Source organism: Camellia sinensis, chromosome 11 (assembly GCF_055761805.1).
Source record: "Camellia sinensis isolate YWXY chromosome 11, ASM5576180v1, whole genome shotgun sequence".
Lineage (NCBI taxonomy): Eukaryota > Viridiplantae > Streptophyta > Magnoliopsida > Ericales > Theaceae > Camellia > Camellia sinensis.
The window spans coordinates 173,518,558-173,590,646 of record NC_138971.1 but is presented as its reverse complement, the minus strand read 5'-3'; the positions used below and the strand labels follow the sequence as shown (position 1 = coordinate 173,590,646).

Here is a 72,089-nt window from a genome sequence, read left to right as displayed (position 1 = left end):
AACACAAACCCGAAATCCCAACTACTAACTTAACTACTTGGGTCTTTCTTCACCGCTATTCAAAACCCCTCAAAAACTTTCCTCAATTTTCACAACCCAAATCCTAAATTATCACAAAAAGCAATTTTTGACATTACCCAAATCACCAAAAACCCTAATACCCCAAGAATCAACCCCCCCCCCAAAAAAAAAATGGTCAATATGAGACCAAGACAGTCATAAATATCAATCAGATGTGTTCATATACAAACTAGAAACAGAGCATTAATAGAAGACGGTTACTTGTTGCCCTCTCACTTGTATATAAAAAGGGCAAGGAAAATTAAAACCCTAGAGAGAGAGAGAGAGAGAGAGTTCAATCCACAATTTGGTACTGACCTTGTCGTATTAATAGAGAAAGATTGAAGAGTCAAAATCTTGAAGAGGTAACGGAAATCCGCCATAGATCTCTTGAGAAAGTGATTGACTGAGAATCAAATATATTTGGGTTTGAAATTTATGTATGTAGGCCGTACATGAGTTTGACTCATACAAACATCAGCTAACTCGAGCATCAAGTCTAAACATGGGACCATGATTATTACCTGAATTAACGACCCTAAACATGAGTTTGGATGAGAATGAGTCTGATTTTTTTGAGTTTTAATTTTAAATTTATTTATTTTTAGGGTAAATTACAAATACACCTTTTTAAAGTTTATTTAAAATATAAATTGCTTCTTATGATTTGAAAAATTAAAAATATTCTTTTATTAGAATTTTTTATTTAACAAAATTAATTAAAAAATAAAATTCATAATTGTTCTTCTATATAATAATAAAATTACTTAAATTATTAATTGAAAAATATTTTTAATATCATTAAAAACTGTTACTTCTCTTAATGATTTATTAATAAAAATGACGATTCATTATGAAATTGAAACCTCAAGAGGTGAAATGTAATTTTTAAAATCATACGAGGTGATTCGTATTTTAATCAAATCTCAGAAAATGTATTTGTAATTTACCCTTATTTTTATGATATAATTTTATATTTTATTTTAATGCGGAGAGTTTTGATTTTCCTAACTCCATAATTTAACAATGGTCTCCCCAAATATTTTTTATTAAAATTGGATTGGATTAAATAAAACTAGGTCGGATAGTTTTGCCAAGAGAAAGAGTAGAACTTTTGGAATAAATTATGAAAAATTACAAATGAATGTAGAATATTAAAAATACTTATAAATATACGGGGTGTGTAATTTTTTATGTGTAAAGAAATTATAGTAAATATTACATCTCACCTTTTGATAAATAATTTTTCATTTCTCTACTGTCTTTTAATTTTTTCAATAATTGTTGAGAGCAATAGTCTCTGGTCAATAAATAAAATCAAATAGACAATTTTTATCTTTGATTAATTTAATTATGTAATTATGTAATTTTCATTACCATAATACCATCACACTACCATAAGTTTAAAATTTTCAATCTTGTTAACTATTATTTTCAATATTTATTTCAACTTTCCATAACTTTTATATATATATATATATATATATATCATTTTATCTCAATTAACACCATTATTTGATACATAATTTTATTTTTATTTTTTACTCAACCCTTACCACTTAATCCCTATAATACAATACCATCACCTTCATCCATCAAATTCTAAAACTAAACCAAACCCCATTAGCCACCACCTACTACTCGTATCAATGTCGACACCCTTTGCAACCCCTTTCTCTCTCTATCTCCTCCTTTCCAAGTGCCTTCCAACACTAATCCAATCCTTTCTCTCCCCAACATTCTTACATACACCACTCTTTTCTTTTGCAATCATCCCTTCTTCAACCTCATCTCTATTGTGCCCCACCTCCTCCTTCAAATGTGAAAACCTAGCCCTACACCTTCACTAACCCTTTCCTTTTTTATAGATGATGATGGGGGTTTATCATGATGGTTGGCGATTAACAATGGTGAGCGACTAAAGAGGGAGGTCACAGTATTTGAGATCAACGGTGGTAAGAGAAAGGTGTCTAGATACCCAATTATCCACACACACACACACAAAAAAAAAAAAAAAAAAAAAAAAGCGAAAGGTGTAATTTTTATCCTAGATGATAATTTGCTTGAAGGACAAAATGATAAAACAATAATAGCAATAATGTGAAGTGAGCGGATTTGTGGTATACAAATGCGTACTTCTCAACTTTTGTTCCCATAATATTTTCTCTATCCAATTCTATCCACACTTAATTTGGGAACTTGGTTACAAGTCAAATTTTGACTTTTAACTTATTTTTCACATTTTTTTTTACACGTTTTTCCCCAACACCCCTCCCCCCTCCCTCCAAAAAAAAAAAAAAAAAAACTTTTAACTAATTTTTCAAAGTAAGCCTTAATCTTAATATATATATATATATATACGCAGTCAAAAAAAATCTTACCTTATCTCTTAACTTTTTCGATTATGACTATAAGCAAATGTAAAGTATCTTGTTAGTTGTATTAATATATTCAAAAGAGATAGAGACCCCAATTTAACTATTGAGAATTTTAATATTCTCTCGTGTGAGTTTTTTGATAATTTGATCATGGATTTGATGCAAAATTATTAAATATTTCAATATTTAATTAATTTGTTTTTTTATTGGGAAGAAAGTTGACTTTATAGCTTTGTATGATCTCAAACAAGGGTAATTATTCAGTAATTTCATAATATGAACACGTAATATTTCATAATATTATGATAGGTGGAGACGGTGGATAGATGAGATATCATGTTGAGTGATTGAAAAACATAAAAAATATATTAAATGATAATTAATTAGAAAATACAAATACGTAATACTTCAAAAATATTAAATAATTTGCCCTCGAACAAGGTACGCCATGCTCATATCAAACGAGGCATTATATTCTATGGTAAAATTTTCACCTTTAAAATTTAATTGAATATTATTAAATGAGAGTCATCAAATATCAGCATTCTTTTTTATTTGACCCAAATGGTTCTAATCCAAGGCCGATAATAGTAATGCTAAGCAAACATTGAGTTTGGCTAAATTTGGATTGGATATGGACTGAGTTTAAGTGGGTATTTAAAATTTAGGTGTTGTTTGACATGTGTTATTTTAACACATCATTTTATTTTGATCACATCACTTTTTTATCGTATCATTTTAACCCCAACTTACATTTCAAATATTTTCGTAAAAAGTTAAAAAATATATTAATTTGGAACTTCCCAAACAGCCCTTTACTTATTTGGTAGTTTTTTGTTTTTTATTTTTTATATATACTTATTTTTATCTTTAGTACCTTTATTAACAAATTAAAAAATTTAAGTTTCTAGATTTAGTTCGATGAGACGAATTGAAAAAATAATTTTTTTAAAAAAATTCAAAAAAAATAGCCCAAAAATAGTAGTATTTTTTGGGGCTTATTTTAGCTTTTTTCAATTTTTTTAACATTTTAAATTCATGGGTAAATTACACTCACCTCCCCTGAGGTTTTTGACAAATACAGGGACCTCCCCTGTAGTTTCAATAATTACAGTAACCTCCCTTACTTTACCTGACATTGTACAAATTCCCCCAATCCGTCAATTATACACAAACGACGTTACTTTTGTATACAAAATGACCATATTACCCTTTTATTTAAGCGTAAAAAGACAAAAATACCCTTTGATTGTAGTATTCAACTTTTACTTTTATTTTTATTTTTATTTTTTGTTCTCTCTTATCTCATCAGATCGAAACACCAGAGAGAAAGAGAGAGAGAGAGGAAAGCAGTTAGTGTATGTAGGTGATTCTCTGAATAGAAATATCTGGGAGTCAATGGTTTGTACTTGAGAAATTCGGTTAAAGATAAGAGCAAAGTCTTTGAAGCCTCTGGTAGAGAACAATTCCGAACAGAGGGTTCATACTCATTTCTATTCACAGTAGGTTCTTGCTTTTCATTCTCCATTTTTGTATTTGATTTGGGTATTCTATGCTTTGCATTCTTGGGAGTACATGTTTTTTTTTTTTTTTTTTTTTGGTATGTGAAAATCAACATTGATGCTAGCTTTCATAAGCTAGAGAAGTAGTTACAAGAGCTAACTAAGCAGTACTGGCCCTTTTATCAAGTTAATATTTCTTGTCAAATGAATTTTCTCTACTGATTTTGGATCTGATGTGTGAACAGGACTATAATTTTTCAGTGGAATTCTTTCGGTCTACCTTTTTGGTTCAAGAATGGGAAATGCCAGACACAAATGGATCAATGAAAGAAACGCTTCGGCTTGATTTCATTGAGAGGTCATCTGATAGATATAAAAATGCAGACATCCTTGTCTTCAACACAGGACACTGGTGGACTCATGAGAAAACATCCCAAGGTTCAAATTTTTGCTTTAGATTAGTTAATGCAGATTTAGAATGTGCTCTGTAATGTTTGATTTTTGAAATCCAAACAGATAGCGATATATATATATATATATAAATATATGTTGGGTTTCAATTCTTTGCTAAAAATCCAAACAAATGTATATGTATATATATATAATATATGTATTTATATAAACATACATATGGTAGACAAATTGTTCCCATGTTTATATATTTGTATATATATATATATATATGTTAGAAGAAAAAAAAAATTATTCCCATGTTTGAATGTGTGTATATATACATATATCTGTTAAACAAATTTAGAAATTAATTTAATTGGATTTTATTTTCTTTGCTAGAAATCAAAATATATTTTCATGGGTTTCAATTCTTTGATGAAAATCTAAACAAGTGTATATTTATATATATAAAAATATATGTATATATATAAACATACTTTTGGTAAACAAATTGTTCCCATGTTTATATATTTGTATATATATACATATACAAATATGGGAAACAAATTGTTCCCATGTGGCTTCAAAAAATGTTTTCATGTGTATAAACAAAATTTCCTGTGGTTTTCTTTTGATAAAGGTCTTCTTTAGATAAATTACAAAAACGACAGTACAGATTCCATTCCTCTCTGGTTTTCTCAACAAGATACTTGAGGGCATTATGGACATTTCAATGTATATCTTTGATGACATTAGTAGTTTCTGTTAGTTTTGTGAACGGAAGTTAAAAAATGGGGGAATCTGTACAATGTTAGCTAAAGTACACAGGGGAGGTTACTGTAATTATTCAAACCACAGGGGAGGTCCCTATATTTGTCAGAAACCTCAGGGGAGGTAAATGTAATTTACCCTAAATTCATCTATACAAAACAAATAGAAGAAATAAATAAATATATATATATATATATATAATTTTGAGAAAAACCACTAAAAACAAAAAAATTAATAAAAAAGATGTGACTTTTTTAAGTGCTTCCAAACTTAAGAAATACAAAAATATCTCGAGTCTAGATTGGCTAGGCTACAAGTCTAAAAATTCTCTACAATCCCCTCCTTCAACAAATTCTATAATAAAAAATATATTATAAAAATAAAATAGATAAATTACAAATATATCTCCTGAAATTTATTTAAATTACGAATTATTCTTGTAATTTTAAAAATTATAATATACTCTTAAAGTTTCTGATTTCATAACAAATAAGTTCTCTTATCAATAAATCATCAAGTTAATCAATATTCAAATTTTATTTCAATTAATAACTCAGATAATTTTATTATTATATAGGAGAACAGTTAGAAATTTTATTTTTTTAATTAATTCTGTTAAATAAAAAATTCTAACAGGGAAATATTTTTAATTTTCCAAAGGGAGCAATTCATATTTTAAGCAAACCTCAGAAGGTGTATTTATAATTTATCCAAATAAAATTAAGTAAATTATATAGACATAATTATACTAATATATAATATTTATAATTTCATCTAAAATTAAATATCAATGAGGCATTTATTGATAATTCCCTTTTCATCTTCTTATGTTTCATTTAATTTAAATTATTTTTTTATATTTTAATAAATTCTATGAGTGACATAATTACCAAAATATCCCTAATAATGATAGGATGAAACACCAATTATGTTCACAATGGCAATGTAAATGTTTCATAATATGAATATTCATATTATCAATGTAAGCATTCACACTATCAAATTTATTTATCTATTTATTTTATAAAATTACATATTCAATTGATATTTTATTTGATAGATCTCGTTAATTAGGTTTGAAATATATAAATTTCATTAACAAAAATATGTACAAAAATTCTAAATTTCTAAATTTTAATATACAAAAAATACAAAATAGTCCAAAATACTACACACCATGTTGCTAAGGTTCAAAAAATATTTATAAGGGTAAAATTATTTATAAAATATCTTAAATATGATAAATAAGATTTGATAGATGAAATGTCCAAATAATAAGACTTATTAAAATACAATAATATGTTATGAAATAATTGAAATAAAAGTATTTGAAAGAAAATTTCCTAATAAATTTCTCATCCTGATTTTTTTAAAAAAAATAAATTAAAATAAACAAGCTGAATCAAGTAGTGCACACCTATAGATGATAGTGATGTGATACAATCAGGGGCGAGCTCATACGAAGTATTATGAGGTTAATCTCATGGTATACTTGCTGTCTTTTGTTTTTGCCAATTAAAAGTTCTTTTACCATCAATTGAGTCTTGAGTTCTAGATCCCACAATTTTATAATGGAGACTAATCTCTCAAATATAATAGGACCTCCATTACAAGTAGCAAATTTCAAACTTTTTCTCAAGAGTTGGTAAACAAAAAATTATCACGTGAGTCTAAAATATTACAAGATCATATACCCTTAATAATATTTTATTATTTATTTATTATAAACACATGTTTTGAAAAAATAAAATAATTACTCAATTGCATTTTAGGTGACTATTGTATTGCACCTCTTATTATTTCCTAGACAATTTTATGTAAATTATCAAAATTGGCCTTATATAATAATTAAAAAATCTAATTAAGGGGCAATTTTGGCACTTTTGCCAATTCTTTGAGTAATAATTTAAATGTCAAAGAAAAATAAGAAAGAACCCCAAAGCTATGAGAAATGACATTGAATCTACAAAGAAGGTAAAATATAACTGATTTTCATTTACATAAACATTCAAATTATTTACAAATCTTATAAGCACACTGAGCTCAAACCCTACATAGACAGTTTGAACCCTAAACAGATATCATGCATAGAATAATATTTATTATCGAGTTTTGCCCATTGGCAATGATTGATTTTTTATTTTTTTTAAAGCATAAATTTCTGCAAATTTCAGTAACAGTAAGCATTTACAAGAAACTCCAATAAAATAAAAATTTGCATTGTGAATACCCAAACAGATGATGAAAGTAAATAAATTTCTATAATTTTGAAGTTAAGCTAATTAAAGGTGCATTCTTTCAACCTGTTGTCAAAAATAACTGTTAAAATCCCCACAACAACACTACGGAGATACTTGTAGTCAAGAACTAACCACGCCATGATTAGTTAAAAACTTAGAAAATGCAACTCAAGAGATCTTTCGGAAGTAATTTAATGGCCTTTCCTACCTATGTGCCTGTGTCACCAACTAAACATATCATACAAGTGAATTGGGAGCTTCAAGCTATTTGTCAAAAAGTACAAGGAAAAATATATAAATCAGCTTGTGGCAACAACATGGGCCCTTAATCCAAATATTTGCAGGTTCATCTCAGAATAGAGTTCTCAAGGGTCTCACATTCCTTTTGTTTTCCTTGACAGAATTTGAGTCTTTTAACAAAAATCCATCCCCGCTACAGTTAGGTTGAGCTAAATCTAATTCAATATTATCTAAAACCGTCTCTCCGGATAGTGGCGGAGCCACGCCTGGTCCAGGGGGGTCATGTGCCCCCTAGTTTTGGGAAGAAAAAATTTTGTTGTTGCTTTTGTAAATATAAAGAAAAAATTTTAAATAAAAAAATTATAAAATATTACTTAGATTGAAATATCAATGACATTTTTAAAATTATGAGAATAATATGGTTTTTTTTTATTGAAAATAAAGATATTACGATAAGTCATATTATTATCTATGAAAATTTCAATACAATGATGATGTTCATCATTATTAACATGCAATTATAATTAAATTCAATGAAAATATGAAATTTATTGAATTGTTAGTTACATTTAACATGTGAGATTCATCTTCTATGTGTTTCTTTACTATTGGTTAGTGATATCATAAGTCAATAATGACGTAGTATGACTATTATATTAAATTTTTACTGAAATTTTGTATAAAAAAATACTTTATAATTATATAATTTATTTTAACACTTATATCCATGACTCTTTTTTTATATTGTCCATAATATACTAGTTACAAATAATATATATATATATATATATATATTTCTTGAAGCCAATCGTAAAAATTTATACGAAATATTTTTGTAAATTTTTTTAATGTTGTAATTAATAAGTGTCCCTTCTGATTTAATTTCTTGATTCTGCCACTGTCTCCAAATGTGCAACTTCTGAGCCATTCAAATTCTCCTGCAAGATCAAACTCACATAAGCTCCAACCTCTACAGCCTCTCTGCCCCACTTCACTCATTTGAGAGTTAGCAAGACATTACCCATCAATAGTGAGCTTTGTGAAGAGTCAAGTGTTGGGTAGTGTGGATCCTAATTAGTATCTAATCACTCAACTCAACTGCATAGTATTTTTGGTATTTCCTCAAGTGACTTGTAACCCTAATACTACCTAAATGTAGTATCTCTGTATCTTGTTTTGTAATTGTACAAGCACAAAATAATCTTCTCGTATAATCATGTTGATCAAGTTCGCACTCCTCCAAACGTCGTCGCTTTACTTTCTGAAAACACAAACGTGAACTAGCTGGCAGGTGTGTGCTGGATACCTCTCTGATGCCTAAGTTAGCAAATAAACAATAGACAAAAGCTCTGTGTTTTTGAGAGTATAAATTTGTGATACCTGTACATAGGTTCTGCTATGAGCTCTTATAGATTCCGTCTGGCACAATCCTAGTAGGACTCCAACTCTGTTTAGCAGAGTCCTCCTAGGAATCACAAAGATAATGCTTATCTTTTTACACCCTCCTCACTACTTAACCAAGTGAGATAGTCCAACTACGGTCTGGTAGTAGCACAACCAAGCTAGCACTGTCGTACTTTATCCCAGTTTTAACCGCGCTCACCCAGCTCGGTGATACCTGGGGCATCATCTAACTTGGTTCTTCTTCCACCTATATCTTGGTCCAGAGCACCCAGACCAGGCTACTAGCAGACATCTTCGTCCTAACTAACAAGATCAAGGACTGAGCTATGCAGGCCATTTCCTCGGCCCATAACTCGGACCATTTTCCAACCATCCTAGCTCGGTCCAAGTATGTACATAAATTACCCTTTCAATTGCCCCTTAATTCCATCTGCCACGTATGATTTGGGATTATTTTTCTCCAGCCGAGCTAAAACATTCAAGATGACCGAACTAAAATAAACAACACCACCGAGAAAAAATGCTCAACCCCACTAAGCTGGGTTATCTCGATCTTTAGTACTGTGCTTGTCATAGCCCGTCGCTTCACGTACTTGACATCATGTCCTGTATGTGACGCATGGCACACGTCTATTAATTCTTCAAACCGTGACAGCCGTCCCACACTTATCAAAAAACGTTTGAAAAGTCAGTCGTTTTCGCGCCTATTCAAAACCTATTACTCGAATCAAACCTTTACTATTCACTTTCTTCCCTTTTGCACTTCTGAGACCTACTCCTGGGCCTCCTATGTTTTAGTCCCTTCCTCTTCACTTGCTCTCTTGCTAGTTGGATTTTGCTCTCACGCTTAAACCCGTAAGTTGCTTAATATCTCTTTCTAATGTTTCCTCTGTACTCATTTCTATATTTTTAGCACTTATTCTCCATATATGTGTGTTTATACACATTAGAATGTTGAAAAAACGCCATGAACCCAAAACCTTACCCCCAAGCTTAAAGGCCCACCAACTAGCTTTGAAAAACATGATATTCGATCCAAAGTCGCTCTGTAACTGAACTAGGAACTTGTTTAGCGACCTCTAGGCTTGTTTCTGACCGAGCTATAAACCTTGAGTCGGTCAAGCTTCACGGCCGAACTGAAAACTGACCGTAGCCTAGATGTAGCCGAGCTAGGTTTATTTTATTCTGCCTGTTTACTTAGCCCGGTCCGGTTATTTGGGCATAACACTTTATTTTCACTTTGCAAACTCAACTATAAGTTGGCCAGGCACACCTATAACACTCTGTCCCCGGGCATTTTTTCTCAACCGAGCTATTAGAAGTCACACCTACGCCGAGCTAGGCTTCCAAAAACCATTCTTTAAGTTTCAATGGGTAAATACCGGCTCTTAATAAACTCGCCTAGAGCCATAGCAGAATTCCGTAATATCAATTGTAGAAGCCATGCAAACCAGGGCAAACCGAGATAGACACCACGCCTTGGGGAAAACTGGGCTTTGTTCCCTTTACAGTAATATCAATTGTAGAAGCCGGGCTTTGGTTCCCCGGACAGCCCCTTGTCTGTGATTTCCTTCGTCAGACAAGATTGTGCGCAACCCAGCTTTCCACAAATACTTACAGAATAATAAACGGCATCGCTGAGCTAAACCGAAGGCTCGGCCTCAACCTCGAATTGGCTGAGCTATTTCATTAATATTCGCTTGGCCAAAATGACGACGGTTAGGTGTACTAACTTCAAGTAAGAAGAGGCCGAGAAAAAATTATAAAGAACACACCGGATAAAGACTTGAATGACGACGGCTTCCTTTGGGTTTCTGGTAATTTTGAAGACCAGAAAGCCTAAATACCGGGCTATAATATAAACAGGAATAAAGGAACCGCTGGTAAGAACACTTCGATTTATCTATTTTTTGTTGTTTCATTTAACCACTGTGCTAACCTGTTCCTTGCCTTGTTTGCAGATTTAAACCAACTCAAATCGTACTACACTTATGCCAATTAAGACGCCCTTCGCGCTGCACTCCGATACCGCCAACGCAATTGGGCTGAGCTTTTAAATTTAGAACCAACCTACCGATACAGTGGAAGGAAGAAAACCAAAGTCATCGACTTCCTTCTAGAGCCTTCCCCTGAGCCAGATCCCACTCTTACATAAATCAATCTGATCCCTTTAACTGAAGAACAAGAAATGGCAAAAGAGAGGGCCGTACGAGCACTCATCACCGAGCAAACCTCTAGTGAAGTGCAAACCAGACTAGAGTTGTCTGGCCAACACCGTGAAATCGTGGTCGCCCTTCCAACTGCCATGGCCTCCACATCTCGGCCGAGCAAACATGCACGTACTGCAACGACCGAACCGCAATGTCTGGTCGATGAGGACATCGTGCTTCCTAAGGTTACACTGCCAAGCCCAGAGCCCATGCACTCTGACCAAGCAAGCCCTTCAAAATGGGCACCATCACTATCTTTCAAGAACCGTGCTATAACCACCACAGATTTGGTGGTGCTGACAAGGACCATACACTTGCCTTTAACCTCTCTAAAAGCGTCTGTTTGCCCTTAGACAAGGAGCACCATGACCATTTAACTGAGCTAGAGGCCATCCGCTCAGCAACCAAGTCGATGGTGCTTGTAAGTGCTCCCCTCTCTTTATTCCCTATTTTTAATGGTCTGTTTGCTCGGTTTTAATATAATCACTACCTCTCCTTCTGTAGGCCTTGTAGAAAAATCACATTACCCATAAGCGCGTGCTGGGGCTTCGCAAGACAGCGCGGTCGGCCATGGCAGATGCTAGTGCTAAGTCGGCCAAGCAGAAAATGACCGAGCTCGAATCCGAAAATGCACGGCTCACCGAGTTGGTCAATACGGCGAAAGCCGACAAATAAAAGGCGTTGGCCGAAAGGAAAGATCGCTACTTGCGCGAACTAGCCAAGTTAGAGAAGAAGAAAGATGTTGAGCTCACCAAACTAAAAAAGCAAAAGGAAGCCGCTGAAGACCGCGGTTATAAAGAAGGGGAGGCCACCTATGTCTTGCAGTGTGAAGCTACTAAAGACATCTTCTTCAAATGTAGATAAAAGGCGGCTGTTCTGAAGCTCGATCAGGAGCAGAACACCGAGATCTTCCAGAACCCTCCCCCCCAATTCATTCCAAGCTACACGGTGGACTACGCCAATGCTATTCAACAGAAGCTTCTCCAATAGTGAGAGAAGAAGGAAAAATCTCTTGACCCAAACAATACTCCATCAGTTATCAGTGATCACGGTCTCCAAACTCTTCCGACAGTTCGGGTGGAGCCATTTAGCCAACTGGTGTCAAGCATGGTCGAGGAGGCATCTGTGACCGATCTATCCCAGGGAGAACCTATTGAGACCGGCCTACTAAGTGGTGAAGCTCGGGTTGATCTAGATGCTAATTTGGACGATCTGTTTTCCTGATTTTGTTTTTTTCTTTTGATGTATGCTTTCAACGAAATTGTGACCGGGCTACAAGCCCCTTCTCTTGTGTTGAACAAATGAATAAAAATATTTTATTTTGCCCAATGTTTTGTTCGGTTAATATACTTTTCCTTAATTGCACCAACTTTGTAAAAGTTTTAGCCACCCTAACTTAGCTCGACTTTCCCTTATCATGGCCACCTTGTTTGGCTGAGATAAGCATCTCGGTCTAGACCATAACTTTTAGCTAAGTATTGGTCAAACCTGCCAATCAGCCTAGATCCTTATCTCAGCTGAAGAAGAGAATTGAATGTTGGTCATACCTGCCAACCTTCTTCAGCCTTGATCTTTATCTTGGTTGAAGAAAAAAAACATGTGTGGTCAAACCTGCCAAACTTCCTTTAGCCTAGATCCTTATCTCGGCTGAAGGAGAGAACTAAATGTTGGTCAAACCTGCCAACCTTCTTCAGCCTTGATCCATATCTCGGCTGAAAAACAAAACATGTTTGGTCAAACCTGCCAAACTTCCGTTAGCCTAGATCCTTATCTCGACTGATGGTGAGAACTAAATGTTGGTCAAACTTGCCAACCTTCTTCCTGCCTAGATCCTTATCTCAGCTGAAGAAGAGAACTAAATGTTGGTCAAACATGCCAACCTTCTTTAGCCTTGATCTTTATCTTGGCTGAAGAACAAAACATGTTTGGTCAAACCTACCAAACTTCCATCTGCCTAGATCCTTATCTCGGCTGATGAAAAGAACTAAATGTTGGTCAAACTTGCCAACCTTATTCAACCTTGATCCTTATCTCGGCTGAAGAGCAAAACATGTCTGGTCAAACCTGCCAAACATCTGTCAACCTAGATCCTTATCTTGATTGATGGAGAGAACTAAATATTGGTTAGACTTGCCAACTTTTGTTGATTGCCCCTTGCTGGCAATAACTAAGAAAAGCCTTTACAAATAGAAAGAATTGTGCTAGAAAAAACTACTTGCTTTATTTAAAAAAAGAAAAGAAAAATTACAAGTATTTTAAGAAAAAACTAAAAATAAAATAGTTTGAGATTGACTGTGTTCTATGGCATGTCTATATCTTCCAAGTGATGTGCTCATTTTCCTGCTAAACAAATCACTTTATATGGTCATTCCCAGTTAGGTCCTAACTTGCCATCTCCAGGTACCAAAGTGTTGCCCATTACTTTGTGCAGTACCTAGTCTCCAATCTTGAATTGCCTTGGGTGCACCATTTTGTTGTATTTCCTAACTCTTGTTGATATGAGGCGATGTGCACCAATGCCCTTTCTTTTCTTTCTTCCGTGAGGTCGAGTTCCAAAGTTATGGCCTTACCATTCAGGTTTGGGTCAAAATTTTTACTTCTAATAGTAAGGAGGCTTAGTTCCAGCGAGATTACTGCCTCCATGCCATAGGCCAAATAAAAAAGTGTTTCTCCAGTTGATTGCCGAGGTGTGGTACGGTAAGCCCATAAAACATGAGGATGCTCCTCAGCCCACTTGTATTTTGCTCTCTCCTACCTCTTCTTCAAATTGTCTAAGATGACTTTGTTAGAAGCTTCAGCTTGGCCATTTGCTTGAGGGTATGCCGGTCTAGAGTTATAGAATTCTATCTTGTATTCTTCACAAAAGCCTTTGAAGATTTTGCCATCGAACTGAGTGTCGTTGTCGGATATTAGAGCCTTGGGTATGCCGAATCGGGTTATGATGTTCTGCCAAACGAATTTCTTAACGTCTTTTTCTTTTATAGATGTGAGTGCTTCTGCCTCCATCCACTTTGTGAAATAGTCAGTTGTTGTGAGAAAGAACTTTTTGTTGTTGGGCGCAGTCAGAAGTGGTCCCACTATGTCCAGGTCCCACATTGCGAAGGGTCACGGGTTGGTCAATAGTAGAAGCTCTCTGGCTAGTTGATGTATTTGGTGTGCTTCTCGCACTTCTTGACATATTTTTCTGAATCTGCTTGCATGTATGGCCACCAATATCCTTGTGAAATTGCTCTATAGGCCAATGATCTTCCCCTTTTGTGGCTTCCTCAGACGCCTTCGTGTATTTCAAACAAAAATGCCTCAATCTTATTGAGATGAACACATTTCAAGTAAGGTCCTGTGAAGGATTTTTTGTACAAAGCTAGTGATGGAGAGAGCTAGAATCGCTATGATTTTGCTCTGATTTTGTTGGCTTCTTTATTTTCTTCAAGCAAGATGCCATCTTTTAAAAATACTATGATGGGGTCCATCGAGGAAGGGCCCAGTTCGACACAACATGCCTCGGCTATTTCGGGTTTTTCAATACTTGGTCTGGGTAGGAAGTTGATCAGTAATGGGTGTGGGATAGATGTATCTGCCATTGATGCAAAACCGGCCAACTCGTCTGCTCTACTATTTTTCTCTCCGCCGATTTGCTCTATCTAGACTACTTCAAACTTCATGATCTCCTTTCTAACCAACTTTTGGTACTTAGCCATCCTATCATCTTTTGTCTCGTAATCGCCTAAATGTGGTTAACTACTAGCTAGGAGTCACTGTACACCATCAGCTCGGTGGCCTTCATATGAAGTGCTGATTTTAAACCTGCTAGCAATGCTTCATACTCCGTTTTGTTGTTGGATGCTGGGAAGCTAAGGTTTACTGCATGTTCAATTGTTAGGCCATCCGGTGAGATGAGGACTATGTCAAGTCCTGCACCGTGCCTGTTGGATGCTCCATCCATGAAAAGTTTCCACATCTCTCCAACGAATAGCTTTCAGCAAGTAGAGGGATCGGATGACGTCTTGGGATCAGGAGTGTTGCTGATGTCTGCTTCCAGGTTAATGTCTGCGGTCGGGCTTTGATTTTCACTGTCTGACTGTCTCAAGTCTTTACTTTTTGGTGAGTCCCTGCTGAGAATACCAAGGTCTGTTCCTTCTTCCCTATCCTCAAACATGTATGGCCTATTATGCAGTTAGGCGTCCTGCTTTGGAGGCTGCACAATTCCTGCGGCATTTTTCCCCTTTCTTTCGGTTGCCCTAGTCAAGTCGATCGGGCAAACATGATGACTTCCAGGTGTGAACTCGGCCACAAAGTCTACCAAAGCTTGGGCTTTTATTGTGGTTCTCAGTTGGAACTTGATATTGAACTGGCCCAACTCCACTGCCCATTTCAAGATTCGCCCAAAGAAATCCGCACTCTTAAACAAGGCTTTTAAGGGGAAAGCCGTTAAGACAATCACGGTGTGGGCATAGAAATAGTGTGACAACTTCCTAGAAGCCATCATCAAAGCTAAGACCAGTTTTTTCAACGACAGGTGCCTTGTTTCAGCATACAGCAATGTCTTGCTAACGTAAAAGATAGGCAGATGTTGTATTCCCTCTGCTCTGACCAACACTACACTGACTGCATGCTATGAAACTGCTAAGTACAAAAAGAGCTCTTCTCCAGGTACTGGGGTTACTAACAATGGAGCAGAGGTCATGTAGTCTTTCAAGCTTTCTAGGGTGCGGTCACACTCATCATCCCACTTAAATTTGGCCTTCAATGCCTGGAAGAATGGTCGACATCTGTTCGACGACCGACTTATGAACTGGTTGAGCGCGGCTGCTAGGCCAGTGAGATGCTATACTTCTTTGACTGTGTTAGGCCTCTCAAGATCTTGGATGGCTTTGATCTGAGAAGGATCAGCTTCTATACCCCGGTTGGTCACTAAAAAGCCCAGAAATTTACCTGACCCTACACCGAATGCGCACTTAGATGTGTTTAGATGCAATTTGTAGGACTTCAAAATTTGAAACATTTCACCTAGGTCCTTCAGATGGTCCTTTTCATATCTGCTTTTGACCACCATGTCATCTATGCAAGCCTTTATTGTTCTGCCTAACAATGGTTCAAACATTTTGGTAACCATTCGTTGGAATGTAGCCCCTGCGTTCTTTAGGCCAAAGGACATGACCTCGTAACAGTATAGTCCTTTGTGTGTTATAAATGACGTGACCTCCTGGTCCAATTCGTAAGTAGTGATCTGATGGTAACGCCGATACACATTAAGGAAGCTAAGTCGGTTATGCCCTGCTGTCAGGTCCACCAGTTGGTCTATCCGTGGTAGGGGAAAACTATCTTTTGGGCATGCTTTGTTAACTGTTTTGTAGTCCACGCAAACGCGCCATTTGTCGTTTTTCTTTGGCTACTACAGTGTTGGAGATCCACTTGGGATAGTGTACTTCTCTGATGGCTTCTTCCTCCAGGAAGTTTTTCACTTCTTCTACCACTATCTCTGCTTAGTGGAGTGCCGATCGACGAGTTCGCTGAATAATTGGTCTGGCCGTTGGATAAACATTAAGTTGATGGCAGATGAAATTTGGGTCAATGTCAGGTATGTGATATGGTGTCCAGGAAAACACTTCAATGTTAGAGGTTAAGAATTCCATGATCTCTATTCTCTTAGTGCTGGACAAAGACGAGCTAAGCAAAAAGAACTTTTCTGGGTTCTCTTCATTTATCCTTACCTCTACTAAGTCTTCTACTGCCTTTTGTTCGGCTACTTTGCCGACATCTGCAAACAGTTCGTTACTTTCTAGCTCCTTCACCATTTGTACAAACTCCTTTTGCAACATGGCTGCCATTTACCGTGACGAAACACTATTTCGACACGATTTGGTCTCCTAAGACTTCTTCAATCACTCCGGTTTCATTGGGGAATCGTAATGCTTGATGGTAGGTTAATGCCACCAAGCGCATAGCGTGCAACCACGCTCTTCCCAAGATTATGTTGTAAGTAGAAGGAACCTTCAATAGCCAAAATTTCACCTGTTTTGTTATTTTTCCTGCCTTGACTGGCAGAATTATCTTGCCCACTAGCCATTTTGGCATTGAGTTGAAACCAACGAGGAGAGATGTCGCAAACGCCAAGTCTTTGTCCTCCAGGTTTAGTTGCTTGAAGGACTCGTAGTACATTATCTTGCACGAGCTTCCTTGGTCAATCAGAATCCGTTTGATGTTGAAATTCTTGACGTGTAAATTTACCACCAGTGCATCATTGTGAGGGCAATGTAGCCTTGTTAGATCCCTATCTGAAAAGAATATGACGTTTGTTGCCTTCTTTTTTTTTTCATTTTGACGGTAAGTTGTGCACTTAGTACCTCCCTCAAGTGCTCAATCTTTTTCATCATCCCTCTAAGCTCACATACCCGCTCAGGTTCGACGATCCCATGTATAACGTTGATTATGCCTTGAGGTGGGCCATCGACCAACATCCCACTCGGCCTGTTGTGGCCCTGGGGGGTTGTCTATGTTCCCCCTTCTATATATTGGTCTAGGTGACCAACGACCACTAACTCCTTCAGATGTTGCCTCAATGGTGTACAATTTTCAATTCAGTGCTCTTTTTCATCATGAAAGGTGCAACGGTACCTCTTGTCGTAACCTCTTTGTGCTTCTCCCAGCTTGGCTGGCCATCAAACGAAGGGTTCATCGCATATCTCGCTAAGAATCCAGTAAATAGATTTGTTGAATACTGTGGTAATGGCAGTGTAGACTCTTAATTTCTTTGTTTGGGGGTCCTCTCTGTTGGCTCGTCTGTTTCGCCCATTCTTGTTTGGTTGTTCCACCGTGTTGACTTTCGCTACAGTCCTTTTGTCTGATACAGCTGTCGTGCCAGATTTTGCTATCTTCCTCTACCCGGATATATCGATGCACTATTTCCATTAGGGCCTTCAACGTGAGGAGTGGCATCATCGTCATTGAATCCCTCAACTTGTTACCGACTGGTAAACCCCGTTTGTGCTGTGCGATGGCAAAGTTTATAGGGCAATCCCCAATCTGATTGGAAGTCTCCCAATATCGACTATTGTAAGACCTCAATGTTTCCTTCTCGCTCATGTCAATGGAAAGTAACTGGTCAATCTCCACTGGTGTCTTGGTATTCATTCTGAATCTAGTCACAAATGCCTCTGCCAACTGCGCCCATGAGGCTATGCTACCTTCTGGCAGCCTTTCAAGCCATGTTAAACCCAGGTCACCAAGGCTGGAAGGAAACAAGATACACATTAGGGCCTCGTTCCGCCGATATACGGCCATAACCTGGCGAAAGTGCATATAGGGGTCGGACTTCCCCTCATGAGTAGTGAATTTGGATTGGTGGAAACCTGAGGGTAATGGTGTGTTCTATATCGCTGGAACGAACGGCGAACTCTGCAACCTTGCTAGTACCTTGTCAGCTGGTTTATAGGCAAGGCGTGGTTCTGGCTTTCCAACCTCGACACTCCCATGCGTCCTAGGTGCCAATCATTGTAGTGCGGAGACTCTGCGGGGGCGCGTGCCCGTGTGTCTTCCCTCCTTCAAACCCTTTCCTCAAGTATTGTCCATAGGTCCACCGACCTTGGCAACTCCGTGTGCCTAGTCGTCATTTGGTGTGAGTGCGAGGGTCTGTAGTTGCTTCCTTCCGTGTAGGACTTTTCAATCCTCGTTCTTTCAGACCTGGAGTAACGAGTCCTAGAAATCCTTGATTGTGTATTGTCTGTCCTGAGGCTCCTACTTTCTACTTGTGATGGTGTGACTTGCTTGTCACGATCTTCCGAGTTGTAAGAGAGAGTGTTGCCTCTACGCCCCTCTTCTGCTGCCACACATTTGCCCTTTATCTAGCGCTCCATAGTCTCCATGTCTGCCGCCATCCTCCTTATTAATTCATCTTGCTCCCTCACACGATCCTCCCGAACTTGAGGATTCAACCTCTGCCTCTACCTTTCAGGACTTTGGAAGTGACGAGGACTAGAGCCTCGTCTCTCCCATGTGTCCCTCCAAGAGTTCCGTCGCTGGGGGTCTAACTCCGCCATAGATGGGACAAAAAGTAAGCCTTTATGTCTCCCGCCCCCCTTCGGGGTTTGCCCATCAATAGCAGATTGCGGCAAATTTTCATTGTGTGCCATTGATTTTAATTGAAGAAGAAAAACTTGATCAAAAGGTTTTGTTATTTGTGTGTTTCCCACAGACGGCGACAATTGTACGAGCACAAAATAATCTTCTCATATAATCTTGTTGATCAAGTTCACACTCCTCCAAACGTCATCGCTTTACTTCCTGAAGACACAAACGTGAGCTACCTGGCGGGTGTGTGCCGGATACCTCTCTAATGCCTAAGTCAGCAAATAGACAATAGACAAAAAACTCTTTGTTTTTTAGAGTAGAAATTTGTGATACCTGTACATAGGTCCTGCTATGAGCTCTTATAGATTTCGTCTGCCACAATCCTAGTAGGACTCCAACTCTGTTTAGTAGAGTCCTCCTAGGAATCACAAAGATAATGCTTATCTTTTTACACCCTCCTCACTACTTAACCAAGTTAGATGGTCCAACAACGATCTGGTAGTAGCACAACCGAGCTAGCACTGTCGTGCCTTACCCCAGTTTTAATCGCGCTCACCCAGCTCGGTGATACCTGGGGCATCATCTAGCTCGGTTCTTCTTTCACCTATATCACGGTCCAAAGCACCTAGACCAGGCTACTAGTAGACATCTCCAACCGAAGTGACAGGATCAAGGACCGAGCTATGCAGGCCATTACCTCGGCCCGTAACTCGGTCCATTTTCCAACCATCTTAGCTCAACCCAAGTACGTACATAAATTACCCTCTCAGTAACTCTTTCTGACCATAGTGAAACAGCTGTTGACGTAGCCTTATGGTGAACCACGTAAATCTTGTGTGCATGTAATTTATGATTATTGTTTATTGTTGTTCTCTCCTTTTTGTGTCTCACAATTCCTAGTTAGGTGTCCTGCAAATCTTAGCATTGAAAACTGCCATCCTCCAGGTAAACAGCTCATGACACCTTTGGTTAGAGTTTCAGAAACACAAGTGTTGCTGAACTGTCTTAAACAAAGGCCTTCCAAAAAAAAAAAAAAAAAAAAAAAAGGAGCAGCCAAAACTAAGACATAAAAAAGAATTCTACAAGATAGAAAGTACCATCAATGCAGCATTCTCAACCCTAAGTTTCTCTAAATCTTCCATTAACTATTTCATTTCAAATTTAAGGGTTATGTTTTCCACTTTTACGGTTTCATATCTCTTCATTAGTTCCTCAGTTTCAGCCTGAAAAGAAAAAGCAAATTGAACTAATAACAAATTCAATTGGGAAATTGAGTTACAAAGGTGAAAACTAAAAGAATAAAAGAAATTATAACTTAAATTCTATATACCTGTTTTCTTAACCTAGACCTCCTAACAAATTGTCTGTTAGCATGTTTCCTCTTCTCTCGTTTCAGCTGCCGTTCATCCTGAAGAAACAGACACAAAGCAAATAACAGTTTGAAAATAATATTGAACCTCTGCTATATTCAGCAAGCTGTTTTATATGGAAATGTTCAAACTCAAAGTCCCCTCAAATATCTTTACAATGTTATAAACATGGCTTTAAAAAGCTGCACTATTAACTAGGTCTTAATACAGGCAATCTCTCAGCTAATTTTGGCTATTGAATTCAAAATTTTCTGTGTTCCCCTACCACTCTTGTGGCTCATGCAATGTAGAACTATTTTAAAAGAAGGGCTAGAAAATAAATGTTTCTTACATCCATAGACAACCTGAAACACGTTAGTTCAAAGCATGACAAGTAGTATCAACTACAGATGAAATATACTATCCTACTTTCTTCCAGTCTTCACAAGGCAACCTGCAGCAGCAGTAGAAGCAACACAAGTTGCTCTATTTTCTATTTTCAAATTAGGAGAGTCTACTGGTTTTCCTGCAACACTTTCAGGAGCCACATCAATCCCCGAAACCTTCCTGGAAGTTACATTGGCATCCTCTTCAGGTACAGACCTAGCCTGTTTATGGACTTTTACTTTGTTGTATGTTTAAGAAACAATAAATAGTAAATAATAAGTTTGGAGACACAATTAGACAGTTTCTCTACTATCTTGGAGTGTAAACAAAGCTCCTATTCCATTACTATGTGCCAACATCAATATAAAGGCAACATAAGCCCAAGATTTTTATTCCAGCAAGTCGGCCTCTGAAGGCACCATCTCCTTTCAAGACCAATTGGTTATGCAGTCCAAGGTGCATTCCATATTATTATCAGAATAAAATATATTCAAGGACTTAATCGTACCAGTGGATAGCTTGCCCATTGAATCATTTTTCCTCAGACTTTGCTGTGCCTGAAAGATAAGAGAGCAATATTTTCTCGTAACTCCACATTTAACGTCTTGTAGCTCCATTTGGTAGAGGAATAGATAACTGGAAAGAAGTTGCATGAAGGATGGTTGAAAAAAGAAAGGGAAGTCTTTCTTCCATTTGTCTAGTTGAGACAGAAGGGACAAGGAAGGTAAAGGGTCTGTCTTTTTTTACTTTTCCACTTTTATGTATTACTATGAAGGTGTCGTTGGAAGAGACAAATGCAAAAAAGAAAGGTATCGTTATTTTCTTTCCTTCGTTCAATTTTTGATAGATTGAAAATGGCGGGCCGGGGCGGATATGCTCTCTTGCCATGTTTGTACTCCCTTCCCATTTCCTTCCAACTAAACAAAGAATCTGTCTCCATTAAGGGAGGAAAGCATGTTGTCTTTCACCTATGTTACCAGAAAATGCTAATATCCTAGCAAATTACGTATTGGTACACACGTTCTGAAACATAGTACACTTTCATTTCAAAACGATAAATTTAGTGATCCAAAACGATCCCAAAAGTTTTTTTTTCAATATATGTCCTTAAATGTTATCTTAGGAGGAAAAAAATCAAATATTATGAACTAAAATCTAAAGCGAGTTAAGTTTTGATAAGATAAAAAAATCAAAAAAATGGGTCATAATACTCATAGAAAATATTTCATTTTATTAGAGGTCTAATTATTTAAAAAAATTACTCTAGAAATACCCTTAAATTCTTAAGTATAATATATACAAGTCTATCCCTATCGTACCACATTTTAGAGCATGTGGCGTACCATGTTCCTGTTCCCGTTCTCGTTTCACGTATCAGAACAATCCATGTTCCAGGTAACATAGGTCTTTCACATGTTGGTTTAGTTCCGCAGGAAATGAAGAAAAGTTAAAGTTAATGGTGTTACTTTATTTTACCATTATATTGACATGAAGATGTTTTTATAGCAACGATATGAAAGTAAAACACATCCTTCTTTCTTCCTCTCTACTCACTTTTGGGCAGATTCAAAATGGTGGGACACTAGAGATTTGCCTACACTTCACTTCTCCTTTCACTTCCCCTTTCTTCTTCCCGCTAAATGGAGGAAACTGTCTCCATCCGCTTCATTTATTTCATTGCGCATTAAGAAAAGGAAAGGGGAAGCTTAGAGATGTTCATTCATTTTACCATCATAATGTCAAATATTGATAACATGGTTTTTAAATAACGAAAAACAAAAAAAAGTAAGAGAATCTTCTCATTTGTTCCTCTCCTTTCACTTCTAGGTAAAATGAAAAATGGTAGCCAGGATGGACTTGCTCACCTTCAAGTTTTCCTTTTTCCTTCCCCTTCAGTTTCTACAAAACTAAAAATACTCCTTTATCCTTCCCACTTTCCTCCTCCTAATGTTCCCTCATATCAAACAAAGCCCAATAATCTTCTCATTTCTTCCCACTTTCCTCGTGTGTTACCATCACTTGCATTACTGGAAACATCAATACTGCGTTCTACCCTACACATGTCAAATCTAGAAGTCTAGGTTAGATCCAACAGAGCAATGATTAAAATGGGACTCGTCCAATTAAGATACTAATTTAAAGCATTAAATGGAGCACGACTTTAACTCATGCACCAAGGGCACTGCAAGCTAACTTATCTGCCTCACCTAGTTTGCTCCCAGGAAATAATTAAGCAAATAGAAAAACAACATTAGTTTAACAGACCTCTGTCATGCTCCATGGGCTGATGCTTCACCATCAACCTCAGCATTGTCATTGACTACTTGCATAGCAACTCCATCCAATCTTTTCAACTTCTTTGTTAAGCCTTGATCCATGTTGTCTGATGAAGTAGAAAGCATTTGTGCATTCACAGGAGTTACAACCTGCATAACAATCGCTGAAGTAAGACTTTATGGTTGTAGAGTAAACTGCTGCTTCAAGTTAATCATCCTAGCCCAAAAAATTCATAAATCATCACACTTCTAAGCAACGAGAATGTTGTGCAGATTTCACCTCTAAAGATTTTATGGACAGATTAATGGGATATTGAGAATATTGCAAACATGGAGTAAAAAATTTCTGCAGCAGAATAGGCTACTTTAAAGAATGAATCTGACTAGAGGAATTGTTTCCCATATCAGCAAGAGGAAAAGGGATGCAATGTGGTGATGCAAGTGCCATCGCACTAATAGTTTGAAAAGTACAAAAATTTCAACAATCGTACGAAACTAAATCGCACCAATCATAATTGTTGATGAATTTTGAATGGTATAAGTTTTTTGCTTCTCTAAAGTAGAGAAGGTACTGTGGAACTATTTCGTGTTTTCAATTCACTTGGATTTAAAAAAACCCACAAACAGAAGTTTGCAAGTGGGGAACCGAAGTTCTAAAGAAAAAGCATGACTTACAATAGGAACTGTAGGATGAGCATAAACAACTCCAGGAGAATAGATGATAGAGTAAGGCACCCCATAAGGTGGCATCACATGCTGCAGTAGTTATATGTCAAATAAAGAATTGAGTTCAACAAATATTGCATTTGGAACACAGCTCCAAGCTAGGCATACAGAAATGCCATGTGCAGAAGATGACTATAGAAACTCAGATAACTCCAAAGTACTTGTGGCGGTGCCCACACATGAGAACGAGGAACATGACAAGCCATGACTGTAGAGTTCAAATATGATGGTGGTATGGGTACTCCAGGCCCATAATATGCCTGAAAGTGAATCAAATTGTTAAATTGCTAGTGAATTAAGAAAATTGGCAAAAACAAAATTTCCTGAACCTAAGGTCCAACTAAAGTAATTACTGTGCAAGAAAGGAAGATGCTCCATAAAGGGAATAACCTGAATAGTTGCCAAGTCGGGATAGAGATGAATGTTTTGTTTGGTCCTGCCAATGCCAATGGGTGGTCCAATTTCAGATCTTGAACTCCAAGAGTTAATCCGCCAAAGAAACAATACAACAAACCTCTCTCTCTCATGCAGGCACACATGGATATATGTATGTTAGATTAAATTGTACATAAACAGTAGTACTGTTTACTTATTGCAATCATAATTCATAAACTATTTGTACATGTATTTAACAAAAAGGAGAAAAATCATTCATTTGTTGTTGATAAAGACATATAATCCCACAACAAAAACATATCAGGAACATATAACCTATTTAGGTGGAGATGCTTTTTCTGAACTATTTTAAGTATTTTTTTTTTACTTTTTAAATTTATTTAATTTAAATATACCTGAAAAGTAAAAAAAAAAATATGAACATAATTTTAAAAAATCACTAAATACAATTTTTTTAGGGAAATTTTTTTTAAGGACCCTAATAATAGTAATTTAGAGGATAAAGGACAAAAAAAAGGGGATGCATCAGGTCCCTAAACAACATGACGCGCATTTTTAATTATTTCGTGGACCAAATACTCTTCACACAATCAACACACAGACGAAACTAATTCTGACGACTGAGTTCCATTCCAAGCATCTAACCATCTTCACGAACAAGAGAACAGCAGAACTAGGGTTTCAATATCATCTTTACCATCGACATTAGAGCTTCGTTATCTTCTGCAAAAATCATTCCCATTCCTTCCTCACAAATTTCTCTGACCCCGTTTTCACTATTCATCGTCATCTCAGTTCATCTTCATCACGTCGCATCTTTATCTCAAGACATATCAGCTCGTCATTAAAGTTTCATCCTAACTCTGGTAAGTTTTTCTACAATACAAGTAGATTTTCTCTGGAAACACAGTTAATTGCATTTTATATTAACCTTCCATAAATTAGGATTTCAATTTCGTAATAAAAAGCTACATGAATTTAGAAAAAGTTATTTCTATGTGTTTTGAATTTATTCTTGAACATGTTTGTGTCATTTTATCTGTAAATTTCTCTGGCATTTGAATTTCTCTAGTTTTTGCTTGATGTATGTATCTTGTTTTAATTTTCTCTAACATGTTTATTTTGAAAAAAGCTATTTCTCTATGTTTTCATCTTATTCTTGAATATGTTTCTGTGATTTTGTTTATAAATTTCTCTGATCTATAAATTTCTCTGTGATATGTATTTTTTATTAAAATGTTTATCTTTCTCTGGAATGTCTATTACTCTCTTGTCTCTGTTTAAGTTTCTCTGGTATTTATAATTTTCTCTGACCATATCACTTTCCTCCGTTGTGTGTCTCTATCATGTTTAATTTTCTCTGGTTGTGTATGTAAATTTCTCTGGCATTTTAATATTATGGACTGGAATGTATGTTTCTTCTTTGAATTTTCTCTGGCATGTTTATTTTGAAAAAAAAAGTTATTTTTCTGTGTTTTGATCTTATTCTCGAACATGTTTCTGTGATTTTGTGTATAAATTTCTCTACTTTGTAAATTTCTCTGGAATATGTATTTTTCTCTGGAATGTCTATTACTCTCTTGTCTGTGTCTAAGTTATAATTTTCTCTGGCCACATCACTTTTCTCCATTGTGTCTCTATGATGTTTAATTTTCTCTGGTTGTGTATGTAAATTTCTCTGGCATTTTAATATTACGGACTTGAAATTTTCTCTGGAATGGAAATTTTACACGAATGTGTAATTTTCTCCGGAATGTGTTATTTTCTCTGGTATGTTTATTTTGTTCAATTCTTGGTTTCAATGTAGAATAATTTTCAGTGGCATGTTTACATTACTTTGTTTATTTTATCTTACTAATTGTGGAATGGAAATTTTCTTTGGCTTGTCATGTTTACTTTTCTCTATCATTCATTTTTTGTGCTTGCTAGATATATGGTTCTTTTTTCAATTTTCTCTGGTTATATTTTATTTCTATATGTAATTTTAACAATTATGAAAAATTTCTCTACCATGTTTATGATGCTTTGTTGATTTTCTTTGGCAATGGAAATTTTCTATGGCTAGATGTATTCTCCAGGAAAACAATTAGTACTCTGACATTTAATTTTTAGTGTTTGATTTTGTCTGACATTTATAATTTTTCCAGGCCACCTTAGTTTTCTCCCTTATGTGTAATTTTCTCTGACATGTCCAATTTTCTCTAGCATGTTCAATTTTCTCTGGGATTTAATGTTGACATCTTTATGTTTTCATCATTGTCTAGAAATGGCAAAACGTAAAAGCAGCAAAACCTTAGAAACACCAAGCAAGAAACAGAAACTCTCTAAGTCTTCTTATCATCTAAGATCAAAAACTAGTAGCAAAACACTAGAAACACCAAGCAAGAAACAGAAACTCTCTCAGTCTTCTTATGATCTAAAATCAAAAACCAGTAGCAAAACACTACAAACTCCTTGCCAAAACACACAAGTCCAAGGTGATGAAGCAACTAGCATCAAGATGAGTACCTCAACTTCAACAAACTCAAGCTCAAAGGAGAAAAAACCTGTTAAACTCCAAAGAAAAAGAGCTCACTACAGCATTCAATACCGATCCAACCAATGACATTGGTTTGCAAAGAGGTAAAAGAGCCATGTCATTAAGATACTCTAAAAAGTCAAAATCTGCATTCCTAGGGAGAAGATTCCAAAATGACACAAGGCTCACTGGTCATGTTCTTAAAAATGCCTTGGTCAAAGCAATGAAAGGCAAGTAACCAACTGACTTCAAAGATGTAGCAATCATTGTTACATTGTACGTGTGTCTCACTCTATTTTTTGCAACAAGTGGGAATTCAATAGGGTGGGTTTTTATAAAGTATGTGGAACCTCTTGAATCAATGAAACAGTATGATTGGCCAAAAGCAATCACATAAACATTGATTGATTCTATCATAGCATTGCACAAAACTCCAGAAAAAGTTACGGGGTGTGTCATTATATTGTTGGTAAGTATAATATCCATTCAAATTTGCAGTTTTATAGTTACAAAGTTGTGTGTTTAGCAAAATTTAATTACTTTAATTTTCATCACAATATTGGCTATGTGAACATGCAAATATCATTGACTCGGAAGACAGTAACACAACTGACTTTCCAAGATGTGCCAAGTGGAAGCTGCAAACCTTAACGAAACAGCTGCAGAAGACACCAGTCCACTCTCTTGCACCTCGACAGGTTAGATTTCTATCGCTACTGAAATCTCAGTGAAATTTCAAAATTTCTCTGACCACTGGTTTGTTTCCCTCCTTGTGCCTTGATTGATTGAGATCAATTTTCTCTGAACTATCAATTTATGTTTCTTTTTTGGTTACCACTGGTTTATTTCTGCAATTGTAATCAATTTTCTCTGCAATCCAAATTTCTCTGACCACAATTGTAACACATTAACTTATATGCCCTGATTGATTTTCTCTAATATCTGAATTATGTTGGTTATTTCATAATTTTCTCTAGCCCATAAAATTGTTTCTCTTTGTGTGTAATTTTCTCTGGCTCATAACTTATGTGTCATGCATCTTTGATTAACACTGTTTATTTCTACCCTTCTAATGAATTTTCTCTAGAATCCAAATTTCTCTGACACAATTATAGTAAAAAATTAACTTGTATGTTTTGATTGATTTTCTCTAATATCTAAATTATGTTGTTTGTTTCATAATTTTCTTTGCCTGATAAAATTAACTCTTTGTCTGTAATTTTCTCTGGCCCATACAATTTTCTCTGAAGTTTGTTTCCCATTAGTATCATTTAGATGAATTTTATTTTCCTTATTTGAATTTTTTCTCTAAGTGAATTTTGTAACATTTCTCTAACAAAAGAGCCTCCTGTTACAAATAGATAACAAGGAGCTAGTCAAAAACCCATCAGAGGAGTTCTGTCTTGGTAAAAAGACGAAGAAAGAATCAAAAAAGGCAATTGTCAAATTCAAGGAGACATTACAAGATTCATCTGAAGAAGGAGGGAATGAAGAAGCAGAAGGCAACAAAGAAGAAAACGAAGCCAGCAATGGACAAGAAGATCAAGCAAGCAGTGGACAAGCAGAAGCCAAAAAAGAAAGTAAAGAAATAGAAGTAGAAGACAAAGAAGAAAATGAACAGAAAGAAGAAGACAGTAAAGAAGAACATGAAGGCACTCAATCTAAACAGTAAGAAGAAAACAATGAGGAAAGTGATGAAAAAAAACATAATGAGCCGATCGACCAACATCGTGATAGCATTTGTGGCTCAACAATGCATCAACCTTAAAAATTTGAGGAATCAAAGGATGCCCAAATTGCTGATCTACGTCGAAGACTAAAAGCACTTTCTAAATCTAAAATAGAAGAAGAGAGAAATTGGATTGAATTACTTGCAGAAAAGGATATCGCAATAAGAACCTTGACATCACTTAACTCAGAACTTCAAGAAAGAGACAGCACAATCCAAATGAAACTAAGGATGTTGGAGGTTTAAAAAGAAGATGATACAAAAACAATTCAATAATTGAGGGATTCAATTTCGGAGCTTGAAAATGAAAATGCTAAATTGCATGAACAAATTCAAGAACTATTCGTCCAACTAGCAACACAACCATACCGAACACCAACACAAGTTCAACCACAAGGTCAGTGAAAATCTTGAGCCACAAAAAGTTATGTCCTTGTGTCAACATAACTCAGAGAAATTTCTATTTATTATAATTTTCTCTATCAATGGTAATTTTCTCTGGAAGTTAAATTTCTCTGAACACATTAGTTTCGGCTGTTTATTTCTATTGATTTCTACTGCTTATTTGGTTTTCTCTGTCTATTTTCTTATTCGATTTTTGGGGCTTGTTTGATTTTCACTGTGTATAGTTACAATGCAAGTGGAACAACAACCAACAACCCAACAAGAACAAATGGCACACAAAGAACAACCAAAACAAAAGACAAAAGACAAAAGTCTATGGTAACTGCAAAATATTGAATCAAATAAATTTACATATTGAAATATCATCTGTTATTTTAGAGAAATTTCACTTTTACTGATATTTTCACTATCTACAGTCAAAAAAGATCCTACATCAATGATAAAAAATTTAAAGGCAAAAGAAAGGAAAATAAAGCAGCACGATCCAGAATTTCAATATCTCAAAGTTACGCAAGTGACTAGAGGTTCAAAGCAAGCTGCAAAAAAGTATTTGATGCTGATGCATACGTCTTGCCTCCACCAACAAGTATCAGAAAATCTTGAGTTTTATCACAAACTCTACCGGTTTCAAGATTGATAAAAGATCATGTAAAAGACATCTTGCAGCACATATCAAATGTGTCTGGACTTGAGTAAGTACAACAAATAAAATAGAAGATAACAAACAACAATTTACTAACTTATATTGCATTAACAACTATTAAATCCCTTCTTTGTCATCGTGTAGGGCTTTAATCTGGACAAGTGAGTTGAATCTTGTTACCTTCAAAGACATTGGAAACCTAATAAAGTAAAAAGAAATTGTCAACAATGTAAGTCTTTCATCAAAATTTCTCTACAATGTTCTATCAGCCTTTATAAACCAATATTACAATTATAAATGATATTTTTCAGGTCATTCATGGCTATGGAGAGATCCTTTTTGCTGACCAAATGAGAGAAAGACAACAACCAACTTTATTTTTTTTCACATCCATGAGCTTAGTATGTTACTACTCTTTTATTTGATTTTCTCTAGAATTTACTTACTACTTTCTCTTGTTAAGATACTTCTTGAAGCCCGTTATGTCACTACTCTAATTTTCTCTGGCTAGTTATGGGCATTTAAAATTTCTCTGTGTGTATATTTCTTAAATTCCTGTTATTTCAAATTTCTCATAACATAACCATTTTTTGATTTTCTTTGACCACAAAATTTCATCAAGATGACGGAAAATCAAACTTTCCGAATCTCATTATTTGACAAGCATATTGAAACAGCATGGAGGAACTACAGGTTCCTCTATTTCCGAATAAATACTAGGGGCAATGAGAGGTCAACAAATGGAAATCACTAGACCTTGCTTATCCTAAACAAACAAGACAATTTATGGAGGTTCTATAACTCACTAAAACCAAAGAGGGATGATGCAGAAGACAAATATGTCAAAGATGCAAAAAAATTGGTAACGAGTGAAAGTTTCTCTGATCCGTTATAATTGTCTGCAAATTTCTCTGTTATTTAAAAATTATTTTTTTGCAGCAAGATTATGTGGAGAATTTTTTGAAAGCTTGCCTTGAAAGAGAGGCACAATCACAACCCTCTTTCAAATTGATAAACTCATAAAACACAAATTACGACTTTGAGTATGTCAACAATACTCCACAACAAGACAGTAATTCGTAAGTTTCATACAACATCTATAAATAAGATAATCTGATTTGAATGTTTCTTAAAACTAACTATACCTATAATTTGTATGCAGTCAAGATTGTGACCTCTTTGTTTGCTATATAATGAGACAATATAGCAGGCATAAACCTATTAGCTCGAAATTGTCCACACAAGACATAAGGTTGATGAGGGCAGAAATCATAGAGAGATTTGTGACCGAAGTTGGTCGGTCATGGACAGAACCAGTTCAAATACCTCTAGAAGAAGAACCAAAAGTGTAATAGTGAAACTAGTGCAAGGAAGACAATGTACACAATATAATTAGGATTAACTATTCAATTTGTTTTTCATACATTGAAAGAATGATGATGCTTGACATATATGTATATATCATTTTTTGACTAATGTAAATTTCATACCTATCAATGGTTAAATATATATATTTTTTTATTGTGATTGTCAACACAATCCACACAGAGAAAATTATCTGCAGAAATTTCTCTGGTATGATGTTACCAGAAATTCACAGAGAAATTTAACTCGTATCGTCCCGAGGGAATGCCTATATGATCATACAATCTGTAATACTTTGTGTTGGTACAAAACAATCATCAAATTCAAAAAACACAAAGCGCACAGTAATTTTCTCTACTATTGGCAAATTTCACTAGATGAATTTGAAGCTTCAAAACACAATGCCCAGATAATTTTCTCTGCTAGTGGAAAATTTCTCTTGATGAAATTTTCACAGACAAATTTAACTCGTATTGTGCCAACGAGGGTGCCTATATGATCATGCAATCTGTAATACACTGTGTTAGTCCAAAACAATTATCAAATTCAAAAAACACAATGCACACAGTACTTTTCTCTACTATTGGCAAATTTCTCTGGATTAATTTGAAGCATCAAAATACAATGCACAGAGAATTTTCTCTACCATAGGCAAATTTCTCTAGATGAATTTGATTGGTATTACAAACTCACTGCCTATAGTATGTATCAACAAACACAATGCACACTTTCACTGCTATTGGAAAATTTCTCTTGATGAATTTGATTGGTATTATTATATACAGTGTCTAAAAAATACATTTCACAAAACAAAATACACAAAATTAATCATCAAATGTATTATTCAATCAATAAAATGTATTATCCTTAACTATTTAGCACAGGTTCCTTGCATGTCCTCTTATTATGGTGACCAATACTCCTACAACGACTACACTTAATCACCCTTTTAAACTCTCCAGTAGAAGCAATTTCGTTCTTCTTTGGCCTCCCAGCTGGTCTCTTACTCAATGGAGGTAAAATCATAGCATCATCAATGCTACACACAGGTTTTTCAACAGTTGGAACTGGACAAATCGAAAACGAGTATGCTTAACGATACATATCAGCATGAAAAAATGGTTCAACAAATGAATTCAAATTCTTTCCACTCCTACAAATTGCAGCAACAGCATGTTGACATGGATACCTATTTATTTCCCATTTTTGACATGAACAAGTTCTCAACCCAAGATCAACCATAACCGAAGGAAAACAATGCACTTCAAAGACATTATCAGATGATAAACTCACATTCCATGTCCTCCTATCCAAGAAAGACTTCTCTAATACACTATTCGTACGAGGACAGAGAACTTTATTCCATTTACAAGAGATCAGCCTCCTATCAGATCTCATATTCATGATTTGCAACCGTATCATGTCCACCAAATTTGTTATTGGCAAGTGTCGAGCTTCTCGTATCTATGAATTGAATAACTCAGCAACATTTGAATACATCTCACCATAACGTTTCCCCTCAAAATATGAATCACTCCAATTTTCATATGGTAAACTTCTCAAGAAAACACTCACAACGTCTCCTCCCTCACTTTTTAATTCATTTAACTTGAAATGAAATGATGCCTTTGTTGGTGCATATACACATTCTGAAAACTTTGACACAATCGTCTCCCTAACCAAATTTGTGTTTCCACATGACAACTTATCCCTCAAATTTCTCTTTAGATGTTCAAGACAAAATCCATGAAAGCAGTTAGGGAAAAACCTCGCAATTCCTTCCACAATACCGCAATGTCAGTCTGATATGAAACTTACCACCCTCTCTAATCCCAATACTTCACATAAATGTTCAAGGAACCAACACCAATTGTCTTTATTCTCAGCATCAACAACAACAAAAGCTTCAGGAAAAAAACCTACAAAACAAATAGGAACAAAAATATTAGATATACACATGCAGAGAAAGTTAGAACAATAAACAACCAGAGAAATTTGACATTGCCAACATCCAGAGAAAATTTACACAATGGCAACCTCCAGACAAAATTCACTTAGTACCCAACTCCAGAGAAAATTCACACATTGGCAACATCCAGAGAAGATTGACTTAGTGACCAACTACACAGAAAATTCACACAATCAGAATATCCAGAGAAAATTCACACATTGGCAACATCTAGACAAAATTCATTTAGTGACAATATCTAGAGAAAATTCACTTAGTGACCAACTACAGATAAAATTCACACAATGACAACATGCAGAGAAAATTCACACGCTGACCAAAATCCAGAGAAAATTCTCACAATGGCCACAACCAGAGAAAATCCACACGGTGGCCAAAACTAGAGAAAATTCAAAGTGTCAGAGAAAAATAACATTCACTCAATTCCTATATGTATAGAAAATTCACATACTTAGATAAAATTAGACATATTTACAATTACCTTCATTCCCATCTTTTCCCGTCGCAACAAGCATAACTCCTTTGTATCATCCTTTTAAAAATGTTCTATCAAGAAAAAACAATGACCGACAATATTTGAAACCAGCAATACATGCATAAAAAGCCACAAACACTCTTTTGAAATGCTTGTTATCTTCAAAATCTAACTCAAAATGACTACCTGGATTGTTCTTCAATGCCTCATCAAAATACCACCGTAATTGATTGAATGACAAACGAGAATCCCCATATTGACTACATTTTGCTTTTTCAATCCCCAACCAACCACAGTTATAACTGATTGAGATCCCATACTTGTCTTTTATTTCTTTGACAACATTCACTAGACGAGTTAAAAGTTTTGCACTTATCTCTTCAAGTATCAGCCTAGAAACTAAGTTAGAAGTCATCTAGTATGTTTATTAGTACGAACCGCCACACCACACGTATTTTCATTGTTCAAAGTTCTTATGTAAAAGAACCCATTTGTTTTTTCAACACGCCACATACATCCCCTTGATTCTTCCTTATATGCACATTCTGCTATAACCCTCAGCTTGTCATTGTTAACATACGTAAACTGAAAACCAACCTCAATAGCATATTTGCATAAAAAAGTACGGAACTCAACCACACCACCCTCAAACTTTTGTCCAACACTCGTAATATTATTTCGCCAACCAGCTGACAATAACACCTTTTCTTGGTAAAAACAAAACTTAGAGAGTGAATTCCTTTTAATATCCAGCAGCCTATCACACTCACCATCCATAACATTTACCCAATTAGACCCCACTTCATCCTCTTCATCAGAAGTACCACATTTAGTAACTGAAACATCAACTATATCAACACCATGTGCACAAACAACCCTCAACGTATTCAGAAAATTAATATTATTTTGAACCATACAATTCGGATGGCCCACAATAGAATATGAAATACACATAGTCTTAGGTTTCAAATTCTCCCATGTTTTACACAAAATGCCAACCAATTCCTCAAAATTTAATTCGTATGAAACATTAATGACAATAGTATCATTCCCATATTTGCACAGCAACAATACTGCACTGTCTATTGAAACTAAAAGAAAAAACAAGAAAAAATAATTTGTTCAACATAAAAACTCTGCACAAGAACAGCATAAAAGTCCAGAGAAATTTCCAAAAATTATAATTTTCTATGAATTATAATAACAAGCTTATAATTTTCTCTGGACTCAAATAAAAGTCCAAAGACATTTACAAACTTATATTCACCTTCAAGATAATAAAAAACAAAATCACAGAAACTTAATGAATCCAGAGAGAATCACAGAGAAATTTACTGTTAACTATTAAACACAATCATAGAAAAAAATCACACAGAATATCTGTTATGAAATTATAGGCTTCTTTATGATTTTCACTGAATTACAAGCTAACAATTTTCTATGCGTCATTCTCCAATATTGCACTCATAGAAAAATCCAGAGAAATTTACAAACTTATATACACCTTCAAGATAACAAAAAATACTGTATTGTCCATCTAAACTGAAAGAAAAAACACAAAAAATAACTTTTGCTCAGAGAAACAAAAACTTATATTCACTTTCTACAAACATATAATTTTCTCTGAACTACAAATTAAAAGTGAGTAACAAACTTATAATTTTCTCTGAACTACAAATAAAAGTCTAGAGAATTTTATGAACTTACATTTACTTTCTCAAATTCTATCTGCATTAGAAACTTCTAATAATATGTCCATATGAACTTATAATTTTCTCTGTGATTTTCGTTGGATTATAATAACAAACTTACAATTTTCTTTGGACTATACCAACAAAAGTGCAGAGAATGAAATTTCTCTGGTTTAAAAAAATTTCTCTGGTTTGAAAAAACATAGAATAAAAATTATCATTTATCAGCATGTTGATGAAAAACAGAGCACGAAAAATGAACTCTAAATATCAAAATCAACTACACTGTCAACACTCTTTGAAATTGATCAAAAAACAGAGAATGAAAAATTAATTCCAAAAATAAAAATCAACTCTATTAAGCTGGCCTCTCTCTAAACAAAAATTCAAAACAAAAATCAAAATCCATGTGGAATCTCCATCGAAAACAAACCTGATTCAACTCCACTGAAAAACCTACACGATCAAAACACTGTCAACACTCTTTGAAATTGATCAAAAAACAGAGAATCAAAAATTAATTCCAAAAATAAAAATCAATTCTATCAAGCCGGCCTCTCTTTAAACAAAAATTCAAAATCAAAATCAAAATCAAAATCCATGTGGAATCTCCATCGAAAACAAACCTGATTCAACTCCACTAAAAATCTACGCGATTAACACACTATAACACCTACACGATCGTAGCAATCTTTCTCGTCAACTCCACTGAAATCTCCAACGAAATCTCCACCGCAAAGTCAGTTTCCAAAATCTCCACCGTGAAGTCAACAATATAATATTCAAACAAATTTCTCGTCAACTCCACTGCAATCTCTAACAAAATCTCCACCGCGAATTCAGTTTCCAAAATCTCACCGTGAAGTCAACAATATAATATTCAAACAAATTTATGTTATAAAAGAAGGATAATTTAAGTACTTTATAACCTAAAATAAACTTAAGGGACCTTAGCCATCAAAACATATTATTTTGAACCTCTCCTCCTATCAAAAGTAAAGGAGGGACCTTAGGCCAATTTTCCTATTTTTTTAATATTTCTTTACAAATATTTTATTTTTTAAGTCCATATAAGTTAAGAAACAAATTTTTTTAAATATCTAAAAATTTCACTAAAAACAAAAAAAAAATTTAAATCATTTTTAAAATCTCAAAATCAAATAGTCTTTAATTTTTATTCAGATTTTTAAAATAAAAAAAAATCTCATCATATTTTAACAGTGTTTTTTACCAAACTGTTGGATGTTTGAGTCAAATTTAAATTAAATCTTTTTTCATTTGAGTAAAAAATGAATAAAACTCAATTTGATATGAGTATGAAACAAAAAGTTTAAATGAATTTTGAATATTTTTTTACCGAAATTTTAATTTGAGTCAATATATGGATGTGAATGCATTATGCATAATTTGATTACAAGAAAATCTTAAGTTCACTCTCATTCAACTCATGTTGATTGTGACACGGCTACAACCAATATTTTTCTCAAGCTCTAAGTCGAAATAAAATTAGATTAAAACTCTAAACAACATTCCTAACGACTGGTCTCAAGACATTAAATAATTTTGAAAAATTCTAAGTGCACATAAATCGGATACTTGACTAGTTTTTCTAGTTGATTGTGATATTTGATTGGTTTATTTTGACAATATCATTTGTTGGTGGAATTTTTATCAGTTTAGATTTTGATTTTTAAAAAATAATTTCACCTTTAGATTCATCTAGACAAGGTAGACTAGAAAAATTAAAAAATTGACATAATTTTAAATAAAAAAATCACCAAAAACAAAAAAAAAAAGAAAAGAAAAATTGAAATAAAATATAATTTATTTAAAATTTCCTGAACAATTAGAGCTTAACGAGCTTAAAAAAGATATTAAAAGTTTAGTTTGTTTATCATTCAAGTCAATTTCAAATGAGTTTTAATAAAAAAAAAAATCACAAATTAAGCTAAAATAGTTTTATTTTTTTAAAAAAAAAGTTCTATAATACATATAAATTTATCAAGTTGAGTTTGAGTCGAACTCTAAAAATTAACAATCATTAAAAAATGTTCAATCTTGACTTGTTTATATAATGAGCTAATTACGAACAAGCTTTTCACTAACCGAGCACGAGTTTGATTCATTTTATAGCCTACATGTCATCTTCAAAAATAGCATATGTGATAAGTTCAGTAGTAAAAACTTGGAATTGCTCGAAAGCAACTCCATTCCATATTAGCTTGGATGAGTACAAGGTCCAAATTAAACCATCTTCTTAGACTATGTTTAAATCATAAATTTGGGTAGAGATTTAAAAAAAAATATATATATATATATATATATGAGTAAAATATAACTATATTTCACACCTTATCTAGTTTCCTTTTCAAATTCCTACTCAAATCTATTATCCAAACACAATCTTAACATATTTATACAATAACTTATTAACTAATCTAATATTCATTACTAATTTTCCAGAAAGAAATAGAAACGATGCTAGACATGTTATGTTAGGAAGCTTACACACAAAAAGCATAAAGAAAATACAGCACCAAATTACCAATCTCAATTTAAAAACCAGATACAAAAATACTATTTAACAAAGGATAATGCTAAAATTTCTAGAAAGGTTATCTAGTGTTATCCTCCTTGCCAACTTATTATTGGCAGTGCATATATGAATCAAGAAAAAACCTAAAAACAAAAAGAGATGGAGAAATATGGACTGGACAATTTCATCATTGGGCTAGAAATTGGTTTCTAAACTTCCTCACAATCAAGAAAAAAAGAGAGAGAGAGAGAGAGCCCCATTGATTACCTTCTTTGTTCCTTTGTCTTGCAAAAATTTGCATGGAAGTCCAACAAATACCCGAACTTCCATGTGATTTCAGTCAGATATCCTCATCTCAACTCCAAGAATGTCCTTTACCAACTCGTATGTTACAAATGCAATTGCTATCGATGGTACCACCTAAAGAGTGAGGCAATCGCATTAAAATGTTAATCTAACAATTTAATTCATAAAAGAACGATGATATCAACCTGGCTAGCAATTAAAGAATGCCTTAAGAACTAACGAACCTATGTAACCCTCCTTTGATCAAACCTAGGGTTACATACGAACCAAGTTGCTCGTGAGCTTGGCTTAGCTAGGTTCGTTATGTATAAAAACGAGCTAGAATAAGCTCTCCTTGTTTATATATTGTTTATATTAGATCAGTTTGTGTATGTATGTAAATGCAGTTAAATATAACCCACATATGCTGTGGTTAAAGAAGTTAAAAAAAACCTTTTGCATCTCATTTAACCGAGGCATGCATGTGTTCAAAGAACTTAAGCAAACCTCCCTTTTTTGTATAGGTGTCTAAACTGCAGTTTTAAAACTAGAAAGCACAAAATGACCAAAGAGGATTCATGTATCTCATACAGGCAAAGCAAAGCATTTTCAAGTAGAGTTGAGATCTGTCTTTGTGGTCCATGATATTAACTGACTGATCACAAAGGCTTTCAATGAATATAAGATCTCTGAAGTTCCAATCTGTTTTAGCAAAGCATTTTTTTTCCTTGTCAGCCCAACCGTTCAGCAGCCTACACAAATGCCTATCTGTCATTCTGCACTTTCTACTGTCATCTGTTCTACCAAAACATGGGTTTCACATCTTTTCCTCACACCTTAACCAACACCTTTTTATGGTCACATTTTATCACTAACTTCAGCCATATTACTCCTGATTAGGGCAATTTACAAACCTCATCATGAGTGCGTTTCACCACTCCCCCTTTTGTTTTCACCAAATAAAAACTTGAAACCGAAAGATTCCCACATGATCAAAACACTCTTTTCCTTATGGACCTTGACCTTAACCTTATCCCATCCTTAATTGATTGGAAAAGACCAGTTTTTCTCAATTTTGAGAATTGCCCTACATTAACTTTAAGGGTAAACTTCACTTTACCTTCCTGTGGTTTGGGCCATGTCGGTTTACCCCCCTAACATTTGAAAATGGCTATATAACCCCCTTGTTGTTTGTGGACTAAAGTTCATCGTTAGGTCCATTAATGATTTAATGAAAAAGACTAAAATACCCAGATATTTTCGTCATTTGTTTGAAAGGCAAAATGCACTTTAACCCCTATGTTTTATTCTCTGTGTGATTTAACTCCCTGTGTTTTATTCCACATGCAATTTACCCCCCTTGAAATCTGAAAATGAGCATAAAACCCCCTTATGTCTGCCACATGTTTCACACTAGCTGTTAATTTGACGGATTGGTTAATGATGCACTTCAGTCCACAAACCACGCGGGGGTTATGTGGTCATTTCAAAATATTAAGGGGGTAAACCTATGTTACCAGAAAATGGTAATACCCTAACGATTTATGTATTGGTACGCATATTCCAAAACATGGTACACTTTCGTTCCAAAATGGTAAATTTAGTGATCCCAAGCGATCCCAAAAGTTTTTTCCAATATATTTCTTTACGTGTTAGGAGAAAAAAAATTCAAATATATGAACTAAAATCTAAGGTGACTTAAGTTTTGACAAGAGAGAAAAAAAAAATGGGTCATAAATTTCATAGAAATGATTTGCTACATGAAAAAAAAAAAAAAAAAATTGAATACCTCATAGTTAAAAGAAAATTACTCTTGAAGTACCATAAATTCTTAAGTATAATATATATAAGTTTACTTCTATCATACCACATTTTAGAGCATATGGCATACCACGTTCCCGTTTCCGTTCTATGTACCAGAATGATCTACGTTCTAGGTAACATAGGGTAAACTGCACATGGCCCAAACCACAAGGGGTAAAGAGAAATTTGTCCTAAATTTAATCTAGGGGGGAAAAAAAAAAGAGAGTAGAGTCTAATCACGATAAGATGCAGCAGCCTATTTTTTTTCAATTGACTGAAACATTTGCATATCACAAGGACAACAATGGATATGGCATATCACAAGAAGCACAATGGATATGCATGATTGACTCAATTTAAAACCATTTGGGACACAAGATTGAAGATTCAATAATGCCGTGCCCAATCCCACTCCACCAATCCTTATTAATTTAGAACCCAATGCAGATAGGTGCATTGGAGAGGTGATAGTTAACAAAGAATATTCCCACTAAAGTGAAACACCAGATTTAGTAATAAAATTTTGCATCTAATATCTCTGTGCACAAAGGTTGAACTGTTCAGCTTGGGGTTGGTCCACGGATAATTATGACAAAAAAAAAAAAGATGTATTTAGTAAAAAGATTCTGTAATGCCAAAAGATACATACCTTGACTATGCCATCATAGTCAGTTAAAGCCAGATAGTTCCTGATATAGCTATTCCAGCAAATGCAGCTGAGCCTTGATTTGTTCGACATCTCAATTACTGGATAATGAATATCAACAGCGTCATTAAAGAGTGCACCAAACTCATATATCTTTATTTTCTTTGATACCCCAGCAGTAGCAAAATAATCCTGATCTCGATCAGAACTCAAAGAGCAAATTACATTTACAGAATTATGGAAATCTCAATTCCTTAATATCCCATGCACTTCAAACTTATTATAATGAGCATACTTGCAGAAACCACTGAAGAAGGCCCCTAGGAAATCAATGGGTTTGTTTTTCTCTTCATCCTTCTGTGGCCGATACATGTTGGCTCTATCTTTCAATAATTTCTTATTTGCACGTGTGGTCACATCATTATTAGAAATCTGAATATTGGATCTCGTGGAGAAGTAAACACTTTCCAGCTGACTGATATTCTTCATCAACTTCAATTCATTATTAGCTACAGGATAATGTACCTCAAAACTTGAATGTTCTCTGTGACAGAACCCGTTTCCCCTTGGATGAAGAGACTCCTTTGATGAGCAAGCAAGAGCTAACGATTTTTTTGTCTGCCTTCTTTGTACCTCTTCAATATCCGCTTCCAGGTACTTAATTTCTTCTACTAGCTTCAAGGTGTCCTTCTACTTTTGCTCTTCCAATGGAAAAAAGAAATGTAACAATAACTCTGATTCAGCATCATCTTGGTCTATTGATGATGACAGCTTATCTTCAAATGATTCTTCAACTCCACTTATAACATCAGACTGCAGGACTTCCCTGGTATAGACCAATAGTTATAAACCCAGGATTTTGTATGACAGTGTCAATTGATTTCAAGGATTAATATGTAAGAGACTAATGTTAAATGCCTTTTGCTTTTTACTAGGTGACTAATGTTAAATTCAAACTTTAAAAATAAAAGATAAAGCAGATATCTATTCGGACTTGATAACATGGTGATGTTTGAACATCTAGCAATCTTGAGAGATCGGCGCATTAGGTGCCCTCATTGGGCAATATTATATAGGCGGGGGGAATCATCTGGCTAATTTTGATTTGTTTCTTCAAAATAGAAAACATTTTTATTTATTAATGTATTATATGGGCAGGGGGAATCATCTGGCTAATTTTTATTTATCAAAATGGGAAAGTAATTGCTCCTGCAACTTTGTTTGATTCAATTTGGGATTATGAGGTGTTCCAAAGAAAAAAGGCAAAGAGTAGACCACACAGGTTTGGTAATTCCTTTTGATCACCAATAAAATATGAAATATGAATTAAAATTAGTTGAATTCTAGAGTAACACAATTTTGAGGTCATTAATGAACGACAGGTTAAGACTGAATATGAACATGGCAAGGACAAAGTTACCACCTGAAGTTTTATTGTTTGATTAATAATACCACCTGAACTTACTACCTGAATTTTTCTTGAATGGAAAAGCATTTGATATACGAATTTTGAGAACAAACCTACGCTTCAAGGTTTATAGTTATTTCCATGTATATCTTCCAACAATTATTAAATAAGTAAAAGGAAGCCAGTGAGTCAGGATTTGGCAGTCACTTTTAGCGTAAATTTTAAAGATATTCCCAGTTACAATTAGCAGGGGTTCATTATTTCATTTTAGGCTTCATCTTTTGGGTGGGTGGAGGTTGGAGGGGAGGAGGGGAAATCAACAATTGAGCTATACAAGAGAAGAGAAATTTACAATCTGGGAAGGTTATCCTCTTAGACTACTTGTTCAATTATCTGGTAAAGGCCACAGGCACATCATTCTAAGTCTGCCAAAGCTAACCTTTCCAAAAAAAAAAAATTAGGAGTCCTATTGACTGCATAGTTGTAGGGGAAACGTTAACATCCACAGACATCATAACTCAAAAGAAGGCTTCTCAGAGGTGAAAGGTATTAACTTTGATTTAGAGATAGCTTTCCCTGAAAAAGTAAAATGAACAACGTATCTCACAGTTGGACTAGAATAAAAGTTTAAAGACAGTATTACCTTGCTGTCGGGCGTAATGAAGGTTCAAGATGAAGAAGCCAAAGACAGAATCCAACTTCCTTGGGATTCTTCGACAGGAAGTTTGGAGGAAGAATCCTATAATGCAGATCAGACATGGCAGCAGCAAGTTCCCTTTCAGAGTGAAAAGGGCTAAGCAACTGAAAGAGATAACCCATATTAGTCCAAAAATTAATTTGTGTACTCAGTCCCTCCAGAGGAACCAAAAATGGGAGAACAACAACAATTATCACAAAACAATACAAAGTTATTTTTTCTTAATGAATATAAATACGAAATTAGAAGAATCTTCCATATCATCCTCTTCTTCTTCTTCTTCCTTCTTCTATTTCTTTTATAAGTAAAATATATAAAGAGCCAGAGAAAAGCGGAACTTCCTTTATCCACAGAAAACTCTATTATCTACAGGGACACATGAATCCACCAAAAACTCTACAAAGAATATAAGGGAAGTGGAAAATCTTCAGCTATTGTCCTTCATCAACTCAATGCCATGAAGTAATAACATTACCAAAAACAGATCATCCAATGGTTTATGATCCATCTCAACAAAATGAAACAGGAACCAGGAACCAGGATTAATGCCTAGACCTTCTAAGGAACCATTAAGCTGTTGCTATTCATATGGACGATCCATGATTGAGAATGACACGGGGGGTACTTGGGATTTTTGTTCATTGAGAAGTTCCTCTAAAAACTTCTGACTGCACCACTAGTCAAGCCAATAACTATCATTTCAACCATTTTTTATCTAAAGCCCTCCAAAAACTAGCATAGTCCCTAAACATAATGACAATTCAACTAATTGAGCAACGCATAGAGAATCTGCATATGTTTCTTGGAATATATTACCCAACACCATTGTATTATCACAATCCAAGCAACAATGCTAATGTTATCCCTTAAATGACTTTGTAAAATTACAATACCTCCACAACCCACCATTCAAGGAAGAGTAGATAATGTTCAATTATACAAAATCCAAATTCCTAATGATACAAAAATAAAAGGATAATAGATGGAATTTTTGTCAAGACCTTGATAACAAGGATTGCTACAGATATAGGGGAAAAAGCAAGATACTGAATAGCGTCGATGGAAATGTATTCATATTCCTAGCTATGCTGAGATCACCATGTTTGAATACCTCACATTTTTTCAGCATAAGAAAGCTTTTCTTGTACCTCAAAGAGTAAAGCCCCTAGAATGTAAATATTTGATGAAAATGTGCATCCCTTCCCGCTAAGCTCCTCAGGACTGGTATACCACTTCTTCTCTTCCAATGGGTCGCTTGCATAAGTAGACCGCAGTTGGGGTGTAAGCCTACTGTAGTTGCTCTCACTCTTATATTCTCTTCTCAGGTTATGCTCTTTGTTCAATTCATTCCAGGAATCCTTTGGCCCAGCAATACTGACATCAGTATCATGAGCAGTTGCGATTTTAAAGCTAGATCTTGATGGAAACTGATGCCACTGTCTGATAAAGTTCAGGTTCTCCCCAAACTTTTGCTTCTTTATCCGCTCACTAACAGCAGGATGCATCGCCTGTTCTAATGGCCTTTTCTCATTTCGATCATTTTCTGAGAGGAAACTATCCTGATCTATAGAATTCTCTGCAGTTTCATGCCGGACACATGATCCAAGGTATATAACCTGATTTGATGGCAACAACTTGAAGCAGGACGGCCGTAAGCCTTGCAAGGCAACTCCTTTAGCGTGAGAGATATCCACGAGACCCATAATTTGCCTAAATATATGAAAATTATTGACTTTATTTCCCTTATATTGCCCTGCTTTCAGCCATTCTCTCAGACTAACTCAATCATGAAAAGCATTGAGACTGGGACCCAGCCCAGGCCTGGCAACATCATGAGAAGGAGGCACAACAGTTTTAGAACTTGAACACAATGGTGCATTAAAAGCTACCATAGCAGTACTGGAGGCCTTGGAATCCGTCTGGCCCCTAATCACAGCACCAAATCCTTCACGAGCTAGACCTTTAAATATAACCCCCTTACTTTTCAGCGTATTCTTAACAAAATACTTAGAAAACCCAGATTTAGAAAGAATTTTTGTACTGATACCTCCAGGAGGTGCTAATGGATTGCTTGCAACAACTTTGCTTTCATTATTCAGTACATGTTCCACGTTATCATTGTGAACATCATCTGGTGGTTTTGGACCCAATAATTCTGGAAAAACTGTATATCCAACATCCTTCCAAGCATTTGATATTATAGCATCCCTATTGCTTGAGGTACTCACTATAGCTATGTTTTCATTCTTAAAATTTTGTAGTGTTAACTCTTCAGCCATGACCCCAGCATCATCTACACAATGAATACTAGCACTTAGACGTTCAGACACACAACCTCTTTCTGGGTTCTTGCCCTCTAAAATAGTTGTAAATGAAGGGGACGAGCCCCCATGACATTCACGCTCACTGGGTATCATCATTTCATGTGATTCCATCATACCAGCATGTTTGCTTTCCGTGAATACTCACCATCTTTGCTTTGAAAAAGTGTGTTATCCACAGCATCAATTGTAGCCAATTCATCACCAACTCCATCCATACTATCTGTGCAAACTTCATTCAATCATATTTTTGATTGCTGCAAAAATAATTTGCCAGCCAAAAACTGCAGAACAAGAGTAATCAAAATGGAATATGGTAAATTTTAAAAAATCATACAGTTCAAGAGGACGTTATAGCCATGCCATATTACAAATTTTCCAAGGGCAGAGCACCCAATCCAGTTCAAAGTTTTAAAAAACACAACACCAACATACAAAGCAATTCACAGTAATGACAAGAAATCAAGAAAGAATGTCAACACATATATGGTGTGTTTACATTCATATAGACAGGGGGAGGGAATTCAAAAATTAAAACACATAAATCAAAATTGCCATATTAAAATCTCACAGTAAAATTATCTATTAAACTAACACACTTCAGTGAAGAAGAAGAAGAAGAAGAAGAAGAAGAAGAAGAAGAAAGAATACAACAAAAAATACATCAACCTAGCTTTGGTGACAGCTTCCTAATCAGGTCAGACAATTTTCTTTCCCTTTTTCTTTTGGTTCTTTTCTAATCAATCACTGAACATGCCAAAAATGAAATTGTTCACATTTGCTCATGTAGTGTCCAAGAGCACAAAAAATGTAAGAAGGCGAGAAATATGACTACAAACAAATTCTTAGACTTGTGGGAGGTTTTTGGAATTAAAGCTAAAAGTATAAATTCCTAACATAAAGATGATACAACCTGACTTAAAAAGGAAAGAAGAGCATAGGGATGGAGAAGGCTAAAAACATAACAGAGAGTGATGCCACTTGTGTTGAGATTGTTTGGGAAATGAACTTGAAATGGAAATGTCAAAACTTTCCACATTAATACCCCTAACTTAGAGAGAGAGAGAGAGAGAGAGAGTTGCTAGTGAAGGAAATGAAGTTGAAATGGAAATGTACTAGTGAAGGAAATGAAAGTTGAAATGGAAATGTCAATAAAATTAAGATTGCATCCACTTGTTCAGGGAAAAAAATATCTATACACTTCTATGAGTACATATGAAACCAAAATCACCTCCTCTTGTTATTCTTCTTTTCTTTTCAATTATTTTTTCCTTTTTATGATTTAATATTTTCCATGTGTTGGTTATAAACATAAATAACCTTCCAACATAGGCAAATTCTCAAAATCTTTTACAATGCAAAAAGCAATCATAAAAAATTACCATATTGTGCAAATTTAACAAGAAATCACCATAAGATATAAGTTGAACGAAAAAACGAAAAAGAAAAGAAAAAGGATATAACATACTGCAAACCGTAATTTGTAAAAGGTAACATAACAGAATATATATATATATATTTATCTTATAAACGTAAGAATGGAGGCTTGACCTAGTAGTATATCAGTTGTAGCTATCCTTCATAAGCAAAGTGGTGCACTATGTGTTGCGATGCAATGTATTAATTTTAGTAGCTAGGTGAACTATTTATTGTAATTATTACCGAAGGTAATCAGTGAACGGAATCAACAAACCGCTTGCCTCTTTTTAGTCATACCTCATTAAAGCAAACACAGTAAATCCTTGATTCTTGGTCAAAGAGGAGCCATTAACGGATTGCCCCTTACGCAATTGCTGCCTATAAAGAGCACAAACAGCATTCATGCATAGTTTGGGATTGTTCTGAAATGCTAAAATCATGTCAATTTCAAATAACCATATTTTCTTTTTATCATTCCTACTTCGGAGCTTTTTAATCGTACTTTCAATGTCAGAAGAACTATCTGCACTGTCAGAACCATCACCCACATCTGTAATCAACTCTTGAGTTGCCTTTGTTTTAAGTTTACTAATTGGAGTCATGTCGTCATCATCATCGTCATCATCATCTTACTCACATCAATATTAGTGCGTGGACCTCTTTTTCTTTTGGTACTTGAATCCAAGAGGCGATTCTCTGTGCAACTTCTCCCATTTTCATCACCAGTCTGATGAAAATGTGCACTTCCTATTTCTTTATCACTCAGAATAAATCCTGAAGCAACAACATTAGGCATGCTAGTTGTTCCATCCCTTGGGCACGCCAAGAAAAACCTGAAGTGTGCTTCTGGCAGTGTCTCTCCATCTGAGCTTCTTTCATTTGCCAAATCTCAGGTTAAGACTTGTTATCATCTGACAAGATCAATACATCTTTGGAACTGGGACTAAACTGTTCTTTCAAAAAACCAAACCAATCTATACGATTTGAAGTGATTTGAATCAATTTGACATATTTTTTTAGAATAGGAACTAGTTTGTTACAAGGCTCTAATTCTTGCAATGTTTGAACCCTCAGGTGGACTATATTCTTGGAGACAACCCAAGAGCTACAAGTTATATGGTAGGCTATGGAAACAACTACCCACAACAGGTTCATCACAGAGCTTCCTCCACTGTCTCCTTCAAGGACAACCCTTCATTTGTCAGTTGCCGTGGAGGCTATGCCACATGGTTTAGCAGGAATGCAAGCGATCCAAACCTCCTAACAGGTGCTCTTGTTGGTGGACCCGACGCTTATTTATGACAACTTTGCTGATCAAAGAGACAACTATGAGCAAACAAAGCCAGCTACCTACAACAATGCTCATCTTCTTGGCATTTTAGCAAGACTACACGGTGGACATAGCGGCTACAACCAGCTCCTTCCAGGTATGTATACGAGTTATAATTTGAAATTTTGTCACTTACTTATTTCTTGATTCTATATGATTAAGAATAACATTTTCTCTTGCTGATAATATTTAATAAATTTGCTTTACAGTGACCTTTCCAGCCCCTAAAACCCAGCCAAAGCTTGCTCCAGTTACCGGAACCACACCATCTCAAGGTATTCCTGCAATCCTCATGCAAAGACATCCCTGTTGGACTTTATCTAATTCTAGGAAGCGCGTACACTTCAAATTGGGTATTGTGTCTGTGTCCAACATGTATTGGATACCAACACACCATTGATACGTGTGTTCACATTTAGACACACCACATGAAGTGTTAAATTTTTTTTTGTTATTATTTTTTTGCATAACACTTAACGGATACATGTGTCATATGTTTGGACATGCCTACACTTTTATGGATTTTTTAAAATAATTTTAGAAAGCTTATTTGAGTTCAAAGTAAAGAAACAAAAAGATGGAAAGTGAAGAAAAATAAAAATACACACATACATTGATGTCTCTTATATCTTTATACTCAAAATTTATATCTATAATTTTATTTTATTTTTGGTTTACTATATCCCCAATATATCTTAATTTTTTCAAAATTGTTGTGTCTCATGTCTGCGTCCGTACTACTTAGGTCCAGAGGTTGGAAGTATTTCTTGTGGCCTGTAATTCCAAATGTTGATCTAATATGGGAATAATTAAATCTAATGTAATTTGCTTGTTTCGCAGTTTCGTCTTCTGCACCCATTGCCATTGAACAAAAGATGACAAGTTCATGGGATTACAATGGCAAGACTTACTACAGATACTCCACAACTGTGACAAACAAGTCACCCAAAACACTGAAATTTCTCAACCTTTCAATCTCCAAGCTCTACGGTCCTCTGTGGGGCCTGACAAAGTCGGGCGATTCATATGTTTTTCCAGCATGGCTCAACTCTAACAGCTGGGAAGAGCCTAGAGTTTGCTTACATCCACTCTGCCTCTCAAGCTAATGTCTCAGTCTCAAGCTACAATTTGGCCTAAAATTACGAAAAGAGGTGGCTGACACGGGTTTTTCTTGGGTTGTGATGCGAGAATTGGGATTTTTCAGCTATACAAGATGCAATTTGGAAAGGGATTTGTTCTTTTAAGTTGTAATTTTTCAATTACTTGTTGATTTCGGATTGAGAGTAGGTTTGCCGATGGAATGTAAGGAGGGAGAAAGGCATGAAGAGATGATTAAACAGGTGTGCTCATCCTCTTTCTCCTCCACTTCAGTAGTTACTAGCATAGATAGTTTTGAGACACAGATAGGGCAAGTGTGCATGTTGAGAAGAAAATTATTTCTCAGTATGACAAAAAAAAATCAAGTAGTTTTTTTTTTTTTTTTTTTTTGGTGTCCTTTAAAAACAACTTTGAGTGCTCTCTCTCTCTCTCTCTCTCTCTCTCTCATGTAATTGTATTTCCAAAATTTCACTCTCTCATGTAATTGTATTTCCAAAATTTCACATTTGCAATACGAATATAGTTTGTGCAATGACAAAAGATTTCTCATTGTTTTATCATTTGATTGATGAATCTTGGTCTATGTATTGAATTCTTTTTCTTGGTATCTTTGTTTCAAGTTCACATTATAATTAAGTGCTCCAATCTTTCTATGCCTGTGTTCTTTGGCCATTTTTATATAAAATATAATGTTTTCTAAACAATTTTAGGAAAAATATATCGTTAAAAAAATTAGACCAAAAAATGGTTGTTGAGTCGGCACAAATAGGGACCAAATCTTAATATTCCAGTTCTCCCAATTGGATATCTGGTGACTAACCAATACAACCTCAAGTATGTACCTGCAAAGTAATAATAATGATAACAATATCTTCAGAAAATTACAAAAACAATTCAGGATTTAATTAAACCTTAGTGTTCTAATTTTTCATTGTAAACCTCTCTGTTTTTAAATTGATACAATTTGAACAATCTGTCCATCCCTGTTTAAAGCCAATAAACCTTTCTCCTTTCAATACCAAATTTATCTTTCAACACAAAGGATGGAAATTTCCTTTTCTTGTGTTGAAGACTAGAAAGATGAATAATCAGAGAAAACACAGCTTCAATAGAACTGAACAAGATTTGGCTTTGGCATGCATTAATAGAACTATGAAAAGTGAAATTGAATCCAATAAATTAACATGATTGGTGCCACATCGGTTTGTAAGTTTTGTTGATTTGTATAGCACTAATCATCAAGGTTATACAAGTAACCAACAATATATACAGTTTCAAGAAAGAGTGGGATGCCAAAAAGCCAAAACTGGCAATAGCATCGAAGAATGAAGATCCTTTTTTAGGGCTGTTAAAATTTAGAAAACACCATCTTCAGGCAGTTTGCTTACTTTGCACCCTTGTACATGTTGTCAACAATGTTCTGCAATGCAACACAAAGATTTCCCCTTAGTACTGTGCCACCCAAAAAACAAAAGAGTACTATAAAGTAGTCATAAACAGAAATGACAAATTAACAAATTCCAAAAAAGTTAATTGGAAATTTAAGTCGACTAAAAGTTCTTGCATGCACTAGTTGCTTGGCAGATGGCAACACGGAGTGAACTAGAAATCTCCAATGTTCAAACACTCATGGCCAAGGGCGGAACCAGGATTTTAACTCGAGGGGGTTCAATTTTTGGCTTTTCTTCTCCACAGATTATTCTAATACATATTTTTCTACAATGAAATGATTTCCTCCCGATTACTCTCAAGTCTCACCGGAAAAAAATTAGAATTCTAATACACATTTCACATATTTCAAAACATTTTTGGGTCAAAGCATCTAGTCAATGAACATAGTACAATGGCATGCCATGAGATTCCTTGAGAGAATCAAGAAGAGCTACCTGGTAGTATTTGAGCAACTGAGGCCTCTTCTTCTTGAATGTTGGGGTCAGAAGGTCACGCTCCATGTCGAATGGCTCGGGGTCAAGATGAACAGCTTTTATAAATTCAAACCCTTTCAACTGCCAGGCAAATCACAAAAGTTTCAGAAATCTTCTGGAAGTAAATAACGTTTTCTTCCCCTCTGCTAACTCAGATTATTATTCAATTATCAAATGGAAGTAGAAATGAGAGGTGGTTGGAAGTGTAGAAGACACAAACCTTCTTTCCCTTTCCAATCCGTGTGAGCTCTACAAGTACGTTTTGTTTTGCCTTGGGATTTTCACAGAGGGAATTGAAATCCCCAGGTACACCATTTTCTTCAGCCCAACGTTCAAGTACTTGCTTATTTGGGTTTACAACAGCAACAAGGAAAGACTCAAAGCTGTTCCCATATACCCATATCTGAGATTGAAATTCAGACATAATCAAACACAAGAAGATTCTGGAATAAACAAAATGCTCAATCTCCTAGCCCCAAAGTACAGGCATAGATTTGACCATTCATTAATGCTGTGTTTGGTTGGGAGATTTGGGGAGGAATTTGGAAAGGGAAATGGAAAATATAGGTGAAATGTGAATAAAATATGTCTATATTTCACCTAGTTTCACACACTTTTTCCCTTTCCCTTTCCAAATCCCTCTCCAAATCTCCCAACCAAACACAGCATAAGTCACTCCAAGGATTGTTTCCAACAGGAAAAAGTGCACAAATGTGAGAAATGAGAACATTCTTAGCAGATCCATAAGCATGCACAAAAGCATGAATGAACCAAGTATATAGATATCCTCAAGTTTTAACAAGAAAGAATAAGTTGGACCTCAGGATGCACACATCAAAATCAACCTATGGCAAATATTTTGTGCCTTAAGTGTAAGAAAACAAAAAACAAATCTGATGGGAAAAAAGCACGTAAATGCAAACACTAATTTTGTGAGATATAATCAATCATAGAGACCTGTGTCAAGTTTCTTCCTGTGCTTAAAAGCACACAACATGCACAAATTAGTTTAGCAGAAAAGGGATTAAAATTTAAAATAGAACGCACTGGAAATGTGTGTGTGTGTGTGAGAGAGAGAGAGAGAGCATATGTGAGGTAATACATAAAAAGAATAACTTTTAACGTCAAGAGGTTCACACAAACAATATCAGAAACAAAAGAAGGCCACATTATAATGTCATAACAGTCAAGAAGTATTGAAACAAGGAAAATGCTATGGATCCAAGTAAATTACCAAATAAATTACCAAACCTCTCACATGGGTGTGGGACCCACACATGTGATTTGTGTGGTTCCCACACCCATGTGAGAGGTTTGGCAATTTATTTGGTAATTTACTTGGGGTCCCTAGCATAACTTTTAAAACAATATCAGAAACAAATCCATGCTCTCATCATCACTAGGACATTGTTGGTAATATCTACAACGAATACATTCCATATTTGTTGACAACAATTGGAATACTCACAGAGACAAAACTGAAACTTATATTCCATTTATATATTTACAATAGTTCAGAGGCTTACCGAGTCAATACCAATAACAGAACCATAAACGTTCACCAAGTTTTCAACTGCAACATATTCTCCTTGTGACAGGTTAAAAATGTTCTTTCGGTCAATAATTTTCATGCTCCCATTGGGCTGCTACTCACTAACATCCCCTGACACAAACATTGTTAGGGGCAGGGTTGACTAAGAAAGAAAATTATGAGCACTATATCAAATTAATTATGAAAGACACTGTCGTAGACAAACCTGTGCGGAGCCATCCATCAATCAGGACCTCTTTGGTGAGGTCTTCACGTTTGTAGTACCCTGAGAACAAGGTATCGCCCCTTATACATATTTCTCCGTGTGGTGTGCTTGAGAGGGCATCATATCCCATTTCAGGAATATTATATGGTCCCATGAGAAAGTAAAAGAGAAAAAGAAGAATGAAAAGCTGCTACAAGAATATGTCCACCACCTTATTGAAAACAATTTTGTCACAAAGTGGAGCTGCATCTACATGTTTACTCCCCTTCTTCATGTTATGTAGCTTGCCGCAGCATTTGTTTAAATGCAGATAAAAATGAGACAGCACAAAATAACAACAAATTAGCTACCTTACAATTAAAGCAAACGCTGTAGAAAAATCCAAGTCCCTGTAGATACACATAGGGTAGCCACAGTTTATGTTTCGTACACATGATGCATAAAGGGTTGCGCCCCCTTTTGATTTGTGCCTTTTAATACAAAATCTATCTTATAAAAAAATGCATGATGAATGAGATGACACTTGAAATAGGAAGTATAAAGGACAGAGTTCTGATCTTAAAAGGGTAATTTCAAGGTTATATAAATACAATGAGAAACAGAATTAAGAACATGAAATTGTTCCAAAGGAAAAAAATGACCAAAATTTTGGAAGAATTGAATATCTAGTCACAAATTTTTGACCAATCAATATATGGTTGCGATGATGTCCTTCAAGAAGTGATGAAAGGTCTTCAGTTGAAAGGGTTAATAAATAAAATAGAATCTTCAAATGAAAAGAAATTGATGTGTGCATAAGTGATTCCACAAGATATCCCTATTATTCTTCTTTTCTTTTCTTTTCTTTTTTTTCTTTTACTAGGAGGTTAGAGATGCGGAGTAGAACTTACTATGAGTATGCGAAGTTGAACATAGTATTTTTTAAGAGACCCCCAGATGAGATCTTCTGTTGCAAACCTGAAAATAAGAACCGGAGTTCGAGAATAAAATGCATGAAACTTGAAGTTATGTTTTGCACAGAATGAAATTATGAAAGAACACTGTGTGCCTCTGAAATGAGCACCATTGTATTTAAATTTAACTCTACCCTCATTAACCATTCTGTTTCTTGTGTTCTCTATTCAGATTTTAATAGTCCCATGGCAGACCAAAATAAAAAATTATCAAAATTTAACAACTTAAAATACACTGAATTTGTTTCATGCTTTCTAGAGCATAAATGTTTTTGGAATTAAAACAGAACACAAAAATAAATCGCTAACATTAAATCTTTTACTGTTTCATATTTTAGTTGATTACTGTGTGATGGATCAAAACCACTGCAGTTGATTAAAGCCATTGTGTTTCATGCTACCGAGGAAAGTGTCCCTTTTAGGTTCTATTTTGCTCAGAACATGTACCACCTCGCATTTGCATCCATTGAGAAAGAAAAAACTTACCTGCATAAATTCTATCCAGTACTCAGGGAACAGCACAGAAAATAGTAGGTTTCAGCTCACCAATATCTTCAGTCAACAGTTTGACATCCTGAAGATGTAACAAACACCGAATTGTTACATTGAACTCTAATGTGGAAGGAAAAGAATTGGTAGTCATATTACCCCTCGCCAAAATCCTATTGAGCTGCCAATATTGATAAAACACTCTTCAATCACTCGATCAAAGAAATGTGCCAGAGGAAGATATGAAAGATATACATCCTTTTCAGTCAACTGTAAAATTTTCAAATGGACGTGCAAGAAATCCTAAATAAAGCAGAATAATTTAGATTAAATCAAATAAATAGCCTGCCACATAGATTTATGAATGTAAATTGATTCACATGCTTACCAATTCATGAACGCTCCCTAGCAGGCACCTCACCCCAGCTGTAAGAGTAACAATGCTATTATTGGAAATCAGAACGCCCTTTGGGTCACCAGTAGTGCCACTAGTATACATTATTGTACAAATGTCACTTTTCTTTTTTACTGGAGGATCATACTGTTTATCATCTCCCTGCAAAACCGATAGGGTGAAATTCAAATCGAAGTAATAAATAGTCAATGGAAGTATCATCCATACTTAGCCCCCCTTGGGGAAATGGTATCAGATCAGTTGGTGATTTATAAAAAATTTCCAACTCAACAACAGATTTTTTTTAGGGATGCACCACATAATATTTGAAATTAACATTCAGTACTAGAGACAACGTATATATAGCACACATCATTTCAAGTGCAAAATGCCTCAGATTTAACCACAATTTACTTCAGAGCACCATCAGATTTAGTCAATAGTACTCAACCTATCCTATAACCAAATATAATAGAAGTAACACAATGGAAATAACTGGATCTTAAAGTGAAACATATTTTGACTTTTGACCTTATATCATAACCCTGAACCAATACGACTGCCTGCCTGCAATATGGAAACACACCAATGCCAGTGACCTCTTGTGCCAGCTGTCAACTCCAGCATATCATCTAAGTTATCCTCAAACCACTTTATTATTAGATAAATAAGGATCCATAAAATGCAATAAAGTGGCACAATACAATGATTTTTGTAATACAAAATGTGCAGTACGCCATCCAGCATCCCTGCTTTGAATTCAACAAATTATACACCAATCAAATTCCATTTAAATCATAAAACTGCTAGTTTCTTGAAACAAATTTCATGTGCTACAATAATGGGCATTATTCAAAACCAAAAAATTATTAACAAAACAACCAGATATGAACTGAATAATGGATTAACAGACGTAGCTTACCAATAACAAAAATTCATCCCAAGCATATACAGCCAAACCAAACTTTTCAACTTCTTCTTTTTGTTCAGGAGTAACCTTGCCAAAGCTCACAATTGCTATATAAAAAAATGAATACAGTATTATTTCTTAATGCCGCATGCAAATGCAAACTGAATATTGTATCAAATACAACTTACTTTTCAAGTATTTCGTTGCACTAGGAAATGTTTTCAGCACCTGAAAAGGCAGAAGAAAAATTAAGACGCGTAATCCAGACATCCTATTATATTTTGTTCTATTGCCACCATCTTAGCACTAAACACAATAAAACTACAACAATAAGTTGGACAGAAATGGACCTTTCAGAGTATTGAATTATAAATGAAGTCACATAGAAGATGCACCAAATTTTGGTATCAACTTGAACATATTCATCAAATCAGATCAAGATACATCCACGGATATCTCATAACAACCTTAGTCGGGACACCAATCATAAAATGAAAACCTGTGTACCTCAGGCATCTTTTTCTCTTGATCAACACAAAATAAACATATGTAAAACTCCAAAACGAATCAAGTTGATGATGAAAAATAATTAAACCACAGGTGAGAGATTCACTGCTTCATCACTGAGTCTTTAGTTGAGGTTGGGATGGACCAATACCACCAACAGGTGACATATCAAATTTTATGAAATTAAACAAATCTTTTACTACATGGCTTTACTGTTAATTGAATTCCAGCCAGTGCATTATGTGGTGTGCATTGCATAAATATTTTGAGTCATCAACAAAACAAAATCCACCACTATAGCAATAGTTATTATGAACATAAATCAACAATTTACCTATCTTTACTTGAGGCAGAATTCTCATTTCCAAAGACAAGCCCAACAACCCCTTGTACACGATTCGGTAAATTAATCACGTGTAAGCATAAGATTAGTAAAATGGCACTTACCATAACAACACATCTGAAAATTGATTCCAAGACATGTATATTATAAACCAAATACACAATAATGAGAAGTTATCAATTGAAAAACTAACTGTGACAAAATCCATATTGAAAGATGACAGTAAACACTGCCGAATAGCAAGCTAATGAGAGAAAATACCTTGTACCCAGACTAATGAGAGAAAATTCCTTGTACCCAGACATCAAATCCATCCTTCGATACAAATGGACCACTAAAAGTCAATCAAACCAAAGCTTTCTGAAAAATAACAAAGAAAAAAACCCTCGACAGTGAACAATAACTGACCAAACTAAACAATTTGATCAAAACTACAAAAGTACAGAGATATCATTCTACATTACTAAGAAGGATCACACTACGATATAGTTAGCATTCACATATACACATACATATACATACACTTGAAGGGTAGAACACGTTACGCACTTTATTGGCCTTGTTCAATGCAGTGTATAAAGCTCTGCCGATAGCTTCTTTTATTTTGGAATTGTGTGCCAGAGTGTTTAGTGTTGCTTCCAATTATAGCTTATAAAAAAAATAGCTTAAAATACTAATTACCGGAATGCTGAGGAAGATGCAATTTTAACTTTTGTTTTTTATTATTAGATTTTAACTTGCAAGAAGCTGAACCAGACAGGGCCATTATGACCCATCGATTGAATTTTACTGTTTGAAAAAAATATTTACAAACTTACTGATCACTTCTCAGAGTCAATTTTTGAATCGACATTTACAACCGGCCAACATTCAAAAATACATTCTAAAACAATGTCAGAGCAGTGACTTTCACGAATAACTGGCTAATGTGTGCATATTACTAATATCATTGTCTCCTTGTCACACTTATGCCCAAAACAAGTCTTTTGACTAGTAGTACAATACATATGACATCAAAGCACTGATTGATAGCATATTTTTATATACTATTAAAGAAATTAATTGTCACAATTGATAGTGAAAGGACTTTAGTGAAATTATAAAAAATGCAAGGGGCCAGAGTGTAATATTACACACACACACTCTCAAACAGAGAGAGAGAGTTAGGAAATGAAAGTTGAAATAGAAATCCTACCTTATCTGACTCCACTATCAATGCAAATCAGCAATTTTATTTTAATTTATTTTCAACACAATAACACAATAGGATGACTACAAGGAAATTTTCATCTCCCATTACCTCCAAAAAATGTTAGCTACTCAGCTTACTCTGCAATTTAAGAAATGTTGATCATGAAACATTTCATCTCCCACACACACACACGTACACACACACACTCAGAGAGAGAGAGTTAAGGAAATGAAAGTTGAAATGGAAATCCTACCTTATCTGACTCCACTATCAATGCAAATCAGCAATTTTATTTTAATTTATTTTCAACACAATAACACAATAGGATGACTACAAGGAAATTTTCATCTCCCATTACCTCCAAAAAAATGTTAGCTACTCAGCTTACTTTGCAATTTAAGAAATGTTGATCATGAATTTCATCTTTCCTCCCCACACACACACAGAGAAATAGAGTTATGGAAATGTCAATACTTTCCATTTGATACCCAAATTTTGATACCCAAAATTTGGTACCCAAATCATCTCCCCCCCACACACACACACGTACACAGAGAGAGAGAGAGTGTAGGAAATGTGGACTGGAAATGTCAATACTTTCCATTTGATACCCAAATTTTGCAAGGCAAAAAGAACCTACCAAAGCAAGAATATGGGAAAAAATGAACTACCTTTCACCATAAAAGGCACTCCCAACATCTCTGCATCTCTACCCCAATTCTGTCTTTTTTCCCAAGAGTTACATCTCTGTCTTCTGTCTTTTTTTCCCAATGGATCAGCAAGTTGTTATTAAAAAACCCTCAAAATTTTCCCGGATCCTTCGATCAATTTTTGGCAGCTGCGGCGGGAAGTCGGTGGAGAAGACATTAGTTGAGGATGAAAAAGATGGGTATACAGATTATTTTTCTTCTGCTTCTTCCTTCGGCTTGGACTCGGATTCAGCTTATTCTTCAAAGGAAAAGGGCAGTAAAAATGGAGAATTGCAAAATGAGTTTCAGATGGTGACAGATGACATTAAGCAAGAACTTCAAGTGGCTGACTTGAAAAGGGAGTTGACAGAAACTACTGAAGAGAAGGAAGCAGAGAAGATGATCAGTGATTTAAAGATGGAAGCTGAAACGTTGAATGGTGAGAATTCAAAGCTTTTACAAGAACTTGTCACCGAATGTAGCCAGCTGAGGGAGAAATTGGGTGAGAGAGAAAGGGAACTTGCGAGTCACACCGAGATGCATGAGACCCATAAGAGTGAAACATCAGCTCGAATGAGGGGTTTAGAACTTGAGCTGGATTCTCTGCGTACCCAGAAAGGAGATGAAGTGAAGTTGCTAATGGAGAATCTCAGCGCGATTGAGGAAGACTACGGCTACTTTGAGAGCCGTCTATATGAAATTATGAACGCGTTTCAAGGTGCAAAGAACAGGGTCAGAGAATTGGAAGAGCAGCTAAGAGGTAAAACGCACGAAACTGAGACTGATCAGATGCCAGGGGTCCAAGAAGAAGAAGAAAGGAAGAGCTACGAAGATGAAGATGAAGATGATGCTTTTGAGTTCCCCACCCCTGCCGATAAGATCATTCCTGTTTACCCCATTTTTGGCAGAGATAAGCTCGATGGAGTTCCGGCAGGAACCTACTGCGTTTCCGGAAGAGTGAAGCAGCCGGTGGCCGGAGGAGGAGTGACGATGGCGCAGGAGAGAGATCGGAGGAGGCGGTTGTTGATGCTAAGAGGTAAAACGCACGAAACTGAGACTGATCAGATGCCAGGGGTCCAAGAAGAAGAAGAAAGGAAGAGCTACGAAGATGAAGATGAAGATGATGATTTTGAGTTCCCCACCCCTGCCGACGAGATCATTCCTGTTTACCCCATTTTTGGCAGAGATGAGCTCGACGGAGTTCCGGCAGGAACCTACTGCGTCTCCGGAAGAGTGAAGCAGCCAGAGGCCGGAGGAGGAGTGACGGTGGCGCAGGAGAGAGATCGGAGGAGGCGGTTGTTGATGCCGTACAAGCAAGAAGGGTTCTTTGCTAACGTGAAGATGTTGACCAGAAATGTCGAGCAAATTGGAAATGCTCTCAAAGCTATCAATAGCAAAGTGTTCTAAATTTTTATTTTTATTTTATTTTATTTTTTGTATTTACGTATATTATTATTATAATTTTTAGTTGATTGTGATATTATGGTGGAAGCTTTATCAGTTTAGTCTTGATCTAAAAAATAATAATTTTACCTTTAGATTCATCTAGTCAAGGTACACTAAAAAAATAAAAAATTGACATAATTTTAAATAAAAAAATCACTACAAATAAAAAAAATTGAAATAAAATATAATATAATTTATTTAAAATTTTCTGAACAATTAAAACTTAATGAACTTAAAAAATATATTAAAATTTTAGTTTGTTTATTATTCAAGTCAATTTCAAATGAGTTTTAATATTAACAAAAATGACAAATTAAGTTAAAATAATTTGATTTTTTTAAAAAAAGTTCTATAATACATGTAAATTATATCCTCCAATCATGATTGAAGTTTTTATACACTGATTTAAGTAAATATTTCAATAAAAATTTTAATGGTAAACTTTTATTCTGTTTGGAAATTGATTGTTGCCCTATTACGTAATTTAGTGGGCTTTTTGAATTATTTTAAGTATTTTTTTTTACTTATTTAATTTAAATATACCTAAAAAGTATTAAAAAAATATGAACATAATTTTAAAAAATCACTAAATACAATTTTTTTAATATTTCTTTACAAATATTTTATTTTTTAAGTCCATGTAAGTTAAGAAATATTTTTTTAAAAATATTTAAAAATTTCACTAAAAACAAAAAAAATTAAAAATCATTTTTAAAATCTCAAAATCAAACCGTCTTTAATTTTTATTCAGGTTTTTTAAAAAATATATATATATCTCATCATATTTTAATGATGTTATTTACCAAAATGTTGGATGTTTGATTCAATATTTAAATTAAATCTTTTTTCATTTGAGTAAAAAATGAATAAAACTCAATTTGATATAAGTATGAAACAAAAAGTTTAAATAAATTTTGAATATTTTTTTACCAAAATTTTAATTTGAGTCAATATATGGATGTAAATGCATTATGCATAATTTGATTACAAGAACATCTTAAGTTCAATCTCATTCAACTCATTTGGTTGATTGTGACACGGTTACAACCAATACTTTTCTCAAGCTCTAAGTTCGGAATAAAACTAGATTAAAACTCTAAATAACATTCCCAATGACTGGTCTCAAAACATTAAATAATTTTTGAAGTGGGTGAAAATTAATCAAGTCTTGGTGCTAGGCCCAATGCAACACTCACTCCAAGGTGGAGCTAGGTCGGACCTCGGCCCTATGGCCAACACTTGCTCCGAAGTAAGACAATCATAGGAGTTCGGCCCAATGTACGAGCGTCACTCCAAAGTGGAGCTAGGCCCAATACAACACTCACTCCAAGGTGGAGCTAGGTCGGACCTCGGCCCTATGGCCAACACTTGCTCCGAAGTAAGACAATCATAGGAGTTCGGCCCAATGTACGAGCGTCACTCCAAAGTGGGCCGAGCAACATGGTGGACCTTCTGGATGGACAGAACCACTCCGAAGTGGGTTGAGCAACATATTGGACCTTCTGGATGGACAGAACCACTCCGAAGTGGGTTGAGCAACATGTTGGACCTCCTGGTTGGACAACCGTTCTAGAGCAGACCAACTTAGAGAAGGCCAATTCACTAAAGATCTTTCTTGGGTCCACTAGAGACAAACAACTCTGCTCCTCTCCCTCTGTATGAACATAACGTGGAGACATGGAGGTGCAGAGGGACAAGGAGCATATATGACAGACCTGCGTCTGAATGGCAGGCGGAGTGGTTGTCCTCTTCCAATGAGAGATGTCCGCTAATGAGACAAACAAAACAGACCTGCACCCGAGTGTCAGGCGGAGTGGTCGTCCTCCTCCAATAGGAGATGACCACGAATAAGACACGTTGGACAGATGGCGGAGAGAGAAAGACTTGAACGACAAACAACCTTCTCCTATAAAAGGTGAACACTATTCACTCTGAAGGGATCCGAAAAATACACACACTTAACACATATACACCCATTCTCTCTTCTTCTTCTTCTTCCTAAGTCCCTGACTTTACCATTGGAGGGGTTTCCGACCAAACCCCGGTCGAGCAGCCTCACCGTTTGTTATTCTGTGCAGGTCTTCAATTCCCAAAGCACGCTGCTCATCCACAAAGTTTAACCCTTCTTCATAGTGCGGAAATCACCCCCGCACAATTGGTGCCGTCTGTGGGAAAACCACTGTTTGCTTCGTGACGACCTCCGGCGATGGGAATTGAAGATACACCCCATTCTGGGCTAGCAGAGAGGACTCCAATGACAGAGAGAACCAAAGATAACGGTCCAGCATTCCCTAGAAGGCATGAAGACCTTGCAGACCTTAACGAATAGAGCACCGATGTAGTAGAGCAACGTCATGTCATCGTCGGCGAGTCACCCCAACATAGCTCCCTTGATAGAGACAACCGCGACCAAAGGGAGAGAGTACCACACTGTTCTATGACAAGCTCTGGTGAGGGGAACGAAAGAGATACCTTTGTTGCCACTGTGGAAAAGGACTTTGTTGACAGAGAAGACAAAGGATAACAAATTAACACTTCGAAGAGTGCCGGAAAACTAGATCTGCACTAATGGATATAGAGAGACCAGATCTGCACCGACAGATGAAGTCTAGACACGACGTACACCACTGTACTATTGTTTAGTCGTTCTAATGCCTCATTCTAAAGGACTCCGATGAAAGAGATGATGATCGATAAAGGACTATATTTTATGAAAATGTTGGAGGACCAGATCTGCATCGAAGAACAAAGTCCAAATACGATGGAACACCACCGCATCATTGTTACTGACTCGTCTCATCATCTAGACGGAAGGACTCCAATTGGAGAAGACGAATGATAAAGAACCAATAATCCTAACAGTGTCAAAATACTAGATTTGTATCAATACTATTCAGTTGTCCCACCGACTAGACGGAAGAACTCCAATGATGGAGAAGACGAATGACAAAGGATAGATGCTCCTGAGTCTTCTGAAATATGAGATCTGTATTGACGAAACAAAGTTTAGATGTGGTGAAGCTCTACCATATCCTCGCAATTGAGTTGTTCCATTTATTGGAAGGAAAGACTCCATTGATGGAGAAAACAACAAACAAGGGTATGGTACAACCAAAACATAAGTTTGGGTTAATCCCAGTCGACTACATTGATGTGGGCCTAACAAAGGTCTAGGCCGATCCCAGCCAACCCCCTTAGTGTGGACCTAACAATGGTCTGGGTTGATCCCAGTCGACCACCTTGACGTGGGCCTAACAAAGGTCTGGGCTGATCCCAGTCGACCACCTTGACGTGGGCCTAACAAAGGTCTGGATCGATCCCAGCCGACCACCTTAGTGTGGGCCTAACAAAGGTCTGGGCTGATCCCAGTCGACCACCTTGACGTGGGCCTAACAAAGGTCTGGGCTGATCCCAGTCGACCACCTTGACGTGGGCCTAACAAAGGTCTGGACCGATCCCAGCCGACCACCTTAGTGTGGGCCTAACAAAGGTCTAGGTTGATCCTAGTTGACCAGTTCGATGTGGGCCGAACAAAGGCCACTCTAATATAAGCCGAATAGAAGCTAGGTTAAACCTAACTGTCCACCCCGAAGTGCGACGAACGAAAGCCACTCTGAAGTGTGCCAAACAGAAGTTAGATCGAAGCTAGTCCTTCACTAAGAGGTGGGTTGAATAGAGGCCACCCAACGTAAGCCAAAAAGAAGATAGGTTCAACCTAGCCGTCTACTCCAAAGTGTGCCGAACAAATGCCACTCCGAAGTGGACCGAACAAGAGCTAGGTTAAACCGAGCCCTCTACAATGAAGTCTGAATAGAAGCTAGGTCAAAGCTTGCTCTCCACTCCAAAGTGGGATAAACAGAGGTGTAACCGAGTCAAGTAACGGCCGAACAATGATGATCGATTGAGGGCAAGACAACTAATTCAATTAAGGCCAAACGGGAAATATTGCAAGGTTTCCCTATTATTGCTCGACTGGAAGAGCAACTTAACTTTTCAAAGGCATAAGGCGAAGTCTAGTCAAACAACGAACAATGTAGGGCTACATCCTTGTTGCTCGGCTGGGGGCAAACAACATAAACATGAAGAAATTGAAAGTTCGAGTTACAAGTCCAACACTTGGCAAATTTCGAAGATACTTTATTAACTTAAAGTTTCATTACAAAAGGACCTTAGCCTAACGAAGGTGATACGAAGTGGAAGAGCTACAAAGAGGGATGAACAATAGAGGTTGGTTGGATGCCCAATGCCCACTTTGAAGCGAGCTAAGCAATGGAGGTTGGTTGGACTCCAAACGTCCACTTCGAAGTAGGCCAAGCAGCAAAAGTTGGTCAAACGCCCAACGCTTGGGCCGAGCAATAGAAGTTAGTTAGACCCCTAAAGCTTGGGCCGAGCAACAGAAGTTAATTGGACGCCCAATGCTCACTCTGAAGTAGACCGAGCAATAGAAGTTGGTCAGACACCCAACGCTTCAACCGAGCAACAACGGTTGGTTGGATACCCAATGCCTACTCTTACGTGCGCCGAGCAATGGATGTTAATTGGATGCCCAACACCCATTCCGAAGTGGGCCGAGCAACGAAAGTTAGCCGGACACCTAATGCTCACTTTGAAGTGGACCGAGCAACAAAAGTTGGTTGGACGCCCAATGCCTGGGCCGAGCAATAGAAGTTGGTTGGACGCCCGACGCTTGGGCCAAACAACAAAAGTTGATCGGACGTCCAATGCCTGGGCTAAGCAGTAGAAGTTGGTCAGACGCCCAACGCTTGGGCCGAGCAACAAAAGTTGGTCGGACACCCAACGACTGGGCCGAGCAGCAGAAGTTGGTCAGACACCCAATGCCTAGGCCGAGCAACAAAGGCTGAGCAATGAAAGTTGGTCGGACGCTCAATGCTCACTCCAAAGTGGACCAAGCAATAGTGGCTGATTGGACGCCTAACATCCACTCCAAAATGGACCGAGCAAAGGAAGCAAGTCAAAACTAGCTAAGCAAGACCAAGTTTCATAGCTTGAGTAAACAACCAAAAGATTGACAACAAACAAAGTTGGAAGTGCAACATTCTACCAAATAAATACACTACAAACAACAAGCAAAGGTCGAAGGAGTGCAGTGCCCGACGAGAGTCAATATTATCGAAGTCGATACCAAGACTATAACGACTATGTGCAAGACAACTCTCAAGATAAGAGGTGCTAACATTGACAGTAGCTTGGTGGTAGAGAAACCGAATTAAAAAATGCAAACTCGCAACGCCAAAGCTGCTAGGGCCGACCAAGCAACTCGGTGTTGAAAAACAAAAATTATGCAAACAAGCTGCTACGGCCAACTAACTAAGTGACGGACAATCCTTAAGCTGAAGGTAAAACGACCGACTAATATATGAAGAAACGAGCTGAACAAATGGACGTGTTAATCATGTCCAAACAAGAAAATGGTGCATGATCCGTATGACCAAGCAATGTTAGCAAGCTATGCTTCGAGACCGAGCAGAGTGGAAGGGCAGGACTTGGTCGACCAAGCATTGAGACCAACACCAATTTATCTCTTACAAGTAGGACCGAGCAAAAAGATAGCGAATGTCTTTCAAATTAGAACAAAGCTGTGATAAAGCACACTTGGCCTGCTTTGAAGCGTCGCTGTGTTGCTCGGCCCAATCGACGAACACTGCAAAAATATATATATATATACTATTCTGCATATATATTTTTTTTCAAGTCAAGCAATGACGCTCAGCCGACTGAGAAAAAAAAAAACACCAAGCTAGACAATTACGAGGCTAGTGAAGACACATTTAGTTTGGGGGCACAACCGAGCTACAAAACATTAGGCAGACGCATACGTTAGACCGAACAATAATTTTTAATCCAGCTCATGGAGCTCAAATTAAGTTGTGATCACCCAAACTTCGAAGTTGGTGACATAATTGGCTTCCGCTTCGCCAAACATAAGCGCAAGCCAGGGGGCAAATGAAGTGGGTGAAAATTAATCAAGTCTTGGTGCTAGGCCCAATGCAACACTCACTCCAAGGTGGAGCTAGGTCAGACCTCGGCCCTATGGCCAACACTTGCTCCGAAGTAAGACAATCATAGGAGTTCGGCCCAATGTACGAGCGTCACTCCAAAGTGGAGCTAGGCCCAATGCAACACTCACTCCAAGGTAGAGCTAGATCGGACCTCGGCCTTATGGCCAACACTTGCTCCGAAGTAAGACAATCATAGGAGTTCGGCCCAATATACGAACGTCACTCCAAAGTGGGCCGAGCAACATAGTGGACCTTCTGGATGGACAGAACCACTCCGAAGTGGGTTAAGCAACATATTGGACCTTCTGGATGGACAAAACCACTCCGAAGTGGGTTGAGCAACATGTTGGACCTCCTGGTTGGACAACCGTTCTAGAGCAGACCAACTTAGAGAAAGCCAATTCACTGAAGATCTTTCTTGGGTCCACTAGAGACAAACAACTCTGCTCCTCTCCCTCTGTATGAACATAACGTGGAGACATGGAGGTGCAGAGGGACAAGGAGCATATATGACAGACCTGCGTCTGAATGGCAGGCGGAGTGGTTGTCCTCTTCCAATGAGAGATGTCCGCTAATGAGACAAACAAAACAGACCTGCACTCGAGTGTCAGGCGGAGTGGTCGTCCTCCTCCAATAGGAGACGACCACGAATAAGACACGTTGGACAGATGGCGGAGAGAGAAAGACTTGAACGACAAACAACCTTCTCCTATAAAAGGTGAACACTATTCACTCTGAAGGGATCCGAAAAATACACACACTTAACACATATACACCCATTCTCTCTTCTTCTTCTTCCTAAGTCCCTGACTTTACCATCGAAGGGGTTTCCGACCAAACCCTGGTCGGGCAGCCTCACCGTTTGTTATTCTGTGCAGGTCTTCAATTCCCAAAGCACGCTGTTTATCCACAAAGTTCAACGCTTCTTCATAGTGCGGAAATCACCCCCGCACAATTTTGAAAAATTCTAAGTGCACATAAATTGGATTATGTGTTGGACTTGAATAGTTTTTCTAATATGGTACATGAGTCACGCAAATTGTTCGTGGTCCTTTGCATTGTAAAACAAGGTAGGCAGTTCTCAAAAAATATATAAATAAAATAAAAAAAAGGTAGAAGTTAAGGAAGCTCATAACTCAGAGAGAGAGAGAATAAAATCCAATCTGTAAATGACAAATGCCCTTGTGCTTAATTTGGAAACACGTAGAGAGTAAATAATCACACATTCTGGTAGTATAATTATGTAGCAAAATGATGACAATCTAACTCATTTTTGTGTGTAAAGGCAGGTATAGACAAACCACAAACCAATCCAGAAAGCAAGAACTGTCGCTGTGATTCCAGGTAGCCAAACTGAGAACATTTTTCAATCCTAGTTGCAACACGCCCCGGTTAGGCCAACAAATCATGTCCTCAAGCTGGAAAAACACATGTCAATGTAACGTTGAAAAATCTTATCTGCGACATCTGTTTAGGACCATCTCCAGATTGTCTTTCCCCATCATGGCAACAAACTCATCGTAGTTAATTCTTCCATCCTGCAAAAGAATTAAGGGATACATTTTCGAAGTGCCAATTCATCATGAGTTTTGGAATCAAAAGACAGTGCATTTATAATCTAAAAAGAACAAACACTTCAGCGGAGGAAGCGTATGGTCATCACGATACTTCAGCGATACTTCTTAAACCCTCTGAACATGTCATAAGTGATAACTTTTTTTTATTAACAATGTTCTGCATTCTTCATAACACAATTTATGCGTTCTTCTAAATATATTTTGAAATATTTATAAGATGCATATAACATGTGTATTACAATTTCTATAATTGTTTTGCATTCTTTAGAATGTAATTGTAACATACAAGATATCTTGATGTTTTAAGTTACAAAATATATAAAACATTCATATGTATGATATATAATAAATTTGTAAAAATATGAAATTTTAACATGCCACAAGTGTGTCGTGTCTTGCATTTTTGAAAAATAACATGTTCGCTAGTCCGAGTGTAGTTGTTGGATGACAAAGAAACATGGACATGAAGTACTATATTTTTTCGATATGAAATTTCTATGTACGAGGAGAATAAAAAAGGCTAGATAAGCATTGCATTTGTAAAGGAGAGAAACCATACGTTGTCTATGTCAACTTCTGCAATAATCTCCTTTATTGTTTTCTTATCGCCCGTATTATACTTCTTTAGGGCGTGCTCCAATTCTTCCATTGTGATGTACCTAAATTAAGAGGCAAAAATGACAAAGCATAAATTATTTAAGAATCAGTCCTACAACTATGTTTAGGCGAAAATGGGAACAAAAATTGCTATAATGATGTGTAACATAATAAGATAACAATAGATTTGAGAGAGAAGCTTACCCGCTCTTGTCCTCGTCAAAATATTCGAAGGCAGTGTATAAGTGGTGCTCTCTTTCCACTCTATTCATATGCATCATAGCAGTTATAAATTCAATGTAATCAATTGTTCCATTTCCATCCACATCAGCCTGGAAGAACCATGATATTTTAGTTTTAACATCTGCAGCTATATACTATGGATCACATTTGTCTTGAAAAAAATGGACAAGTATGATTTCGATAATAGACAGTCTATTTTATTTAAAACAAATATGATCCAATCATATGGCTACTAATATCCGATCCTAATTTCTTACATGGATGATCTACTAGGCAAGCATTAAAAGATGAACGATCTAAATTAAGTTCAACAAATCCTACCTTATCTGACTCCACTATCAATGCAAATCAGCAATTTTATTTTAATTTATTTTCAACACAATAACACAATAGGATGACTACAACAAAATTTTCATCTCTCATTACCTCCAAAAAATGTTAGCTACTCAGCTTACTTTGCAATTTAAGAAATGTTGATCATGAATTTCATCTTTCCTCCCCCCCCACACACACAGAGAAAGAGAGTTATGGAAATGTCAATACTTTCCATCTGATACCCCAATTTTATATGAAAAAAAAAAACCTACCTTTCAAGAATATGGAAAAAAATGAACTACCTTTCACGATAAAAGCCACTCCCTCTCACAAGCTCTACATCTCTGTCTTCCTTCTACTTTTTTTCCCAAGAATTACAATGGATCAACAAGTTGTTTTTTCTCAACCACCACCACAATCCATTATTAAAAAACCCTCAAAATTTTCTCAGTTTCTTCGATCCATTTTTGGCAGCTGCAGCGAGAAGTCGGTGGAGAAGACATTAGTTGAGGATGAAAAAGATGGGAATACAGATTTTTCTTTTTCATTTTCTTCCTCCGGCTTGGACTCAGATTCAGCGTATTCTTCAAAGGAAAAGGGCAGTAAAAATGGAAAATTGCAAAATGAGTTTTAGAAAGTAACAGATGACATTAAGGAAGAACTTCAAGTGGCTGACTTGAAAAGGAAGTTGACAGAAACTACTGAAGAGAAAGAAGCAGAGAAGATGATCAGTGATTTAAAGATGGAAGCTGAAACATTGAATGGCGAGAATTCAAAGCTTTTACAAGAACTTGTCACCGAATGTAGCCAGCTGAGGAAGAAATTTGGTGAGAGAGAAAGGGGACTTGCGAGTCACACCGAGATGCATGAGACCCATAAGAGTGAAACATCTGCTCGAATGAGGGATTTAGAACTTGAGCTGGATTCTCTGCGTACCTAGAAAGGAGAGGTTGAAAAACAGAAAGCTGATAAGCATTCCAGTCTTCTGAAGAAACTTGAGGAGAAGGAGAAAGAAGATGAGGATGAAAAAGATGGGAATACAGATAATTCTTTTTCTCTTTCTTCCTCCGGCTTGGACTCGGCATCGGTGTTGCAGATTGAGAAAAAATGACTCGCATTCGCATTCTTGAAACTGTTTCAAGAATGTGAGGCAAACCTTGAAGTTGCTGAAATTCTAAACGCGTTTCAAGGTGCAAAGAACAGGGTCAGAGAATTGGAAGAAACAATCAAAGAGAAGTTAGAAAAAAAAATTGCTGATCAATGGAAGATGCTCCAAAAGAAAGAGGGTCTTATGGTACAGGTGAAGGACCTGGAACGGGAGGTGGACTCTCTACGGAACCAAAATAGTGATTTGGAAAATCGAATTTTTGAATTGGAGTACCCTAATTTTCAAATCCTGATCGACGGAGTTCCGGCATCTTATGCGTCTGCAGTAGTGGAGTCGCCAGAGAGATGTAAGAAGAACAACAAGAAGGCCTCCGAGAGAGCAACAGAAGTGAAAGTCCCTGGAAGAGTGAAGCCGATGGTGGCCGGAGGAGGAGTGACGGTGGCGTAGGAGGGAGATCGAAGACGGTTGTTGAAAATTCGAAGTAAATATTACCCACTGATTGTTTAAGTAAATTGGAAATGCTCTCAAAGCTGTTTTCTGGTAGAAGAACACCAATCAATAGCAACTTGAGTTTTTTTATTATTATTTTTTTATTTTTTATTTATGTCATGTCTATTATTATGATTTTCTTAGTTGATTGTGATATTATGGTGGAACTTTCACCAGTTTGGATTTTGTTTTTAAAAATAATAATTTTACCTTTAGATTCATCTAGATAAGGTTGACTAGAAAAATAAAAAATTGACATAATTTTAAATAAAAAAAATCATTAAAAATAAAAAAATAAATAAAAATAAAATATAATTTATTTAAAATTTCCCTGACAATTAAAGCTTAACGAGCTTAAAAAATATATTAAAAATTTAGTTTGCTTATCATTCAAGTCAATTTCAAATGAGATTTAATCAAAAAAAAAAAAAAATCACAAATTAGGTTAAAATAGTTTGATTTTTTTAAAAAAAAGTTCTATAAGACATACAAATTATATCCTTCAATCATGATTGAAGCTTTTACGCACTAATTTAAGTAAATATTTCAATAAAATTCCAATGGTAAACTTTTATTTAATTTGGAAATTGATTGTTGCGTTGTTACGTAATTTAGTGAGCTTTCTAAACTATTTTAAGTTTTTTTTTTTTACTTTTAAAATTTATTTAATTTAAATATACCTAAAAAGTAAAAAAAATATGAACATAATTTTAAAAAATCACTAAATACATTTTTTAAAAATATTTCTTTACAAGTATTGTATTTTTTAAGTCAAATAGTTAAATAGCCAAAAAATCAACTAAAATAATAAAGTTTCCAAACAGGCCATCTAGAATATTGAATGTAGAACCAACACTAATGGGGTGTTTTGGGCGAGGGGAGATTCTACTCACTTTGTTTGGTTTTAATTTTCAAATTTTATTTTTTGTAAAATTTTAATTTTTTGTTTTTCGTATTTTTTGTTTTTATTGAATTTTTTTAATTTTTTTTAAAAATTCGTATAATATTTGTGAAAAATCTTTAAAAAATTCACTAAATACCAAAAATACAAAAAAAAAAGATACGAAAATTCAGAACATTTTTCATATTTTTGTATATTTATTAATTTTTAAAAATATTTTTTCACAAATATTTTACTATTTATATACATCTAAGTAAGGTACATCCAAAAAAGTAAAAAAAAAAAACTTAAAATTTAAAAAATATTCACTAAAAACAAAAAAAAAATACGAAAAATAAAAAACTCAATTTCTAGAAAACTGAAACTAAACACATTGATTTATATTCAAAAAAATGTTTAAGTGAATCCAATTTTTTAGTATGTCTTATTAAATTATTTAAAGTTATAATTTATTCCCAGCATACCCCCTTTTTTTTTTTCAAATTATCCTTTTGAGGTACACCCAAATAAAATAAATTAAAAATTTTAAATTACTTTTGAAAAACCTTTATTTTGTTCACGTAAATACATGGAATATGATCAAAAACCCCAGTACCAGCGAAGGAGGATGGAAAAGGAAAATAACGAATATTTAGCATACTTTTCATCATTATTCTTCAAACACTTATAAACGAACAAATTCACTTTGTTCGGCTGTATATTTCAGAACAAAATGAAATTGTTCGATTATAAAAATCCAAACAATAATAACGAAAAATAGGCTGAATATTCACTTTTATTTAAAAAAATACAAACATAAAAAATTGTACTTTTAAATTTATGCGAATACTTACATCCTCTTTGATGGGTTGTTTTAAAAAATTGTTTTAATTATTACTCTTATACAAAATTCATTGTTTTTAATTTCTTTACAAATATTTTATTTTTCAAGTCCAGATAAGTTAAGAAACAAATTTTTTTAAAATATTGAAAAATTTCACTAAAAACAAAAAAAAAATTAAAAATCATTTTTAAAATCTCAAAAACAAAGAGTTTTTAATTTTTGTTTAGATTTTTTTTTTTAAAAATCTCATCATATTTTAATAGTGTTATTTACCAAACTGTTGGATGTTTGAGTCAATATTTAAATTAAATATTTTTTCAAATAAAATAAAAATCACTAAAAATAAAAAATTGACATAATTTTTTTTAAAAAAATCACTAAAAATAAAAAAAAAATTGAAATAAAATATAATTTATTTAAAATTTCCCGAACAATTAAAATACAGATTATTTCTTGTGGTTTAAAAAATTACAAATATCCCCTTATTAGAATTTTTTATTTAACAGAATTAACTAGAAAAATAAAATTCATAATTACTCTTCTATACAATAATAAAATTACTTAAATTATTAATTGAAATCTATTTTTAACGTCATTAAAAACTGTTACTTAACTTGATGATTTATTAATAAAAGGAGCGATTTGTTATGAAATTAGAAACCTCTGGCGTGAAA

The 72,089-nt window shown here is 35.5% G+C and overlaps 2 protein-coding genes and 2 pseudogenes across 53 annotated transcripts; 1 reads left to right on the top strand and 3 right to left on the bottom strand.

Moving 5' to 3' along the window:
• Positions 1 to 20,410: 20,410 nt before the first annotated feature.
• Positions 20,411 to 25,189, bottom strand: LOC145802883 (common plant regulatory factor 1-like). Its single transcript, XM_082895687.1, has 7 exons — positions 25,097 to 25,189; positions 24,165 to 24,263; positions 23,953 to 24,033; positions 23,305 to 23,427; positions 21,061 to 21,222; positions 20,596 to 20,673; positions 20,411 to 20,488 (listed from the first exon to the last, which is right to left on the bottom strand). The coding sequence occupies exons 1-7, from the start codon at positions 25,187 to 25,189 to the stop codon at positions 20,411 to 20,413; spliced, it is 714 nt and encodes a 237-aa protein (XP_082751813.1).
• Positions 25,190 to 31,796: 6,607 nt separating this feature from the next.
• On the bottom strand, positions 31,797 to 46,243 carry LOC114272347 (protein SPA1-RELATED 2-like; annotated as a pseudogene). The gene is made up of 5 exons (XR_014345134.1): positions 43,718 to 46,243; positions 42,516 to 42,673; positions 40,468 to 41,290; positions 37,998 to 38,150; positions 31,797 to 32,978 (listed from the first exon to the last, which is right to left on the bottom strand). The product of XR_014345134.1 is annotated as a protein SPA1-RELATED 2-like (transcript).
• A 266-nt stretch (positions 46,244 to 46,509) lies between these two features.
• LOC114272346 (endoglucanase 6-like) lies at positions 46,510 to 49,038 on the top strand (annotated as a pseudogene). Its single transcript, XR_014344658.1, has 4 exons — positions 46,510 to 47,202; positions 47,384 to 47,736; positions 47,849 to 48,033; positions 48,464 to 49,038. The product of XR_014344658.1 is annotated as an endoglucanase 6-like (transcript).
• An 808-nt stretch (positions 49,039 to 49,846) lies between these two features.
• On the bottom strand, positions 49,847 to 58,019 carry LOC114272322 (long chain acyl-CoA synthetase 4-like). 50 transcript variants are annotated; one of them, XM_082896361.1, is made up of 16 exons: positions 57,879 to 58,019; positions 56,277 to 56,375; positions 56,007 to 56,132; positions 55,354 to 55,393; positions 55,178 to 55,272; positions 54,787 to 55,004; positions 54,250 to 54,417; positions 54,021 to 54,164; positions 53,859 to 53,946; positions 53,310 to 53,376; positions 52,631 to 52,702; positions 52,420 to 52,479; positions 52,189 to 52,315; positions 50,883 to 51,065; positions 50,624 to 50,743; positions 49,847 to 50,157 (listed from the first exon to the last, which is right to left on the bottom strand). In XM_082896361.1, exons 13-16 carry the CDS (start codon positions 52,291 to 52,293, stop codon positions 50,122 to 50,124), a joined length of 444 nt encoding a protein of 147 aa, XP_082752487.1. In that variant the 5' UTR covers positions 52,294 to 52,315; positions 52,420 to 52,479; positions 52,631 to 52,702; positions 53,310 to 53,376; positions 53,859 to 53,946; positions 54,021 to 54,164; positions 54,250 to 54,417; positions 54,787 to 55,004; positions 55,178 to 55,272; positions 55,354 to 55,393; positions 56,007 to 56,132; positions 56,277 to 56,375; positions 57,879 to 58,019; the 3' UTR covers positions 49,847 to 50,121. The 50 variants fall into 50 exon arrangements, with proteins under 50 accessions (XP_082752487.1, XP_082752484.1, XP_082752482.1 ...); XM_082896358.1 differs by lacking the exon at positions 54,787 to 55,004 and adding an exon at positions 55,516 to 55,664 and having other exon boundaries at positions 52,189 to 52,325; positions 54,021 to 54,042; positions 56,007 to 56,058; XM_082896356.1 differs by having other exon boundaries at positions 52,189 to 52,325; positions 52,631 to 52,808; positions 56,007 to 56,058.
• Positions 58,020 to 72,089: the final 14,070 nt, after the last annotated feature.

Excerpts from the sequence above, each read along its gene's own strand:
- LOC145802883 (XM_082895687.1), bottom strand. The coding sequence starts at position 25,189 with ATGACGATGAATAGTGAAAACGGGGTCAGAGAAATTTGTGAGGAAGGA. Across the intron at positions 23,428-23,952 it reads CTCATCCTACAGTTCCTATT|GTTGTAACTCCTGTGAATGC; the intron begins GTAAGTCATGCT and ends ATTGTTATGCAG. Across the intron at positions 20,674-21,060 it reads CTGCTGCTGCAGGTTGCCTT|GATGAACGGCAGCTGAAACG; the intron begins GTGAAGACTGGA and ends CTGTTTCTTCAG.
- LOC114272322 (XM_082896334.1), bottom strand. The coding sequence starts at position 52,293 with ATGAAAATTATTGACCGAAAGAACATTTTTAACCTGTCACAAGGAGAA. Across the intron at positions 51,066-52,188 it reads CTGTTATTGGTATTGACTCG|ATATGGGTATATGGGAACAG; the intron begins GTAAGCCTCTGA and ends TTTCAATCTCAG. Across the intron at positions 50,158-50,623 it reads AGTTGCTCAAATACTACCAG|AACATTGTTGACAACATGTA; the intron begins GTAGCTCTTCTT and ends GTTGCATTGCAG.